At 39.2% G+C, this 72,089-nt stretch overlaps 1 protein-coding gene and 1 long non-coding RNA gene across 2 annotated transcripts; both read right to left on the bottom strand.

Annotated features, from left to right (window-relative positions):
- Positions 1-35,088: 35,088 nt before the first annotated feature.
- On the bottom strand, positions 35,089-38,327 carry LOC147494771 (enoyl-[acyl-carrier-protein] reductase [NADH], chloroplastic-like). The gene is made up of 11 exons (XM_086568240.1): positions 38,306-38,327; positions 37,594-37,703; positions 37,445-37,500; positions 37,273-37,357; positions 36,895-36,969; positions 36,763-36,823; positions 36,550-36,601; positions 36,424-36,475; positions 36,284-36,325; positions 35,367-35,463; positions 35,089-35,246 (listed from the first exon to the last, which is right to left on the bottom strand). The coding sequence occupies exons 1-11, from the start codon at positions 38,325-38,327 to the stop codon at positions 35,089-35,091; spliced, it is 810 nt and encodes a 269-aa protein (XP_086424366.1).
- A 7,518-nt stretch (positions 38,328-45,845) lies between these two features.
- On the bottom strand, positions 45,846-47,077 carry LOC147494770 (uncharacterized). The gene is made up of 2 exons (XR_015199165.1): positions 46,878-47,077; positions 45,846-46,354 (listed from the first exon to the last, which is right to left on the bottom strand). It is a non-coding gene; the product is annotated as an uncharacterized LOC147494770 (long non-coding RNA).
- Positions 47,078-72,089: the final 25,012 nt, after the last annotated feature.

The following is a 72,089-nucleotide window of genomic DNA, read 5'->3' as shown; positions in this document are numbered from 1 at the left end:
CTGCGACACAAGCTCATGGCTCGCAAAGAGCAAAGCTGTACTCCACAGCGCAACAACAATAAGGAGCGCTCCTTATGCTCGAGGACGCTCAAACAAGCGATCTCGTCATGAGCATCGCCAGCACTCATCTGACAGAGATAACAACAGAACGATCAACATGATCACCTTCCAGGACGACTCTGTCCCGTCCACAAGGGAGAAAAGGAGACGGGTAGGCGCCCTACAAGAAATTTACCAGTTCTCGTCACAAGCGGCTCCTGCCCCACACACAACTGGCCACAACTCATGAGACATCACCTTTACTGAGGCCGACCTCAACAAGGTGTGCCTCCCGCATAACGACGCTCTAGTTGTCCATGTCAAAATCAACGACTGGACAGTAAAGTGCGTCCTGATCGACCCAGGCAGCTCATGCGATATTTTGTTCTACCAGACTATCAAGGAGATGAACCTGCCCAACTTCGGTTATGATTGATCCAATAGCCCCCCTCTATGGCTTCAATGGATCTCGAGCTGACCCAATTGGAGACATAATTCTACCTATCTCAGTCGGGTCACGCGAAGATAAAGTTAGCATCAACACTCACTTTAGCGTTCTGGATGTCAACTTGTCCTACATTGCTATTTTAGGACGCCGTTGGATCCACAAGATGCAAGCAGTGCCATCAACACTCAATTAGGTCTTACGCTTCCCTGGCCCCAGAGGCATGATGGAGCTCAGAAGTAATCAGCTCGATGCCCACAATTGCAACCAGATCCTCTCAGTCAACAAGCCAGCTAGGGCTTCACTCAAAAACAAGGGAGAGATCTCCAAAACCAAGCTGGTAGAAGACTTCATCTCTGAGGTCAAGACCCTGACCGAGACCCCCCAAAGCGAACTGACAAAGGAGAAAATTGGGGGCTCGGTAAAAAACATCCCTCCAGAAGCCCAGACCCCAGAGGTTGCCCCACCCTTCAGGTCTGCAAGAGACCAAGACCCCAGAGGTCGCGCAGCCCATTGCGGCGGCTGCTCAGCCCGAGTTGAAGGAAAAAAAGGTCAATCTAGGAACTGAAGAGGACCCTAAGTTCGTTTATGTAGAAGCTAACCTTGATCCTACTCTCAAGGCACAACTTGTAAGCTTTTTATCATTAAATAAAGATGTTTTTGCTTGGTCGTACATCGATGTGCTTGGAATTGATCCCAATGTTGCATGCCATAAGTTAAATGTTAACCCAAATGCTAAACTAGTTCACCAACGACCTCGAAAGCTATCCCTTAGATTTCAAAAATCTATCAATGAAGAGATCAAAAATCTCAAAAAAGTTGGTTTCATTAGGAAGGTCGATTACCCTGAATGGGTCGCTAACATAGTAGCAGTCCCGAAAAAGAATGGCACAGTTCGCCTTTGTGTGGACTTTACCAACCTAAATCTAGGAAACTACTAAGGATAGCTTCTCCTTACCAAGAATCGACCGACTTGTGGACCAAACCTGTGGCCACGTGCTCTTGTCATTCATGGATGCCTACAGTGGCTACAACCAAATCCCACTAGCAGAAGAAGACCAAAAGAAAACCTCATTTGTAACAGAGCAAGGAATTTACTATTATAGCGTTCTACCGTTCAACCTCAAGAACGCTAGAGCGACCTACTAGTGACTCGTCACTGATATGTTCCAAGACATGTTAGGTGACACCATGAAAGTCTACATAGACGACATGGTCGTCAAAACTCAAAAGCTAGAAAGCTGGAGATCACTTAGATTATCTCACACAAGCGTTCTCCAGACTTCGGCGAACTCAGATGAAACTAGAAATGCCTCTTTGGAGCATCTTCTGGGAAATTTATGGGGTATCAGGTCTCACAACGTGGGATAGAAGCAAACCCAGATAAGATTCGAGCGTTCTTGGACATGCCCGACATAAAAACAAAGAAACAAATACAGAAACTGTCAGGAATAATGGCAGATTTAAAACGATTCATATCGAGAGGATCAAACAAATGCCGACCTTTTCTGCAAATTCTTAAGCAGGGTGAACAGTTTTCATGGAACGAGCAATGCCACCAGGCATTCTCTACTCTCAATGACTACTTGTCAACACACCTATGCTGGCAAAACCAAATGATGGTGAAACACTGGGGCTATACTTAGCAGTGTCTGACTTTGCTATCAGTTCAGTTCTCTTCAAAGAGGAACAGAACGCAGAGAAACCGATCTACTTCACAAGCAAGACATTGTTGCCAGTTGAGAAGAACTACTCCCATATTGAAAAGGCAATACTGGCATTACTTTACTCAGCAAGAAAGTTCATACCATACTTCCAAGTAGGGGTGCCAACGGGTCGGTTTTGGGTCGGTCTTAGCGGTTTCAGTTTGGGTTTTATCAGTTTCGGTTCTTAACGGTTTTAGTATGAGAATTATAGAACCCAACCCAAAACCATAAAAACCCATGGGTTTTTATCGGTTTCAGTTATAATTCGGGTCTTTATTATTTATTATGATTATTAAACAATTTCAATCATTTAAATACTAAAACTTGCATTGTTTTTATTTTTATTTTTTTATTTTCCTACATGATAATATTTTATATATAATTAGTGATGTATCAACAATCATATTTACATCAATTTATGAATATGTATCAATCATACACGTTAAAACATTTACTATTCATGTGGTAATTTAAACCTTTGATATAGAAATTAAAATAATCAAATATTTAGCCTTATAATTTTGATTTTTTTTTACGTACATACACATATATTTGTTTCATTGTATTAACTCGATAGTGTACACGTGCAATCACATATATTTGTTACATTGATATATTTTATGTGCATACACATATATTTGTACATGTGTATTAACTCACATTTTAAATCGAATATGCGAGTACATGCATCTTTCAATTACATCTCATCACTAATTTTTAACATGAATACTATATATTGGTTTATAATAAGTGCGTGTACCACAATATATCAAGCATGTGTATCCTATTTAAATATACACGTGTATAAGTTAATAAATATAAAATGTATTAGTTAATTCATAATATAAAAGTTGACATTATTATTAACAATCTATGATATACTTGTTTAACGTATAATTATAAATATACATTTTACAACACACATTCACTATTATGCTATACATATTTAATAGACTTTTACATGTAAAAAATATATTTTATATTATGATGTATGAGTTTGATTATCTTAAATGTAATATAATATTAAATTTTATATATCGAAATCATAATAATCGGTTTCGGTTTCGGTTCGGGTACCCACGGGTTTTTTACTTTTCGGTTTAATGGTTTCGGTTCGGTTTCGGGTAATCGGGTACCCATTGGCACCCCTACTTCCAAGCACATCCAATCAAAGTGCTCACCAACCTCCCGCTAAAGAAGATCCTTCTTAAAGTTAACAAAATAACTCACATGGCAGTATGGGCAGAAGAGCTTGGTGAACACCACATTGAGTTCACCCCAAAAACCTCTCAGAAAGGTCGGTCGTTGTTGCTGATTTCTTAGCAGATTTTCCAGTTGAGGACCTAAACTGGGAACCAGAGGTCGACACCCCAACCGACCTCTAAGCAACACGACCCATCGGTATAGTTACTCTACGTAGATGGAGCTAGCAATCCAGGTGACAGCGGAGCCGGAGTAGTCCTAGCGTCACCAAATAGCTCTATGGTGGAAAAATCAGTTTGCATTGATTTCGTGACCTCCAACAATGAAGCTGAGTACAAATCCCTGATCATGGGAGCCCGCATGTCATTTGAGCTTAAAATTCTGGAGCTCAAGGTCTTTAGCGATTCACAACTAGTCGTTTGCTAGGTTGCCAATGAGTATACCCCCAATGAAGGTAACCTTTCTAAATACCTTCTAGTTGTAAACCACTTACTGCCTTCTCTTAAGAAAGTCACCATACACCATTTCCTATGGGAAAAGAATCGCCCCGCTGACAGCCTGGCGTACCCTGCGACCCAAACACCGAACTGTGACCCTAGGAAACTACTCATCGAAGTAATTGATAGACCTGCTTACCAAAATGAGCACGTCCTAGAAATAAGCGACCTATGCCCACTCTCTGACACTCAGATGAGTCAAACATGGATGCAACCTATCATAGATTATATCCAGCTAGGCAAAACACCAGCATATCACACCAAGGCAAGACAAGTTCAATACCAGTCAGGTCGCTACTGCCTAGTAAACGTGAAACTTTTCAGAAAGTCTGCCGGAGGACCCCATCTGAGGTGCATAAGCCCAGGACATGGGTAGATGATTTTTGCAGAAATCCACGAGGGAGAATGCGGAAACCACATAGGAGGTCGCTCTTTGGCTCACAAAGCGATCTCACAAGGATACTTCTAGCCACGAATGCAGATCGATGCCAAGAAGTATGTACTGAAATGCATTAAATGCCAAATATTTTGCCACAACATCATCCAGCCAGCTTGGGAATTCATCAACATTGTCAGCCCCTTGGCCATTTCACATGTGGGGCTTAGAAATCATGGGTCCATTCATTCCACAGAAAAGCACAGGCTTCCAATTCGTCCTAGCTGCAACAGATTACTTCACCAAATGGGTGGAAGCAATTCCCTTGGCTCATGTCAAAGAATCTAATGTCAAAAACTTCATCTGGACTAACATCATAACCAGATTTGGCCTACCCCACACATTGGTGATGGATAATGGATCCCATTTCAAAGGAAAAATAGTTAAGGAATTCTTGGCTAAGTGGAAGATCATTCACGCGTTCTCCACTCCCCAGTACGCTCAAAGCAATGGTCAAGCAGAAGCTAGTAACAAAGCAATTCTGGAGAACTTGAAAAAGAAGATTGAAAAGAACAAAAGCTAGTGGCCAATGTAGCTAGAAAACATTCTATGGGCTCATAGAACGACAACTCGTTCTAGTATAGGCGAGTCACCGTTCTCACTATGCTACGGTACCGAGGCCGTCATTCCTACTGAGCTGACAATTACGACGACTCGATCGGAGATCATCAAATCTGGTCAGAATGATTCCATTCTTGCTCGAGAGGTTGACTTACTTGAAGAACGATGCGACCTAGCTACCATTCGAGTGGCATCCTACCACCAAACACTGAGGAAGGCATACAACAAGCGAGTCAACCCTCGATGTTTCCAACCTGGCGACCTAGTCTTGAAAAAGATTAAGGATGACTCGAAACTGGCACCAACATGGGAAAGCCCTTACATAGTGGAACGAGTCATTGGCAATAGAGCATATTGGATCAAAACCCAAGGCGGACAGGCATTACCACGTCCTTGTTAAATAAATTTTATCAATAAAAAATTCCATTTCCATGAGTTCTAACTCTTAACACTACACACATAATTTTTATTTTGCATTAATGCACTGCAGTCTTTCTATGTTATTAAATAGTCGCACAACTCGCTCTTTAAGAGCAAAACGCTCATACAAACTAAAACGCTCTCCAGAGCTCAAATGTTCTCTACACAATTAAACTCTCGCTCGAGCTCAGGGCTACATAGCTCACACGCTTCTCACTAGTTGGATACTGTTGAGACACCAACTCCAGCTGCCAGACCATTCACCAGACAGACAGCTAGAGCTCTACGCGCATCACACACCTATGTGTCCTAAGAGTTTATTTTAAGTAAATTACTATTTATAGAATATTGTTGAATATTGTTTCCTAGTTATAGTAGGAAACTGTTAGGGTTTGGACCAATATATAAAGGTCGTAGGATTGTTCTTTAAGGGAATTTGAATTCATATTATAGAAAAAGGTAGTTTTAGTCTCTAATCAAAAGACTATTGGTAGCTGATCACTAATCAAAGGATCAATTCGAATTAATATTTAGACTCAAGAACTGAGTCTCATCATCTTGGTAACAGAGCCAGTCGATTTCTCTAAAAAAAAAAAAAAAAAAAAAATTTTTTTTTATTCACCATGACGGTTAAAGAACTTGAGGAGATTACAGGAAGACATGCGGATACCCTTGCCACCCACACCACCATTTCGGCAATCACACCACCCTCCTCAACGATCTCACCACAAACATGCAGCTCCTGCTTGATAGGGTTGATAATCCTAATCCTATTCCGCTAAACCCTCATCAACGACTTCAACAAAGACCTGAATATCCGGGGGATCGACCACTTCACTGGATTTTCCCCGCTTTGAAGGAGAGGAACCTCAGGATGGATTTTTCAAGTGGAACAGTTTTTAGTTTGAATCCTATGGCTCTGGCGCAATGGTCATCATGGCCTCTATTCATCTCCGTGGAGAAGCGATTAAACTTAATGCGGTGGCTCCATAATTCATGGGAGATTTAACGTGGAATCAATTTTCTAGGGCCCTTTGTAAACGATTCGGTTCGAAAAAATCTGGATCCTATGAGTGCAATATCTAAATTGGTGCAAACTGGTACAGTCTCTGCCTATATCTCACAATTTGAAACAATGGTTAACTTGGTTCCGATTTTACAAGAGGCTCACCAAGTCGGTCTGTTCCTTTTAGGGACTAAGAATCGATGTCAATAAAAAATCCGTCTTCTAACACCTACAAGTTTGTCCCATGCTTTTGAGTTAGCATTGTGTCAAGAGGACGACTAGTGGCTACTAAGTCGTTCCATGCAACAACCAATCCCTATCGCCAATATACCAAACACACCCCAACCCGACCAATACCCCTAAACCTAACTCCTCGAATCTTTCACGCCAACCTGGAGTTAAACGCCTTTCATGGGTTGAGCAGAAAGCACGGAGAGAAAAAGGCCTTTGTTTTAACTGTGATGAAATTTATAAGCCAGGCCATCGTTGTATGACAACTCAATTGCTGCTACTGGATGCGTACTCACCAGAGCAAGACCAAGAGGGTTTCAACGATGATCAACAGTCCAAGGACCAAGAAGACATCATTCAAGTATCTCTGCATGCGCTCGAGGGATCATTTGGGTCTAGCACAATGCGCACCTCAGCGCTAATTAAGCATACACCTCTATCCGTGCTCGTCGATTCAGGATCAACTCACAATTTCATCCATCCGACAGCAGCTCGCCGTTGTGGTCTGTCTATCACCAGTTATGCCACACTCCAAGTAATGATCGCAGATGGTGGATATTTACCAAGTAACGGCTTAGTTCGCGTTAAAGTAGAAGTGCAAGGATTTAGTTTCACCACGAATTTCACGGTTTTGCTATCAAAAGTTGCGACATTGTGCTTGGCACAATGGCTTCTCGTACACTAGGGTCAGATACAATGGGACTTTGGGCGCTTAGTTATGAAATTCTCGCTAATAACCAAGTCTTTACAATAATGGGTAATGGTTCCCATTGGTCAAGCTCATCGACTCTCCAACAATGACAAAGGCAATCCAGCAAGAGAAACAAGTATACCTACTTTCCTTGGACGCACCGGTTACTTATTCGAATGCGGGAGCATCTCAGAAAATTCACCTACAACCACATCAGGTATCCCTACAAAGCTTACTTCTTCAATTTGCTGATATATTTGGAGTCCCACAGAGCTTACCACCTCCTCGAACACATGACCACCGCATACCCCTCCAACCAAATTCCTCACCTGTCAGTGTCAGACCATACAGATATCCTCACTTTCAAAAAGCCGAAATCGAAAAAATTGTTAAAGAACTCTAATTGTCAGGTTTTATTCGACCTAGCTCCAGCCCGTTCTCTTCACCCGTTTTACTAGTCAAGAAAAAAGACGGTTCATGGCGCTTATGCGTTGATTATAGAGCCCTTAATGCCATCACAATCAAAGATTGTTTTCCAATTCCAGTTGTGGACGAGTTATTGGATGAACTTCACAATGCCACAATATTTTCTAAACTCGACTTAAGGGCTGGCTATCATCTAATTCGGGTACATGACAGTGACATTCCTAAGACAGCATTTAGGACCCATGATGGACACTATGAATTCTTAGTCATGCCCTTTGGCCTCTCTAATGCACCAGCAACATTCCAAAGCTTGATGAACGAGTTGTTTTAGGCCCCTATCTTCGACGGTTAAACATATTGGTATATAGCAAGAACGAGTCCTCACATGTGCTACACCTCCATAAAGTATTGGAAATATTGCAGACACACAAACTATTTGTCAACGCATCTAAGTGTTCGTTCGGAAAACCCTCTATTGCCTATCTTGGGCACATTATAGATGCAACTGGTGTCTCCGTTGACAGTGAAAAGATTAACGCAGTGACTTCATGGCCACTTCCGTCCAACATCAAAGAATTACGTGGGTTCCTCGGGTTGACAGGGTACTATAGAAAATTCGTAAAGGACTATGGCAAGATTAGCGGCCCTCTCACTCAGCTGCTTAAAAAGGATTCATATGAATGGAGTCCTGTAGCCACTGTTGCATTTAACGACCTCAAACTTGCTCGACAACAACCCGGTGTTGGCATTACCGATTTTACCATGGACTTCTATATTGAATGTGATGCTTCGGACATGGTTTGGGTGCGGCTTTAATGCAAAAAGGGCAGGCCACTTGCTTATTTCAAGAAGGCATTAGCGGGGAAGAAATCTGTCTCTACCTATCTACGACAAGGAAAATGCCGGGCGATCATTGCGGTACAAAAGTGGAGACCCTACCTCTTTGGGGCCGCCATTTCAAGATCTTCACAGACCATAGAACGTTGAAATACTTCAACGAGCAACGATTAAATTCGTTAGAGCAGCAAAAGTGGGTATCCAAACTTTTAGGATATGATTATGAGATATGTTTCCGCCATGGCAAGCACAATCAATCTGCCGATGCTTTGTCAAGGTTCCCTCAAGTCAGTGAAGTACTAACTCTCCGCCCTATAATTGGATGCCGGTTTGACGAAATAGCAACAGAATGTTCTTCCCACCGCCATGCAAGCCTTAATAGACGCCATCACGCGAGATCCATCTTCACGTAAGTTCTTCACTTATGAGGCTAACACCTTGCGCTATAAAGGACGATTGGTAGTAGTCCCCCATTCTCAGTGGTGTAACAAATTGCTAGAAGAATTCCATGCCTCTCCTGCAGCAGGACACTCTGGGTTTCTACGGACCTACAAGCGACTTCAAACAAGTTTTTTCTGGCACGGAATGAAGACTTCAATTAAAGCTTTTATTGCTCGTTGTGATATTTGTCAAAGAAACAAGGCAGAATCCGTGGCTCCTCGGGATTACTTAACCCACTACCGCATTCGAACATGTTTGGATCGACCTATCTATGGACTTCATCGAAGGTCTACCTCGTTCGCACAACAAAACAGTCATTCTTGTGGTGGTTGACGATGTGCTCTCTAAATATGCTCATTTTAGCTATTGCACATCCCTATCTTTGCAAGCAAGATTGCTGAGATTTTTGTTCGAGACATTGTCAAGCTTCATGGACCTCCGAGGTCAATTGTAAGTGATCGTGACCCTATATTTATAGGTAATTTTTGGGAGTCTTTTTTCTCGTTACAAAACACAAAGTTGTGTCGCAGCTCAGCATATCACCCACAATCTGACGGTCAAACAGAGGTAACAAATAGGATTTTGGAATGCTACCTAAGATGTTTCGCGGTGACAGACCATCTACTTGGGTTACATTTCTTCCCTCAGGCAGAATGGTGGTATAATTCTACCTATCGCTACAATCAAGATGACTCCGTTTGAAGCGGTTTATAGCGTAACTCCGCCGATTCTACAAAGACATTCCGGCACAACCGCTGTTCATGCGAGAAGGCGTAAACCTCGTGAGCGAGATGACACCTTGAGGATTCTAAAGAAAAATATGATTGCAGCTCAAGAGCGTATGAAGATTTTAAGGCATACACCGCAACGTAACGAGCGAGTTTGATTTAGATGGACTGGGTCTACTTAAGATTACGTAGTATAGGCAAACAACTGCTTGCCTCTCAAGCTTATACTAAACTATCTCCAAAGTTTCATGGACCATTTAAAATTATCCAAAATTGGAGCGATGGCATACAAATTACGATTACCATCGGTTGCAAGATTCATCCAGCTTTTTCATGTCTCTTTATTAAAGAGGTCCTTGGGGCAAATCAACCTATTTCGGATGACCCGCCACTCGGCCGGATCTAAACTTGGATTCCACACCAAATTTTAGAGACGCAGCTCACTTAATGAAGAAGGTACAATGGATTGGTTAGTGCAATGGGAAGGATTTTCATCGAGACGAGGCTACTTGGGAAGATTCTTCCCAACCGATGATCAGCGTTTTTCCTCAGCTTAAGCCTTGCGGTCAAGCCTTGTTTGTAGAAGCGGGATGGATGTTGAGACACCAACTCCAGCTGCCAGACCATTCACCAGACAGACAGCTAGAGCTCTACGCGCATCACACACCTATGTGTCCTAAGAGTTTATTTTAAGTAAATTACTATTTATAGAATATTGTTGAATATTGTTTCCTAGTTATAGTAGGAAACTGTTAGGGTTTGGACCAATATATAAAGGTCGTAGGATTGTTCTTTAAGGGAATTTGAATTCATATTATAGAAAAAGGTAGTTTTAGTCTCTAATCAAAAGACTATTGGTAGCTGATCACTAATCAAAGGATCAATTCGAATTAATATTTAGACTCAAGAACTGAGTCTCATCAGATACCTACACTCTAGGGTCAACTCAGTGCAGAACGCTCTCTAAGAGCAAAACGCTAAAACGAACTGAAACGCTCTCCAGAGCTAAAACGTTCTACACAAGAAAACGCTCATTCGAGCTTAGGGCTACATAGCTCACATGCTACTTAGCCTTAACATTTCTCACTAGTTGAGGACCTGTAATTCTAGGATCTTAGTGCATAACGCTTACTTGAACTAACACGCTCTCCACAGCTAAAATGTTCTCTACAGTCAGAACGCTAAGTCGAACTAAAACACTCTCCAGAGCTAAAACATTCTCTGTGATAAAACGCTCACTCGAGCTCACATGCTACATAACCTTAATACTTCTCACTAGTTGTAGACTTATACTTCTAGGGTCAACTCAGTGTAGAATATTTCCTAGAGTAAGTAGTAATCTTAATCAAACTAAAACGCTCACTCGAGCGCACATGCTACATAGCCTAATTACTTCTCACTTGTTGGAAACCTATACTTCAAGGGTCAACTCCGTGTAGAACATTCACTAAAAGCAACTCGCTTGTATAGGCTAAAACATTCACTAGAGTAAAACACCCATAGCTCCCTAGAGCTATAATCTTCTTAATTCGCAAAACATGTACTTCTAAAGTTCAAATCAGATGCGAATATTAAAGCATCAGGCAATTGCATTCAAGACAAAAGGAAAATAAAGAAAGAAAATACGCATGCATTTTATAAATATAAAATTTTAACTACCTGAACAAACTCAGGAACCCAGTTCATATACTAACCGAGTTGTTGGGACATCCCAGAAAAGTAACTCGGTTAGCACGATAACAAAGTCAAGCTGAACTGCCCAGAACATTTTGGGAAACCAGTTCGTCCACATACCAACATTAAAGCAAATAATAAAGGTGAATTGCCCAGGTTGTCTCAGGTTATCAGCTCTTAATGTATTTGGCCCATGCCACAACAAACATAAAAGGCGAACTGCCCAGGAGACGAACTATATTGTATCAATACCACTTACATCAGGAAACATAAGGAACAGAGAGAAACACTTATTCAAAGCTGACAAGACTAAGAAACATTTGCCTAATTTTTAGTTGCTAGGGGATCAAGTATGCTTTCCACAATGGATCCAGTAACAGGTTCAGAAGAAGTACCAGCAACGGTTCGATCAAGAGGGCTCTCCACGATCTCTACAGAAGAAGTACCCAAAGGAGGAACATCACATACATCTTCAGGTACGACTAGCACTAGTGTACCTGAAGCCCCGCATTCATGTTCATCCTTCAAAGATGAATACGTTTTCTCTAGCTCCACATAGTCAAAATCCAGAGCATTTTAAGCATCATTCGCTTCTTGGGCGACCTCCTTACAGCGTTTTGCATTGTTCGTAACTGTCACGAGCTCCGCCTTCATTTGAGCAAGTTCATTACCCACTATGACCTTATCCAAACAAGCGTCCTGGTACTTCGACTTCAGTTCATCAAACTCTGTTTTCTCGGCCGCCTGAATGAGCTGGACGTTCTTTAGCTCTTCCCTCAGCCCATCAACAACAACCTTCTCCGACTCACCAATTTGGGCAATCTCTTTAAGCTTGCGATACCCACTGATCAGCTGCACAAAATTACAATATTCAAACGAGATTCAAACGGATCAATTACAAGAAACAAGGTAAAATCCAAGCACTGCTTACCAATCATTGAGACAGATCCATCAACCTCAGATTTTCCTTCAAGCTTTTGCCATCAAGATCACTCCGGTCACCATCCAGAGCGATACTCTCAAGCAGGCAACCCGCCACAGGAGCTGACTTATAACTACAGTCAGAACGCTGGATAGTCTGCTTAACACCCTGGTCATCAGCGTACACCAGGTTGCGGTCCAGATTGTCCTGACCCATCACAGTTTTCCCAGTAGCCTTACTCGGAAATCTTACCTTCACTGCTGGGGTATGGGCACCAGAGACACCAGGTTGAATCTGACTGGTCTTAAAATACTCTAAGTCTAGGCCACTCAAGTTGGGCGCAGCCCTGGACCTAGAAGCAGACGCAGGACGCCCCCCAGATCGCTCAGACCTAGGAGCAGATCGCCCACCCTCCGTCCTGGCACTTTTCCCAGGCCTCGCATCAGAAGGACCAGCCTTCCTCTTCAGATGGGAGTCACACGCCGTGACGACAATATCGTCCATCACAAGTGGATAACCCTCCCTTTGGTGCCTCGTAGAGTCCCTAGGAGTGACCTCTGCATTCCCCTCAGTATGAGGTGCAGGTCGCTTGACCCCACCAGCCCCACTCCCCGAACCGCCAGCTTCACCCTCGATTTTCCCTGGGACACCACGAGCCCAACGACGATCTTCCCGGGTAAGAAGATCACTTGGTTCCCTCTCCATTCCAACTTCAGGTTCTGAGCTTAACACGATACCAGATTGTGCCTTTCTCTTCTATTGCCTCCTCTTCGACCCGATACCTTGACCACCAAGTTCAGTGAAGTAGTTCGTTACAATCGTCAATATCTCCCTCTTCTCGAATTGTCTAAGCCGTGCAAATCTCTCGATCTCACCACGGAATCCTCGGTTTTTAATAACAACGTCTGCAAAACAAACAAACCAAATATCAGAACTAGCAACAAAATGATATCCGTAATCAACACAAGTACAAACACTAGTGTGTACATACCATCAAAATTACAACTCCTACATCGCAAACTACTTCCAACCACACAGTACTTCCCTCTAAATAACAACGGTCTTTGTGGTCCCAAGACTCGTTGCTAACTCCATCCAAAACAGACGACTTACCTGTCTTGGTTTGTAAACTAAAATTGTTCAACCTAGATCGCTTTACAGTGAAGTACTCGAGCACATCATCGAGTCCAATGTCATACTCCCCTGACTCGTTCAACAGATCGAAAACCTTAAACAACCTCCAACTATTTCCAATGAACTGACAGGGAGCCTTACCACTGTAGTTAAACACGTCACAGGTCAATTTTGAGAACGGCAATCGCAGTCCTGCCCTCAATTGCCCCACATATACAATGACCCCCCTATTTATCGGTAAAAAACTGCTGCTAAACACATTATCTACATTACTCAGGTCGGGGATATTAATGTCGAATCTTGACCTAATATATGCAAAATTCATGATTGCACTCCTATTTACAACCTTAGGTGGTAAACTACTGGAAGAAGAACCGTCCTCTACATCATTGCCACTCGAAATAGCAACAACAGACTCAGAAACCTCTTCCTCAACCATATTCTCAGATCCTAGCGATCTCTCCATAATTTTATTAGAATGTGTATCATCAGAATCAGACATCCTTTACACTAGAAAGATTACAACCCTAACACGAAAACGCTATCTACGAAAACAAGAGAAGCAAAAATGGCGAGAGAACTAACCTGGATGCTCAATTGCTCTAAAAATGTGAAGAAAAGGTAAACTCTTAAGTTCCCAAAAATGTCTTATACAAGCCGCCCGTTTAGTTCCCAACGCAAGCAATCATTGCACCAAATCCTAGAGCAACACGTCTTCTTATGTGATGTCTTTTCAAGTATGTGCTATTTTCACCCACCCTAAACTGAAGCGGTTGCTGTTCACATTCAAAAAATGTCCACACCCTCACATGTGCCATACACGTGCCACCGTTCTCTCTCAGCAGATCGTTATTCCAGCTATAGCGGCCTACTGAGATGGGACTATGTGAGAGAGTAATATCTACGTCCAATGGATATCAAACACATGTCCAACACAATAAAACTACCAACCGACCTCATATCCTCATCTTCCGAGCTCACTCCATGGTGACTCGTGTAAAACCCCATATTTTGGGCTTTGTGATAACTTAATGGGCTTTGAATTGGTTATAGTGTTAGGTCCTTTTTGCATAAAGTTTGGCTTGGAGATCGATCAATTCAATTCGTTGGGCCAGATTGACCCATTGATCCAAGGTAATAGAATCCCAACAAAAGATGTTAGAAGCACTTACACCCGACTCATTCTTTCTGGAAGTCAATTTAATGGCGGTGGTGAGAGACCAGCTTGGAGAACCTTAAATAATCACATAAATTCTATACCTTCCTTTCTCATCAAAGTTTATGATTAGTAGATTGTATTCTAGATAGATTTGACGCCCTTGAGTAACACAAACATATCTTTCTCCTCAAAACTCGGTGTTGAACATGGTTGGTTCTTGTAGAAATAAGATTCGTTAACCTTTCCAATCAAGTATGGTGGAGTGGCTAATTCTGTCTAAGCTACCACTTAATTTATGATCTTTTGGGGTTCAAAGTTTGATCAACTTGGCAGGATATTTTGTAGGGGGAAAGCTTGTATTGGTCGATAAGGTGGCTTCATGACTTTTGATCAGTTTGTGTGGAAGTTTCCCTTGCTGTTATTCAGGATGAATAGTTAAGGCAAGTACATCTACATGCTTTTCTTTTTATTTCAAATAGATTGATAATAAGTATAAGTATGGTGGTTTGAAGTCACTTCGGAATATTGTGTTTGAATATTTTTAGTATCTTGTTGTTAGTGATTGCTGTTTTGAATTAGAAGTTGATACTATTAATATTCGAATCGTAATAGGTTGAACGCATGACTAAGTTAATTATTAGGTGATGCTTGATTGTTGAGTTTGAGCTGTCGAGTGGTTATGTTGGATTCCGACTTTGATTAGTCTGTCGTGTTTGTGGCTATGTTATCTGTTGTTATTGATGGTTGAATTATTATGTTTGATGCGAATATATTTACGTGGTAGTAATTATCCGCTAAATATTTAGTATTATATGTCATGTCTAAGAATATAGAATATGGTTGGCTTGATGATTTGTTTTAACTGGATGTTAGGTTTGTCTGTTATGTGAAGTGCTATGAAATATAAAGTTTTCATTATACTATGTTGGGTAACTTCTTTTATTTGGATGTAAAAGATTAGTTTGTAAGTGATACTTGCTGGGCGCGTGGTTTTTACGCCCTTACAGATTTTGCAGGTGTTTGATACTTGATCTTGCGGAGAGACGAGTTGAGACATTATTTGGTTAGAGCTTGAACTCTTTGTTTTATTTATTTGTTAGTTATCACCCGTATTTGACTTATTGTAATAGTTTCATTTTGTAAACCAGTTACTTGACTGCTTTGGCACTTGTCGAGACGGTTAAGTAGTTGGGTTCTCCGAGTCATTATATCTTGGGTTGGTTAGCTAGGATATAGTGGGTTTGGGGCATTACAACTCGACTCAAGGCAAACAACCTATGCAACTCGCGCTCAGAGCAATGTCACCAACATCCGATCTCGAGTACTCTTCCTGTGAGCTCGCTTCAAAGTGACTTGAGTAGAGTAGACGATCTCACTCAGAAGCGATCTCATTAGTACTCACTCTCCCCATCCCACAACGGATAGTAACGTATGTCTTTATGACTGTCATCAAGACCTGAGCTTCAGGTACGCATCACAGTAAATACCCATAACTCGCCTTCATGGCTCGCAAGTGACCTGAATACATGGATCTGACCTGACACGGGAGAGCGGGAGGCGCGGGCACCTTGCCTATATAAAGAAGATGAGGAACTACGTCTGACCTAATTTAAGTCACCCCCCAGTATAGAGAATTTGATACGTAGGCAGTTCGTCCACACGAACTCGGTCAAACCCAATCAAACAATCATTTCTCCCCCAAATTGCCTACATCAGTAAGGTTAAACGAAACATAACCTTTACAACAATGATGCAGAAGAAAAAATTGACACCGATAAGAACATGTCAACAATGTTTAATATCTTAAGAAATAAGAGAAGTGTGAGGCTAGAACATTTGCTTTTGAATAGGCAATCCTTTGCACAAACGGTGGGGAATTTATTTGCTCTATCATTTATGGTTAAAGATGGAAGGGTTGAAATCATAGTGAAGGACAATGGTCATCACCTAGTTTGTAAGATTTCTCAGGCACATTTTTTAATAGTATATATTATGCCCGCATTTTATCTTGTTTCTGCCTCTTTTGGTTTTATTTACCTATAGTTTTTGTTTAACAAGAAATGAAAATGAGATAGCTGAGGTTTCAACTGGAGGTTGTGAAGAGGGACAATCATCTGAGAGACAAGAACAAAGTGCTAATGATGAAATGCAAGATGAAATACAAATTGAGATGCAAGAGGAATCACACGAGGTTGTGGCATAAGAAATTGTACAAGATGATGGGGTGATGCCTAAGAAAACTCAAGAAGAAGCAACATGAAGAACAAACTGTGAATCAAGAAACTGTTACTGATGTTACCTCTATTAGGGAGGTTGTAGAAGCAATTGAAGGAGGGATTAATGATAAGAGCCCAAAACTGTAGTTTTAACCCTGTAACAGACATACTTTTAGACCAATTATGTGAGTAATAATTAAGAGTTAACACTGATTACGTGTTTTTATGCATTTCAGGCTTCAAAGTCCATTATGTGCGGAAATGTGCCACTTTAGCGAGATAAAGGAGCAAAGGTCGGTTACTAAGGAGTTCCATGATTAAAGGCCAAGATTCAAGAAGACAAAGCCTTTCTAAAGCCCGTCCAAAGCTGAAAAGTCGACGCTGCGCGAAAACAAAGACACAAAGTCGGTGAGAACTTCCGGCCATATCTTTGGACTCGGACTCTGAATGGGGCCTACCTTATGTCAAAACGACCGTCTGGGAAAGAGCTTTCCAATGGTCTAAGCCGTGATCCAATTAGAGGAGCACAAGTGGACGAAAAGTCTGTTGAAGCCAACTGCAGCTGAAGAGGCCTTTTTGGACTGAAAGAATTGGGTTTTGGGCCTGATTCTCTGGCCCAAAACATGGCTCCAAGCCCATGCACGATTTTTGGATCTGAAAGTATAAAAACAAAAGCTTAGCTCTTTGTTAATGGTACATAGTTAATGGTAGATAGGTTAGAGTAAAAAGTAGCCATTAAAGTAGCTTCTAGATCTAGTTTTTATTTAATTATTTTTAATTAAGTTTAATTTCAATCCAATTCTTGTTTTAGATTAAACTATTAGAATCATTACTCTTAATTAGTTTGATTAATAAAATAGCTAGTTGTTAAATTTCGATTCTTGTAATTACATTTGTGTTAGATCTGATTCATTTATTACTTGTTATTCAATTCTTAGTTATTAATTAGATTTTAATTATTGTTTAATTTAGATTAGTAAATTTCAATTCTTTATATCATGTTTAGTTTAAATGTAATCGGAAATGATTACGTAATGATTCTCGGCTAAACCTCCATTAGAGGGGGTTGAGAAGCCTTGATGAAAGCTTGATTCCGACTATCGTAGAATCGTCGTAATTTCCTTTCCACTCTAGAAACGATTAGTTCACCATGAGAATGGGTTTAATCATTCACATGCTAGTTATGAATTGGTAGGAATGTCATGTGTAATTAGGGATTAGGAAGAACCAATTGTACCGCTGAAGCAGTTCAATTCGATTACTTACGATTCGCCGTTAATAGATTAAGTCGAAGTTAAGGTGGAATCAATCCCCCTAACTCCTTATCATAGAATCAACGTAGCATTCCTTTAGTTGTCCTAATAGTTGACTAGTGCATCTTGTGGGTAGTTGCATCGTAGTCTAGTTGCCTTTTCGTAAATCTCTCATTAGACCTTAAGTAGAGTAATTACACGTGATAACAAGCATGCGGAAGGACTAGGAGTGGAATGAATCACTCTACTCCACTATATCTCATAGGATTGAGAGTAGAATCTTTGATAAAACATAGGCAGCATAAAATAGTTTTAGTTTACTTACGTTTTGAGTTCATAGTTCATTTCGTAGGTAGACTATCAATTTTATCATTTATCAAATGGCGCCGCTGCCATCTTAGTTTCACTTTCGTATTGTTTTCGTAGTGTTAGTAATTTTCTTAAAGTCCCATTTCACCCACCCACCCTTGTTTGATTCATACTGTGGTTATCCGTTTCAGCGTTGACAAAGTTCTGACAAATTTACAATGAGCGACCGGCGCTGTAAGGCGCACCCGCGTCTCTATAGTCACGGAACACGACCACCACCACTCCGACCGCCAGCCCTCCACACCGAGCTAAGTCATCGAACAAGGAGCGACGCTTCATCTATCTGGCGCGAAAGCGCCCTCATCAAAATTTTCCGGATTTCTACAGGTTTGTTTCGAACTTCGATTTTTTAAGTTTTTCAGTGTTCTAACTTGTTATTTACACTGAACACGCGTAAACAAGATGCTATTCATAAGTGAAGCAAGGACGTAATCAGGTATTCCTTTCTTCCATACCTCGCATCTCCTGTTAGAGGTTTATACTAGTATATCAGAATTGTTTGGAGTGTTGATGTGTTTAGCTAAGTTTGGTTTTAGCCTTGTATGAGATTAAGGTCTAGCCGAACAAAAACACCGAACGTAATTACACAACAACGTCAACAAACAAGTCTATCTAGTATACCACCCACTACACCTCTAGCTACTATTTCACACACATCACCGACCTGATGCCCGACAAAGAAGAGACTCCTCGCCTCGACTTCTATAAAGCCTTGGCGATAGCCCCAAATCTTGCATCGTTCTAGCGGACCTAGTGGGGATTTCCGAATCCCCCAAATATTTTAATTTGTTACCCGTTTTCATGGATTAGACCATGAAAAACCTTATCGGCATACGCGTGGGATTAAACAAGTCCTAACAACATTCCACCATCCTACGGTTGGTGCGGAACAAATTAAACTCAGGGTATTCCCTTTCACCTTAGCCGATAAGGCGGCGTCTTGGTTAACTGCCCAAACGCCTAATTCTGTGGACTCGTGGGCTAAACTTGTTCAGTTGTTTATGGAACATTTTTACCCACCCCTAAAGACGGATGAGATGCTTTCCAAGATTCATTTCTTTCGACAAAATCCTCATGAATCATTTTCAGAGGCTTGGAATCGTTTCACCGATCTCCTTATAGAGTGTCCACATCATAACTTAGCGAAAGACACGTTAGTTCGTGCCTTTTTCAAAGGACTTCTACACCACCATAAAGAAGTCCTAGACATTATGAATGGGGGTAGTTTCTTAAGCAAAGGAGCCTCGGAGGCTTATAAATTTTTAGAGGATCAAACTAAGCGAAATAACAACTGGGGGGGTAGTGATGATATCCACCGCTCCGCTAGTTCATCAAATACAGTTAAGGCCGCCGGTATGTTTGAAGTTAAACATGATTCCGAGCTTAAAACTCTAATCGAATCACTCACTAAAAAGGTAGAGGCCATTTCTGTTCAACAAAAGCCTATCCCCGTCATGAACGTAAATTCAAATCCATGTAGTTTCTGTTGGAGCCCTGAGCATCCCGACTCCCACTGTCCTATTGCCTATGAACAGGCTTGTTCCATTAATAGTGAACCTAACGCCCCTTGGAGACAAAATCCCAACTTTGGTTGGAGAAATAACCAACACGTCACACCTCCAGGGTACAATAATCAATATGTTAGGCCAACACAAAGTTTTAACCAAGCTCCACCGACAAAGGACGGTCGTCGTAATTTTAATAATTATAACAACCAAGCGCAACCTCGATAAGGTCAAGCACAAAGTCAAGGTATTTATAATAATTATAATGCTAATAGAGGTATCGTTCCGGTAAATAATAACTATCAAAATCCACCCATAAATAATTCACGCGAAATAGTTCCAGTCACACCACACGTGACTACTACACCCACACAACCGGATCGTCTTGACACCTTCATACAAGTGAGCCAAAAACTTTTCCAAACCATGGCTCAATCTAACCAACAGCTTCTACAATCCGTTAATAATTTAACCCAACAGTTGGCTCAAGATAAAGCCCAACCCAAAGGTGTGTTTCCAAGTCACAAAATACCTAATCCTAAAACAACAAATACAGCCTTTGAGGTAACCGATAATACTAGTAATGAATATGAAAATGTAGGTGAGCTAAAGGCCATCACCACTCTCCGTTCTGGCAGAGTGGTTGATAACAAAGTAACTATGCCTATAGTTACCCCACCAAGAGTCCCCCACACTTTATTTTACTAGATCTTGAATAGAAACTGAAGAGCCTACCACTGTAGAGGTACTAGTTATAACACAACCTAAGAAACAGAAAGCCACGGTTAAACATCCAGGTGATACCATTGCTAAATATAAATAGAAACCACCGTTTCCACAAAAATTAGCCGTGTTAACTAGGGATACTAATTATGAGGAGATTAGGGACATTTTCAAGAATCTAACTATAAACCTTCCTTTTCTCGAAGCTATTAAAAAGCAACCACACCATGCTAAGTTTCTTAAGGAATTGTGTACTACTAGGCGTAAGACCAATATACCAAACGACGCCTTTTTAATAGAACAATTCCCAACTCTATCTAAACATAATGGAATTGTTAAGTACAAGGACCCTGGTCGTCCTACTGTACAATGCACCTTAGGAGATTCTTATATGACGACCGTTATATTAGACTTGGGGGCTAGTGTTAACTTACTCCGCTTTTATTTGTATAGACAAATAGGTCTAGATGAGATGCAACCCACTAAAATGACGCGTTGTAATTAGCTGATCGGTCTATTAAGTATCCTAAAGGAGTCGTCGAAAAAAATTCCGGTAAAAGTTCAGATTTTTACTATCCGCTGATTTTGTCATCCTCGACCGCGGAAGTCGTCGCTAACGACTCTGTTCCAATCATCTTAAAGCGCCCTTTCCGGCAACTGCCATGCGCTCATTAATTGCCGCGATGGTTCAATGTCCATGTCTTTTGGCCATCTTGTTTGTTGAAGTCAATGTTTTAAAACAAAGACACGCTTACCGATTCGCTATGGATGGAGAGGTTAGCATGATCGAGAGCTTTGCTCGAGATTATTTCAACAACACATTCCCTGATAATCATATGCCCAAATTTCTTTCCTTCGGAAGTTCAGACTCCAACATTTCCATCCCTACACTAGTCGATACACATATTACGGATGAGGATGAGATAGACGACTTTCTCAAAGATGTAGAGGACTATCATAGTAACGAGGATATGGCCAATCTAGATGAGCAATTCGATGAGTTTCTTAGAGCAAGTGATAATTCACCTTATCAAGAACTACTTTCCACAACATCCACCTCGACTTCCCTCCTTCCACTCTTTCAAAGGAATCTCGAGTTTGCACTCGATCATTTTGTTTCTTCTGTCCTTCATAATTTTTTAAATCCACCTAGTAAACAAATACTTCAGAAGACAAAAGCGTTTGACACCTTCATTTTCAGACTTGAGACAGTCCCTACCTACACTATGAATGAGTTTTGTGCTAAACCCACATCCTCATTTTTTACATGCTATCCTTCTACAACTTATCCATATCCACTATATTCTCCACAACCATTCACTTTTCCACACTTATTTACTAGAACACCCACTCGTTCAAAAATGAAAAAGAAGGTGCATGCTAGGTTACGTAATATGGTGATCCGACTTCGCTTTCATTTCACTAGGTTGCATCATAGGAAATCTTGGTGCTTGATTGTGTTTGGATATGTTTTCTGTGATATTTATTTATGGAATGATCCTCAACTATTTCGGTTGTTGATATATGATAAACCGCATGTTCATACATATGTTTAGATAAAGTCTCGAGTATCCGACTATAAAACGACTCAACTTTTGTGTTGGTACATTTCCTTTCATTTCCATATATTGGTGAGTGCACCATTAAGGTAACCGGCCCTCTCTACGGGTGTGTGTGGCAGTAAGTACCGGATCCTAAGTCCACGTTTAACATAATTCACGTTTTCCACTCTTGCATGTTTTTCTCGAATTTTTTAGTCATGTTTCTCTATGGGGTGAATTATGTCTTTCTTGTTTATTGTTTTTTTTTTTTTTAAAAGTATATATATATATATATATATATATATATATATATAATATATATATATATTAAAAATAAACATAGTAATCTAGGAAGTCTCGAATCGACTTTAAAAGACCCATCGCTAAAACAAATTTTCTAAGCTTCGCGTAAAAAAAAAAAAAAAAAAAATTTGTTTGGGGGTGGGGTGTTCGTGTTTCCGTACTAGAATGTTTATGTCCCATTACAGTTGCTTAGGCCGTTTAATTGTATTACGATCCGGGTTGACATAATCTTGAATTTAGAGTTCAGTCGTTCGCATAACGTACGTTATGCACGCACTTCGAGGCATTTTCCACTATCTTATATGTCATCCACGGTCGGAATAGAGTGTTTTATGGATCATTGGATTGGAAATTCTCTCCTGATCATTTCCATATCTCATTCGCAAAAATCGGACCGGTAACGAAGCGGCAATTTTGATTTGAAGTTTCGCGAAAAAATCAAAAAATTCACAAATTTCGAATTGGGCTTGGGCCCAACCCGTCCACCACGACCCCACCAGCGCCCTTACCTTCGAACAGTCGCGTTCATCTTCTCCAAACCGCCATTAACGCCATTAACAAAGCTTCCAAAAACCTAAAAAAAATAAAAAAATAAAAACAAAACCAAATTACCCACGCCCACAATCCAAGACCCAACCCAAATCGACTCCAACCGCACCGCCCACAACCTCCACCAATTTACATCAACAAAAACCACCGGAAATCAAAATAAAATAAAAATTTTGGTGCTGCCGCGCCACCACACCACCACCACCATCGTTCCTTTTAGTGAGGTGTCCCTCATTGCTTCCCCTTACCTTCTACAAACCTCAAACCGTATTCAAACTTCCAATGGCTCAACAACGCCGAATTTTACCAGAGCAAGCTTTTACAGCACCATTTTGCCGCCGCTTTACGATGACGAAATGATCGGTCGAGATCGGAATAGCTTGTGGTACTTGATCGAAGCCTATTACCACGAAGACTTAGTCGACGGTTCTACAATCTGAGGGAGTTAGAAGGGACTAGGATTTTGTTGTGGTGGCGAAGAGGAGGAAGGAAGTGACTCTTGGGTTGTTGGTGAGATTCTAGGCATTCCGCCTAGAATCCATTTGATGTGTCACGTTACAGGAGTCCCAATATAATGGGGTAGAGCCATTGATGAACGTGGCGATTCTGAAGGAAACTACAATGCGAGATCGTATTGTGTTCGCCAGCATCCCTAGGACCAACCACGGTTTGGTTGCGGCTCGATGGATTGGTCGGAACGTCTTGGGAAGGAGAAGGTCGGCGACATCGGCCTGAACTGCCTCCACATCTTATGGATACTCGGGGAGCGTAGGTTACGTATCTTTGGAGTTTTTACTTAGCATGATTAGGGGAGTAGGGAAGTCCATTGCACCTCTCCCCGTGTTGATAACCAAGATCATCTTTGAAGTTGAGGAGAGCGACTCCGGCGTCCGATAGGTCTTACATCACCCTACACGAAACCCTCGCATCTATAAGGAGTGTGTCCAATGGGTTTGGAGGAGGCTGCGAGGATAGAGAAGAAGACGAGGAGGATGGTGGAGATGAGAATGCCGAGGAGGATGGGGAAACGAGAATGCCTCGGAGGATGAGGAGGATTTGACTTGTTTTGATGTGGATGCCTTGGAGAGGTGTTGGTCGGGACGCTTAACGCATGGGCTGTGATTCATCGTGGCATCGCGTTAAGCTCAACACTATCTCTGAAGACCTCCTGACTCGGCGGGCAACTATCCATCATAACCGAGATCCGTACCCGCAGAGAGGATGAGAGGTGGGAATGATGAGGGCGAAGCTAGAAGCTCGGCGCCGATTCTGGGGCTGACATGCTTGTACGATTCCCACCTCACGGGATTCTCCTTCGAAGAGACACCACCATCGAGGCACGAGCGCCGTCGCCCCTAAGGATCGGATGGTGCTGGCCCCATCGGAGCTCAGAGAGCCATCTCCGGATACAGCCCTCCGCTACCGATGCAGAGTGATTAGGGATAGTATCGTTTGATGTTTCTATTTTTATTTGTAGTTTCATTATTGCCATTTATTTTAATGTAAGTTTTATTTCCGTAATTTGAATTTTGTAGTGAAATGTACTTCGAATGAAAATTTTAATATAATGCGGTTATTTTCATTATGCGTGGTTGTTTAATAGTGATCCCACCTTCCCAAATTGTTTGGGGGATGGTTTTATCTATTCCAACATGATTTTTATATGACCCTCGTCTTAGAATTTATTGTGGAGTCAAGGTGAAAATATGGCCGTTTAGGCATATCTATGAATAAGTATCATGGTAGGATGAAATATCGATTAAATAGGTAGATTCTATCATAAATTCAACCTAAAAGATACTAGGCTTGTTTTAGAATCAAGAAAATGAGTTGTTTTCTTTTTCGGGTTTGGAAATTTTGGTATTTTCGGAAACTGCCGTAAAAACCTTTTGACAATTTCCCGATCCGTTTTAGCAAATTAAAACCTATATAAACTTCATACATTCTACACTCACAACTCACAATACACCTAACCTCCATCACTCACCGTTCACTCCCACGAATCCCACGTTTCGTCTCATTTTCCGAAGTTTCAAGAACTCCGAAGCGACTTCAAGGCTTCGCAATTTTTCAATTTTTTTTTTTTTGTCGAGCGCTTTTCACAAGGTGAAGCGACCATTCGCTCAAACACTGGATTTCAATTCTTCAGAGCGACTCATAAGAGAGCGCCTTTCAGCGCGACTTCCGTGGACCTGAAAAATTCCGGTTTCTGCGGGTAGTTTCGGATCATTCGCACCTATTCCAGGCGTAATTTTGAGATGACATCTCCAACATTGATACCGAAACAGTCTTTTCAAGATTTGTTCCAAAGCACTACTTATGGTGCTTAGTTTTTCGGTTTATCACATCGTTGGTTGGGAGCCGCTTATGGTAAGACTGATGCACTTTATTCTCCAACACTAGCATCTTATTTTTATGATAACTGCATTTTCTTTGAAAGACCGGATGGAGAACAAGTGTTCTCCATCAACATTGATAATGAACCAATGGAAATTATCGTGTTCTTGCTAGCATTTGTTCTTGGACTTGCTATGCCCATGAAATACAAGACCCATGGTGCTATTGGGTAGATAATATATATGTCTACACTTATGAATTTTTGCATGAGTTGTATGGGCGGGCATTTTCATTATCGAGGACCAAGGGGACTATAACGTCACTTTTGGTAGCCCGTCCATGAACATAGGAACTGTTATGTTTTGGATAATGCTAAACATTTTAGGGGAATGGCATTTTTCTTACGTGAATGATGCCACTTGCAGCGTTTTCCTTTGCTTTAGCCATGGGACGTATGTGTCATGACCTTCCCGAACCTTGATGTCTAGTTTAGCTTCGATCCCATAGCATGAGGCATAAGTTCCTTCTTATGCCTGTTCTAGTTTCCCGTATTATGCTATGTTTCTTTCCTATTTTTGTACACGCTTCACGGATTGGATTACGGCCCGACAATCGTACTACCCACTAATAGTATTATTCGATCCTTCCGTCAATGACTTGGCAGGGGAGGATACAACCTCATCGGTTGCACCCTACACCCGTCGGACCAAGTGGCTCTTAATAGGTTAGCAATAATAGATGATAAATGGCGGGAAGCCCCGCAAATTATCATGGCATGGCAGATCGCTTAAAGGAACCTCACTTCTTTTGGAAGAAGAGGATGAGAAAGATGATGAGTAATCGCGGAGATAAGGTAAGTTTTCATTCTAGTTAGTGTCCGCTTATGTCCCAAGCAATTTCATTCTTGTTAACCCCATAATGGGTAGAACTCATATAGAGTCGTCGGTTTTATTTCCTATATTAGTGCGTTCTAACTTTGTTTTGCAGATGTTCCGAATTTCACACGCTTTCAATGGTATTTTTCCTACCCTTTTATTTACAATACTTTGAGGACAAAGCATGCTTCTTGTTTTGGGGCATAGAAACACGTGTAATTAAGGCATCCGTTAGGATATAGATATGTATAATATGCATTTGTTTTTCTAGTTAAAATTTCAAAAAATTCAAAAATATAAATAAATAAGTTATGCTATACACTTAGGAATAGTGGTATTGCTTTCTTTCTCTATGCTCTTAACAATCTAGAAGTCTCAATAGATTTTGCATTAGAATAATTTTTAGAAACTTAGGTTAATATATAGGTAATAATCTTTGCATCTATCTATAAATATATTACATGAGTATCGATGATTGTTAGCAAAAGTTTCAAATCTAGGCTAGAGTACTTATTCTACAAATCCTGTGAGAATATAGCCTAAAAGCCTTATATGAGCTAAAAAACATTTGAGAAATGACACAAGGGAGAAGTAAATCCGGATAGAGAAATCACACGTCCACTTGCTTGATCACTATGCCATATCCTAAGCGAGAATTTAGGCCCTCTTTGGATCGATATAGTCGAAAATTCAAACCTATGAATTATTTTCCGCTAGTTAAGCCCCTCGAGCCTTTTCTTTAGCCTTTCATAAACCACAATTCCTTTACCCTGTTACAAAAACAAAACAAAATAAAAATTCAACTTACCCAATCTAGAATAAGTCCGAGAATAGAATGAGTGAAGAAAGAAGAAGAGAAAAACCTGTGTAAACAAAAGTTAGTTAATTGCTTCAGAAAATAAAGAAAAGAAGTTTCCATCCAAAGAAAAGAAAAAGAAAAATAGAAATAAAATAGAAACTCCAAAAAATAGAATAAAAGGAGTCAAAAGCCAAAGAAAAGAAAAAAAGAAAATATGGCTAAGGATGGAAACAAAGTATAGAAGCAAAAAAGAAAATAACAAGGTTTTCTCTAAGTTACATAATATGAAAACTCTATTATCTCAGACTTGTCCTTTTTGAATATCCATTTCTTTCCTTCTTAAACCATCTCATAATCCCCGCAACACCTAATAAAGACCTCTAGCTCAATTAGGAATAGGTTAGTATGATAGTAAGTGGCAGATGTGTTTGATCGACTCCTTCCTTTGTCGTCATTGAGATTGTAAGGTAAAGTGTGCCCACCGCATTAATCGGAGTAAATGGAACCTTGAGTGGAAAAATCGAGTGTTGTATCTTGACTATTATTGTGAGAACCTACTTAAGGACGCTATTCCGAGTTTCAAAAACGAACCTGCTAGGCATTTCATAGTATTACTTATTGTATATATGTTTATTGTAGATGATTGATTATTATGCATATATTAGCTTAGGTTTCACTTGATTACTCTATATGCATTGCTAGTGAGAGGAATAGTTAATTTAGAGCATGAATAAGGAAACAATAGTTTTATTTCTTAGTCATTGTAGTATAGATGAAGTTTGTGAGTACCTTCATCGAAAACTCTCACGAGGCTATAACTTCGTCCCACTAGGGAATTCCTAGTGGTTTAAGGCTTTGTTGCATATGGTCAATGCAATCTCACTCAAATAAAAACGAGTAGATAAAACTCCATTTTTTGTCACTTATTCTAATTTCTCATCTTTGCTTGAGGACAAGCAAAATGCTGTTTTTTGGGGTGGTTTGATAAGAGCCCAAAACTGTAGTTTTAACCCCTCGTAATGATCATACTTTTTAGACCAATTATGTGAGTAATAATTAAGAGTTAACACCGATTCACGTGTTTTTATGCATTTCGTGTTTCAAAGTCCATTATGTGCGCAGAATGTACCAACTTTAGCGAGATAAAGGAGCAAAGGTCGGTTACTAAGTAGTTCCGTGATTAAAGGCCAAGATTCAAGAAGACAAAGCCTTCCTAAAGCCCGGTCAAAAGCTGAAAAGTCGATACGGGCATAAACAAAGACACAAGTCGTGAGAACTTCGAAAAGCGGTATCTTTGGACTCGGGCCCTCGAATGGGGCCTACCTTATGTCAAAACGACCGAATCGGAAAGAGCTTTCCAATGGTCCAAGCCTTGACCTAATCAGATGAGCAGAAGTAGACAAAAGTCTATTGAAGCCAACTGCAGCTGAAGAGGCCTTTTGGATCGAAGAATTGGGTTTTGGGCCCGATTCTCGGCCCAAAACATGGCTCCAAGCCCATGCACGATTTTTGGATATGAAAGTATAAAACCAAAGCTTAGCTCTTTTATTAATGGTAGCTAGTTAGACCTAAAAAACAATATAGATAATTCTAGATCTAGTTTTGTTAGATTAATTAAGTTTTAGTTCCATTTTCAATTCTTGTTTTAGATTAAGTCTTTGAATCATTGTTCTTGATTGATTAGATAAATAAAATAGTTATTTTGTCAATTTCTATTCTTGTCATTTACATTGTGTTAGATTTGACTTCATTTATTACTTGATATTCAATTCTTAGTTATTAATTTGATTTTAATTATTGTTTAATTTAGATTAGTAAATTTCAATTCTTTATATCATGTTTAGTTTTAATTTAATCGAAATGATTAGTAATGATTCTCGGCTAAACCTCCATTAGAGGGGTTGAGAAGCCTTGATGAAGGCTTGATTCCGATTATCGTAGAGTCGTCGTAATTTCCTTTCCACTCTCTAGAAACGATTAGTTCACCATGAGAATGGGTTTAATCGCTCACATGCTAGTTATGAATTGGTAGAAATGCCATGTGTAATTAGGGATTAGGAAGAACCAATTGTTCTCAAGCGCTTCAAGTCGGATTTCGACGATTAAATGGATTAATAGGATTAAGTTGAGTTAAGGTGGAATCAATCCCCTCTAACTCTTTATCATCGAATCAACGTGAGCATAACCATAGTTATTTTGATAATCGACTAGTTGCATCTTGTGGGTAGTTGCATCGTAGTCTAGTTGCCACTTCGTAAATCTCTCATTAGACTTAGAGTAGAGTAATTAGACTTGAAAACACAACATGCGGAAGGACTAGGAGTGGAACGAACTTCCTACTCCACTATATCTCATAGGATTGAGAGTAGAAATCTTTGATAAATCTTAGGCACATAATATAGTTTTAGTTTACTTACGTTTTGAGTTCATCGTTTATTTCGTAGGTAGACTATTCAATTTTATCTTTTATCATTAGCTTAATGGGTATTGTTGAAACTAGAGTAAAGGAAAGTAACATACATCAAGTACTGTGTAAGTGTTGCACATGGTGGAAGATGGTGAGCAATTATGAATACAGTGATTTGGGCAAAATTTGGATCTGCTGGGATCCAAATGCATGTGATGTGACTGTACTCAAGACAGAGTTACAAGTTATAATAGTAGAGGTTAGTACAAATGGGGGAGATAAATTCATCATGTCATGTATATATGGTAGTACTGATTATTTAGAGAGGAAAAACCTATGGCACAGTTTAGTGGACCTGTCATGTACCATACAGAAGTCGTGTGGATCACACTGGGGGACTTTAATTCTTTCATGAGTGCTCAAGAAAAGGTGGGAGGGCGACCAGTAAGACATCAACAGTTTGTGGACCTAGCTAATTGTGTATCGATGGCAGGACTTGTTGATATGAGATACAAGGGGAATTATCTCACATGGAGCAATAAGCAGGAAAACAGGATAAGTTGTAAGCTCGATAGAGTCATGATAAACTCAGACTGGATTGGAAAGTTTATGGGTTATGAAGTGGAGTTCTTGAATACAAGTGCAATCTCAGACCACACACCTATGGTGATCTACTCCTCACCACAGAGAAATCAATCAAGAAAAGCTTTTAGGTTTTTCAACTTTTGGGCAAGAGAACAAGGGTTCTTTGATATTGTAGAGGAGGCATGGAAGAGCCAAGTTGTTGGAAACTCTATGTATATGTTTATGAAGAAATTGAAAATCACAAAAGCAGCTCTAATTCAGTGGAACAAACAGAGGATTGGAAATGTGAATGTAAGAGTGCATGAGAAGAGGAAGGCAATGGATACAGTACAAACAAACTTCCAGATAGACCCATTGAATGCAGAACTGATTGTACAAGAAATAGCAGTCATCTGAGAGTTTGTACAGGCTTCAGTGGTAGAAGAAGAACTGGTGAGGCAAAAATCTAGAGACCAGGAAATTACTCAAGGCGACAGTAACACTGAGTATTTCTTCAAATCTGTCCAGGCTAGAAGAATAATGAACAAAATCACTTGTTTGATAGATGACAATGGAAATACCATCTAAGATATAAGTGAGATTGGTCCTGAGTGTGTGGAATACTACAAGCAGCTATACAGTCCAGATCTGATGCAAGATATAAACTTTGGTTTATTTGATTGCATGGCCCCAAAACAAAGGATCTCTGAAGATATGGCAAATGAGATGCAAGGGGAGGTCACAAGAAATGAAATAATAGAAGCTCTATCAAACATAGGCAGTGATAAGGCACCTGGAAGTGATGGGTTCTCCTTATTATTTTTCAAAGTCACTTGGAGAATAATTGAGATGATCTCATTAAAGCAATAAGAAACTTCTTCATTTCAAGCTTGCATGTTCGGGGAGGTAAACACTACATGTATCACTCTAGTACCTAAGCTGCTCAATCCTACATCGTTAGGAGACTATAGACCGATTGCATGTTGTGGAGTGGTATATAAAGTGATATCGAAGATTCTTACAAGTCGATTGAAGAAAGTGGTGCCTATGGCGATTCACGAATAACCAATCGGCTTTTATTGAGGGAAGAAGCATCCAAGATAACATAGTGTTGTCACGCGGGAGCTGCTACATAACTACCATAGAGATGTGGGGCCTTCGAGAAGTGCAGTAAAATTGACCTAAAGAAGGCCTACTTTACTCGTGCGGTGGGAATCGATGGTGTTTGTTCCGAGAGACCGGGTGTGCCTAGGAAGTTCATTAACTGGGTTAGAAAGTGTGTAGAGACACCTACATATTCCATTATGTTGAATGGGACACCCCATGGTTTCTTTCAAGGAAGAAGAGGGATTAGGCAGGGCGATCCCATATCCCCATATCTGTTTGTGATGGTGATGGACCTCTTTGCTGAATTAATGCTTTATAGTGTTAATACTGGACAATACAAACTCCACCAAAAGTGCAGTGACCTTGTTATCACCCACCTATCCTTTGCTGACGACTTGATTGCTTTTATGGGAAGGGATGTTGGAACAGCAAAAACTTTGAAGAATAACCTAAGCTCCTTTACAAGATGTACTGGGTTAGAAGCCAACTTAAACAAGAGTACCATCTTCTTCTCTGGTGTTGATCAAGGTACATGTGGTGACATTGCTAGGGTGTTGGGTTTTCAGATAGGAGAGATGCCTGTCAAATATCTCATATTACCACTCATCACAACAAGACTTAAGGCTTCTGATTGTATGTCTCTGATTACCAAGGTTACAAATCGAGTACAAAATTGGAAGGGAGACTTACATATATGGGAGGTTCTGACAGTTAGTTAGAGTCAGACTCAATCAATTAAGTATGTAATGGTTTCTTTGTGTTTATAATTCCTACAAGTACTATGAAAGAAATTAATAGGATATGTAAGAATTTCCTTTGGGGTGGGCTCGATCACACCAATCTCATGCACTTATAAGTTGGGATGCAGTATGCACTTCTTACAGTGAAGGAGGCTTGGGCTTGAGAGAACTGGATAAAGTTAACACAGCTGCTATCATGAGGCAAATATGGAAGCTGCTGAACAAGAAAGATACCCTATGGGTAGAGTGGGTCCACAAGCATTTGATTAAAGATAAGAACTTCTGGCAACTGAAAGTACCACATGATTGCTCCTGAAACTGGAGGAATTTACTAAACACAAGGAAAGAAGCCTCAGACATTGTCATGCACCAAATCGGGAACGGGAAAAATACTAGTTTTTGGCTCGATCCATGGCATCCTGCAGGAGTATTGAAATGGTATTTCCCTCAAGCACTCATACATGACTTGACATGCCGAATGAACTCCACAGTCAGCTCACTGATTCAAGATGGCAAGTGGAACATCCCCCATCGTGTTAGAAGACATCTACCTGATATCGTAATGCATATGGAGGAAATAGTGGATATAGTGGGAGGAGAAGATGAACCGTATGGATCAAGTTTTGAGAAAGGGAGACTACAGTTTGAAGGACACATATGAGAATATAAGAAACTCGAAACAAAAGATAAACTGGCACCAGTTGGTGTGGTTTACTAACAAGATACCAAGACATGCCTTCATCACTTGGTTAGCATTAAAGGGCGGTCTGAAAACAACGAGCAAACTGAAGGAGTAGAAAATAGTCACCACAGATCTCTGTGTGCTATGCTGGAGACACAAGGAAACAGAGGATCACTTGTTCTTTGAATGTAACTTTGCGCAGTACATATGGGCTAAACTGTTAAGGTATCTTTGCTATAACAGCATAAATCGACATAGCAACCGCAACCGAAATAGCATGGGTGGTACAGCTAAGTGCAGGAAAGGGTGGGAAACAGGATGCTATCAAACTACTGCTGAATGGGTTTGTGTATTGGGTGTGGTTGGAGAGAAATGCAAGAATTTTTAAGAACAAACACAACAGCGCAGACTATATTATTTAACGAGTACTACAAGATGTAAAGACAAAGCTTCACTCTCTGAGCCTGAAGATGGAACAAGAAGCAGAACTACAAGACTTTGTGTCAAGATGGAATGTCAATGTTAAGGTGATAACAAGAGAAACTAAGATATGCAAGTGGGAAACAGCAGGAAGAGGGGTGTTCATTCTAAACACTGATGGAACACTTCAAGGGGAGGAAGGAGGATAGGCTCATATTATAAGAGATGACAATGCAGGCGAAATAGCAATGGCACATGGAAATTCTAACTATCACAGTATTGCTATAATCGAACAACAGGCAGTGGAACAAGGTATGAAACTGGCACATAAGCATAATGTGACACGGCTAGCAGCACAAACAGACTCCAGCAATGTGGTATCTTTCATGCAGAGTGGAGAAAAGCACCTATGGGTAGCAAACAAGACCATGAGAAGCATTGAAGGAATGAAGGGACAAATGGAGTATTTTACTATATGCCATATTTTTAGAGAAGCTAATAGGTTAGTGGATTTGTTAGCATCACATATTCCAAATGTAAACTGGTTGGAAATAGAGCCTAGTTCTTTGTCTGAGGAACTCAGGAGGATTGTAATTGATGATGCATTATGGAAAGAGTATGTGAGAGTGTAACAAGCTTAGTTCTTTTAAATTCAATAAAAAGGGGTAGGGGACCTCTATAAAATCCTCGTTTACCTACCAAAAAAAAAAAGAAACCAAGACACCTGCAAATGCCTTCCCTTACCAAAATTTCTCTACATTAAGAACAAACCAATAGATCTAAGGTTTTCTACCACTCTGGTTCTGTTGCCACCATCCAGATTGAAATCGTTATCTTTTCTGTCACAAGGACATAACTCTCTCTTTACTATGGGAAAAATAGCTAATAACAAATACCAAATGCTTAAACTAGGCAAATTAGAAAAGCCATGATAGCTTCTCATAGTTGCCTCCAGACTTATCTCCAGTACAAGCCAGAACATGGTTTTTCTATTTTCATTTTTTTTTTTTGTTTTATATTCTTTGGATCAATCTTTCTTGACCAACACTCTACCCTCCCTCCGGACTTCACATTCCGAAAGTAAATTCCTTTTTCTAAATGCAGTTAGTTATATTCAACACATTTTACTCTTATCGATAAATCAATACCTTTGAATTCTTTAGCATTGACACATCAAAGAAACAAATGTCTTTGAAAATAAGTTGAAGATTCTCATATGAAAATACCATTTGTTGGGAGATTTCACTAGGAAGTCACACCTCAACCTAGTTACTTTCAATCCCAAATGACTTCAACTTGGATATTACACCAAGGAAATCGCCCACCCAAGACTTTGGTAGTTATCACAACAAACTCAACAAAGCAAAACCACTAGTTTATCATCATAATTCATAGCAACAATAAATATGGAAGTAAATAATGCAAAGAGACACAAAGATTTAAGGTGGTTCGGTAAATGTTACCTACATCCACACAAGAGTCGAGTTTCCTTTATAGTAAAGATTGGAGAGTTTACAAGAGGTAACAAGAATCAAGAACAAGAGGCCTCACTCAAAACCTAGCTCAATAGAGCTCCCACAATACCCAAGAAATGAATCTCTCAAAAGTTGTCTAAAAACCTTATTCTATTTCCTTTATATAGGTACACATAGAAAAATGTGAGAAAATGGGCTTTGGGCCGAAATATCGAAACACTGTCAAAATTTCGGTAGGCATGAGCGCAGGGTGCGCCCTACCTGACCAAGGCATGGGCGAGCACGGGTCGCGCCCCCTTCTTTGCTGACTTCCAGTAATTTTCGCAAGGCATGAGCGCGGGGTGCGCCTCGACTAAGGCATGGTCGAAGCCGCAGGGGCACTTTCGCTTACCAACTTCCAAAGAACTTTCTCGCAAAAGACGAAGCGGGGTGCCTTCTACAAGGCCAAGTGGAGCGTAGGGTGCGCCTCCTTCTCCAAGCTGAAAAGCGGCATAGTCGGACACCGGAGCAAAGCTCGACGGTTCCACAAACCTAACAAAAGGAGGTAGTGGTCGAGCTTTCTTCTTAACACTCTACAAAAGAAAAAGAAAGGAAAAAACCCCTACCTCAAAATTAACACCCAGATGAAACTCTACCCTAAATCAACAGCTTCATCAGTGAGCCCCTTTTAGCTCTGGTTGTCCTTCGGAAGGTTAAGTTTGCCAAATATTGGGCTGTCAACTCCAACTCCCATGCCATTGAGACCATTGTCAACATAAACAACAACACCTGTAATCACCGAAGCCAATGGGGACACCAAGAAGGCGGCAGTATTTCCCACCTCATCTGTACCATTTTAAGTTTCAAGTTTGGTGAAAAGTGAAATAAGAAGCAATAGGAACTTGGGACCAAGAAAAAAGAGTGATTAGATTTGTATCCTTAACAATGTGTTCTCAGTGAACTCACCTGCAGACAGTTCTTTCTCCAAGGGAGCTAGTGAGTATTCAATCATTTTATCAATGAATCCAATGGCTTTTGCAGCACAACTTCCCAGTACGTGGTCCTGAGTATTGATTTATTTTAAGATAGAATCACAACAAATAAACCTCAAAATACAAATGGATCAACTGAATGAATGTACTATTTTCAGATAGAATCACAATCAAATAAAAATCAGAATACAAACTGGATCAACTGCATAACCCAAGTGACTTTAGAAGTCAAAGGGAGGTATAGTATCTGAGCACCTTTATACATTTGAGGAAATAAAACTTCCACGTCAACCACTTACGAATGTGATTAACGTTATTAATGATATTCCCTACTATCAATATTGTGATGTCTAAGAACACTTTCTTACTTATGCTCTAAGATCACACAATAGAATGAATGAAGGAAACAGAATCGAAAAAGAAGATGAATTGAATATTTGTTTTATTGATCGAATTGCGATAACAGTTTACAGTTTCTCCCTTTGTTTCTCTCTATTTCTCTCTCCTCTTTACAATGACTTTTTGGATAATGAATCATGAATCCTCTTTCTGATCCTCTTCCAGTCTTTATATAGTGTCCTGTTTTGACCTTGACCCAATCCATTGTTGGCACGTGTCTCTTGTCTTCCTCCTTTTTTCCCGCTCAATACCTGCATATGTTTAAACATGACCTCGAAATATACCGAAACATTGGCCCTTATGCCCATGTTTCAAGTTTTGAAATATCAGTTATAATCTCTGTTATTTAGTAGGATATTTGCCCACTACAAATATTACGAACATGAATGACATTTACAGAGATGACATGGAATTTCATACAGGTTTATGTAAGTTTATAGGTACTAAAAGGTTTCACTCTGGTGAATACAGCGTTATAAAATGAGAGTGTACCTGCTGATATCGTATTAACTCTGATTTTGTGGCGTCTCCCAGCTTCAAAAGCAGGAACCATTGTATAAGTGTCTTGAACTTACTAAGAAAACAAATCACAAGTAAAAGGTAAGTAGGGAAATGAGAAACAAATAACTAACTCGAGTATCACTCTCTAATGCGGCTCTAGCCGAACTCATTCCACCATCATATCTGCTCATAAACAGTTCAATCAAGATCTATCCCAGCAACACAACCACTTAGTAGATAAGGCAGAGCATACATACCCTGGGATGATCCTTTTGGAAGCAATATATGTAAGCGAGATTGATGCGCCACCTGCAACAGTGACAGCGGAGTATAGTTCAGAAGTCATGACTCATAAGTATAATAAAATGCAAATTAAGATGAGTAACGTACTGAAATTTCCAAACGAAAAGCATACCTGGATTCATTATTGGAATGAAATGCTTGAGCAAAGAAACATAATTAAGAGTAACTTGATACAGATATTGCTGCAAGATAGCCCTTCCTAGATGTCTCCAGTAGAGGTTTCGTGACCTGTTTTAAGCACATCCTGAAGTTTAATCCCCAAAATAGATAGCAAACTGAACAGAAGAAGTCAGTCATACCTCTGGTCCATTGGGAAGCGAATGCACGAGGATGTCAATAGTTCCGAAATCCTGTTTTACAGATTCAGCTACTTCCTGCGAGCAGTTCAGATACATTGGTTCATTTGCTGTTGTGGAATAAACTATAATTGATATTTCGATGATGACGAATCTTTTACCGAAGATATGGCATAAACAAGTAAAACGTAATTACCAACTCTTCTATATAGCACCAATGTCAAGATAAAAAAAGAAGCAAGTGTAATAACTGAACTGTCCATTTCGAGGACCCTGCACAGCGTTTATTTGCTTTAACCTGAAATATTCGTGGTCAAAAGGGATTTGATTGAAGCATCTCTCAATCATTTACGGTACTGTATTTAAGCAGTTGAACTTTACATCTTCCCGTTCATCCTCTAAGGTGTCATAAACAGCATGCAACGGATATACTTTGGTGATCTCCATGAGAGAACCATCTGGCAACCTGTGAAATATCAAAATCTCCATCAAATATAGCTCTTCAAGCATCAACCTACCAAAGAGTAATTAAGAAATAATTCCACATTCTTACACGCGTGACGCATCAAACTTTCCACGACGTAAACTACTCTCGAAGATGTTGAGTGCCTGAAGCAAAAAAACTGTATCAGGATATACACATTGCCATGGTTTTCTATATTACCACATAAAATTAGGAGGAGGACGGGATATGTAGCGTACAGGCACCCATGTGCCAACAAGGATTTCAGCACCGGCAGCAGCTAGAGATTTTGCTATAGCCCAACCATATCCATTGTCATCAGCTATTCCAGCGATAAATGCCCTCTTACCTACAAACCAGAATCTACAACATGTTTATATCATTCATCTTTCCTTAACAGAAACATATATTTTCATCTATTTGGTATAAAGCTGGCAAACCTCTGAGATCAATAGGCAGACTTGGTCTCACTAGTTTCAGACATTGCCTTTGTGGTGATAAAATCCTTCCCTAATAAGGAAATATATATCTCTCTCCTGTAATGTTATATGCAGAAGAAGTAATCACTCAAGTGGGTGCAATTAACTTCCAAATGGGTCGAACAATGTTTTCGGATCTCGACTTGGACCCATTTCAGGCTCAAGGCAAATGTTTTGAATTTTGAAATAATTTTAATAATCTCATTAATTAATTTCGTTACCATTTAATGTTTTTCCATCCATCCTATATATTAGAAAAGGAAAAAGATATCCTTCCATGTAAGGAAGACAAAGGATTTACCTCATAAACACCTGATAGTCTAAATGATCTGAATTCAGTCAATTAATTGTCTGACTTGAAGTGGCAAGAGTTAGTATATAATTTACAGAAATCGATGTATTTCCAAACTTGAAGATTCTGTCTTAATCATTCACTAGTATTAAATAGCCATTTTGAACTCTTACAAATCACCGATCTCATCACATACATACATTATTTCGCTGCCACACACAATGTTGATCAACAATAATTCTTCAATGGAGGCACAAAATGCAGATGCTGATCCTATCTTACCATTCCTTGATGATGAAACTAATACATTAATGCCTGGAGTGGCAGCTGGGCTGATTGAAGCTCAGTCCCCCATGACCAAAACTGATAACTACACATTTCATTTTCCGGATTTCTTCAATTCAGTACCGCTTAGTGGCCCCCAAAATGAGCGTGTGCCAGAACAAACAACGCAGAGGATGCTTGATGGGGAGATGCTTTACGACTTGAATGAGCCCTATGAACCCGAGTTCCATACCTATCGATCAATATTTAATGGGCTTTCTGGTGGCAGAGGGAGGTACACAGGGTCAAGGATGTCTAGAGCGTATCGTCGACTATATCAACAACCGAGAACTCTCTCAACCCATGCTCCACGGGGACCGTCCATTGAAGGGTTCAATATCCCGAGGCAATCTGGACCAGCTCGTCCACCATATTGACATCCAAGAACTCTCTCTACCCATGCTCCGCGGGGACAGTCTAATGAAGGGTTCAACATCCCGAGCCTATCTAATCTCCGTCCATCAGATCAACATCCAAGAACTCTCGCTACCCATGCTCCACGGGGACAGTCCACTGAAACGTTCAACATCCCGAGCCTCTCTCTACCTTCCAGTGGTCATTATAATAACATAGGATCACCAAGAGTGGTTAGGGATATACCCTGCACTTCTGGTGATTCTTCAGCTCCATCAGGAGTCGCTAAAGCCACTCAACGAGTCAGCCTGAAGACAACGGTTCTGCCTACAACCGGCACTTCACAGGGCAACTCTGATGCAGCGATCCAGCCTAGAGCTGGTTCAGTTTCAACAACATCAGAAGTCCTGGAACTGCCAACAGTGACCATTAGGTTCAACCGTGATGCCTCACCCCACACTTTTGGGAACTCTTCAACCCGAAAAAATGGTATTGATCTGTCCCTAAAGTTGGGAGAGCGTACTACTGATGTTTCTGTGGCTGCAGAAGGATATGTTGATCTTGATCTGTCCCTAACTTTTCGTCTACCTACTGCTGTAGCAGCAGAACCATCTAAAGGAGTCGCTGGTTATTCTGTGGCACCAGGTGGTCCTGAAAATAATTCAATTGAGCCAGGACACAATGAAAAAGATCCAAAGGGGGCAAGTTGGCGTGATATAGTCGGAGGGAGCGAAAGTCAGGACCAGGATTAGAAAAGGTATTGAGTCCGAGGATACTGGTTTGATTCTAAGGGTTCACTTCTATGTTATCTCTCCTAAGTCTCCTTATCTCCATCAGTTTAGTTTTATTTATTCCTAGGAGTCATTCTTCGGTTCAGTTGTTAGTCTGTCATTGTGTTACCCGCCAGGGAAAATGTGTCTTCATTTTTCTTTTCGTGATCTCGAGTCGTAGTAGGTGTCTTGCAGTGTGATTTTGTCTCACATTGCCAGTGTCTGATGTCAGGGTCTTTTCTTCCCTATTTTCAGAAGTGAACCGAGCTAGCTTTTTCGTGTTTATGTGGAAAATTGCCTATTGATTTTATCATGACAACATGATGATGAATTTCTTCTTCATAATTTCAATTCGGCAGGGGAGGGGTAGGTTAGTGTAGGATTTTATCGATATCTCATGCATGATTCCTATGATATATACAATTACGTTATACCACATGCATAAAATAGCGCAGCGGAAACAGAAGATCGTACCTTGGTCACAAACTTTCAATTTGAAGTTCCAAGCTTTGATCTACGTGAGAAGATGTTCTTGACACACTCAAGATCTTCTTCTTCTTAACTTTGCTTGAGTCAAGTTCCAACCACGAACGGAAGCAACCTTTTTTTTTCACGAACCAAGAACCAAGAACCGACAATGGCTAGGGAGGATACCACCTATGGAATCTCCACAAATTAATCGGGCTTCTACTTTAGAAAATGTTGGAGGTCGCCATTAAAGGAGAGAGAGCTTTTCTTGTTGTTCGGATGATTAATATGTGAGAGGTGGGGGTCTATTTATAGAGGTTCCCACCTCCTCAATATCGATAGGATAGAGTCCTATACTCATCTAATATCGATAGGATAGAGTTATATACTCATCTAATATCCGATAGGATAGAGTCCTATACTCATCTAATATCGGATAGGATAGAGTTATATACTCATCTAATATCCGATAGGATAGAATCCTATACTCATCTAATATCCGATAGGATAGAGTCCTATACTCATCTAATATCGATAGGATAGAGTCATATACTCGGGTTTATCCTTATCTTGGTGGGCGCCTATCCAACCTTATTTCCAACATCTCCCACTCTACCACAACGGCGAAGAAGGTTTCTAAGAGAAGCATTTAAGTAGAATGCTTAGCCATTTGTGTGTCTCACACGACAAATGGTTCGTGTGACCCCTAGCACACGTATCATGATATCTCGTGAAGTAGCAAGTCGCAATGAAAAGCACGACCGCGGTGATCTACCATGAAAGTGATCTTAAAGAAGATGAATCCGAAAACCTAATATCCGGAGAGTGTGTGTATACCCCAAGATCTGTTTGTTTCATCACTTTGACAAATAGCACTCATCCCTATGAGTCCACACCATAAAGTCAAAAACGTATCACATGATTCACAATTATCATCAATTGTCCCGCCGTAGAATCTTAGTGATTGTGTGATAAACCTTCTTTTTACCCTTTGCACGCAAGTCATTGTCGCCGAGTTCTACCAACTTCCCAAGTATGCATCCAAATGACCTTTTAGTAAGAGCTTGTGGGGAGCAAACCAAAGTTACGAGTAGTCCTCTTATTTTCTTGACAAGGTCAAAAGTTCAAGGAGGGTACCATTCGATATGTTTTAAACAAAAAATATATCAATAGAGCTCACATAGCAAGAATTTTAGGGATATTTCTTTTCTTGCTCTCAGGTGGTCAACTATACACATGTTGTGTGAAAACATGTCATGGCAAGAGTATCTAATTTGTTTACTCAACAATAGATATCCTGTATGTCCACTCATACCATGCAAGTGTTGTCATCCCTAATGACAATTCCAAGGATACTATGCTCCCACTTGGCAACAACCGCTTTGTAGGTTTAGATGAATCTTCCCTATGAAGCACATGTTTCTTCTTATCAATTATAAGAAGGGCATGACTCCTAAGACTAGGTCCACCCTTCCTATAAGGTTTAGTGACTTGTCAAGCTAAACTCCCATGTTTAAAATGGAAGTGGACTGCTCATGTGAGTGAACCAGTCAACCCTACTTGACATACATATGAGATGATAAACAAAGATAAATGAGAATGCAATCGATCCGGAAAGAATGCACTTTTATTCATTAAACCATCAAAGTGTTCTTAACATAATCACATCCTCTTTAACCCAAGCATTTTTACATGTGCAAGGAAGAGTTCCTTTGGAATAGGTTTGGTCAATGGATATATGTTGTAGAACCACTTTCTTTTTTCGATATCATTTGTCGTGCGTAGTGGTATTTTAACTCTATATGCTTGGTTCTTCCATGGTACTTTGGATCTTTAGCATATGCAAGAGCAGCCATCTTTGTCGATCGTGATGTGAACCGGTTCAAGAAATTTTGAGAACACTGACAAGTGTTTGATGAATCGTCTGAGCCACACAGCCTCCTGTGTGGCAGAGCAACATGCAATATACTCAGCTTCCATAGTTGAAAGTGCTATGGAAGTTTGCTTCTTCTTTGCTCCAGATATAGCACCTCCATTCATTATGTAGGTATATCCTGAAGTTGACTTCCTCTCATCAAGGTCTCCAGCCCAGTCGGCATCGGAGTACCCAATCAGCTTAAGATCTTTCCCTTGGTAGACAAGTGAGTAGTCCACGGTGCCTTTTAGATACCTCATTATCTTCTTGACGCTTCCAAAGCATGCGACCCCGTGGATTTGTTTGGAACCTTGATACTAATCCAACTGCATAGCAGATGTCTGGCCTTGTACACAACATTGCATACATAAGGCTTCCGACTGCGCTTGAGTATGGTACATTTTTCATAGCCTGAGTTTGAGGATTCTTGGGAGACATTTTAGAACTCAAAGACTCTCCTAGACTTCTTGGGAGATCCACTTGCTTACAATCACCATGTTGAATCTTTCCAAAACCTTCTCAGTCATGTTGAATCTTTCCAAAACCTTCTTGATATATGTCTCCGAGACAAAGATAACAAGCGTTTGGGCCGATCATCACGAAGTTATTTTAACTCCTAAGACATAACTTGCTTCACCCATGTCCTTCATTTCAAGTTTAATGACAACCACTCCTTAGTGGAATTTATCAATGCCTTATTGTTACCTGCTAACAAAATGTCATCCACATATAGAGATAGAATCACAAAACCATTTTTAGATGTCTTGACATATACGCTAATGGTCCTCATTTACCATTTCAAATTTGTCTTGAAGCATTGCTTCATGGAATCTCGATTCCACTGCCTGAGAGGCTGTTTTTAAACCATATATGGATCTGTTTTCGGTTTACACACTTTGTGTTGCTGACCCTTGATTGAAAAAACCAAATGGGTTGATCCATATAGATTTCCTCTTGTAATTCTCCATTGAGAAAAGCAGTTTTGACATCCATCCGTAAAGCTCTAAATCTAAATGGGCAACCATTGACAAGAGGAGACGTATGGAGGCAAATCTCACTACTTGGTGAGAAGGTGTCCTCATAGTCTATTCCTTCTTTTGGGTGTAACCTTTTGCAACAAGCCTAGCTTTGAATTTGTCTATGTTCCTTCCTCGTGATTTTTCTTGATTGAGAACCCACTTGTTCCCAATAGATCTCCCCGTTTGGAGGTAGATCAACTAAGTCCCATACTTTGTTTTTCTTCATCGACTCCAATTCTTCCTTCATAGCTTCCATCCACTTACTTGTATTGGACCCAGAAATAGCCTCCTTGAACATTTTAGGTTCATCAGATATTTCTGTAAGTGCATTGGTCATATTTATCTCCCTTCAATCTCAAACCGACGCGTTTGGGGATATGGCCTCTAACACTCTTACGAGGTTGGGATTGATCAATCATTTGACCAATGCCATTGTTACTAGAATCGGGGTTGATGAAAGTTTCATCTTAGCCTTGTTCATCAGCAGTTATAAGGTTATCAACTTCGTAAAGTTGTATATCCTTATCAACCTCACCCCTCATTGGGTATTGATCCTCTAAGAATCGGCGTTACGTGCTTCTATTTCGTGACATGCCCTTGAGTATCCTCCCCTAGGAAGACATACCCCTTAGAAGTCTCAATCAGATCTTATAAAGATACACTTCTTTCCAGGAGCACTCAACTTTCCAAATTCTCGATTTTGAGAAGTGACAAAGGCCGCACACCCCCATGGTCTAAGGTAGTTCAAAACGGGTTGTCTACCAGTCCATAGTTCATAGGGTGTTTTGTCAACAGTTTTTGAAGGAACTAGGTTAAGTATGTGCGCAGCCGTTAACAATGCATCACCCCAAAATGAGATAGGCAAGTTAGCCTGAGCCATCATAGATCTAACCATGTCCAGCAGGGTTCTATTCCTTCTCTCAGAGACACCATTCTGCTGAGGGGTATAAGGAATAGTTAGCTGTCTAGCTATACCCTTATTTTCACAGAGTTCCTTAAACTCATCAGAAAGATATTCACGTCCGCGGTCAGTTCTTAAGGCCTTTATTGTCCTATCAAGTTGATTCTCAACTAAGTTCTTGTACTTTTAAAATAGTCCAAGGCGCCCGATTTGTGAGACATCAAGTACACGGTCCCATAACGTGTATAGTCATCCAATGAAGGTAATGAAATACAAAGCCCCATGCCTTGTCTTTGTTACATTCATTGGTCCACGGATGTCCGAGTGAATAAGTTGTAAAGGATAAGTTGCCCTTTGGGCTTTCCCAAAAGGTTTCTTGGTGGCTTTTCCAAAGAAGACAACTTTCACAGTTTCCATTTTAACAGAGGTTAAGTTACCTAATAACCCTCCCTTGCTAAGCGGTCTATCCTATTGTGTCCAATATGTCCTAGTCTAGCATGCCACAATTGGCAACCAACCATTTTAGACATAAAAACTTCAGTTTGTGCTAAGTGTAATGTCATAAAAGAATTCATTAAATAAGCATGACCTATCAAACTGTTATTTAAAGATATCTCAAGCGAGTTCTGGGAAAAATTAAACACATAGGATTCTTGAAGTAATTTCAAAACTGATAAAAGATTTCTCCTAATTGAGGGTACAAAGAGTACTTTTTCAATAAGGATGGATCTCCCACTCATAAAATCCAACCTACAAGTGCACTGCCCCAAAACATCGGCAACACTTTGGTTTCCCATGTGGACTCTCCGAAGTTCCTTGTGGAAGTTTCCGAAATCTTCAAATAGGGACCTATCCCGCTTATGTGGTCTGTCTGTCATTCTTTGAATCTACAATCCAATATTGTGATGAATCAGACAAAGATGACATGACGATACTTATCACATTGACAAGATTTTAAAGTAAAACTCACCTCAGGAGAAGGACATGCCCTAGCATAGTGTCCCATCTGATGACAACGGAAGCATTCAACACTAGTCATGTCTATCGACTTCCTAGGTTTCTTTTGCTGTGGGTTAGGCTTGGCCTTTTCCTTGCCTTTCCCTTTTCCACTTTTCTTGTTCCAAGGAGCCTTCCTCTTTTTGGAGTTGACAACATTTGCTTCAGTTTGAACAACAGGCTTTTCATTGAGAAGCCTTTGTTCCTCAAGCTCACATTTCCTTTGCACCTGTGCAAAGTTTGTGATACTGTCGTCATGCGTCAAGATAAGACAAAATTGTTCCCAAGTTTTAGGTAAAGACCTAATGACAAATTTGAATTTGTTGTTCATTTGACAGACTTTATCCCCTTGGGCTAACTTCAAAGAACCATGTTTCTCATCACCGTGCAATGTTGTGTCATAGAGGTATGGGGCAGCTTGATAAATTTGTCAAAGCTCATTTGTAGCCTCCTCAGCTGTGCAGTAGTCGTACCCCCAAGGTCCGCTTTTACTGCTTCCCATAGCTCTTTTGCCGATCCAAGGCCATCATACCGCATCATGAAGTCATTCCTCATGGTGCCAAGTATGGCAATTCGGGCAACATTATCTTTGCTTGTATACTCATTGTACTTTTTAAGTACAAGCAGATATAAGCGACTTGTGTTAATCCTTCAAATGGGGGTTCTCACATTGTCTCCGATTATTACATCAATGACCTTCCTATCGCGAGAATTAGCCTAACTTTCCTAGACCAAAGTTCGTAATTTTATCGTTTAACAAGTCCTTTTCGTAGCATCGTGAACGGGATTTTCCATCGGGTGCCATTCTATCAAGTTTGAATTCCAAAAATAAGATACTACGAATAAGAATCATCTCTTAAATTTAAATCTAAGTAATCCACATTTTCACATATGAGATGATCATGATAATCTACTAGCATGATTCTAGCCATTAAATAAAATCAATGCATTTGACTATCAATAACATAGAATATGCAAAAAATCTACTACTTAAATTTCCATTTCATAAAATTGTTTCTACAAAAAAAAGAGTTTCCTATCTTTCAAAAAACAATGTAGAACTAAACAGAGCTAGTCAACCATGAACATAGAAGCTTCCTGGGTGCCCAGGGGAGTCATCCTCATCCTCACAGTCACTATCAGCCATTCGAAAATTACTAGCCACTTCCTCTGTTTCCCCGTGAGGTGGGAAAATAAACCCTGATGACACATCATATGGATTTGGTTCCTTAGCATCGTCCCATAATCGATGTAGGAGAGATTTAAGTGGTCGAGCCTCATTCCTATCTTGAATAGGACTGGGGCTCTTTGGTGTATATTCTGGTGATGGTGGCTCTGTCTCTATCTTATCAGATTTCAAGACAGTAGGCTTCAAAGTTCTCCTATATTGCTTTGCAGTCATGCGTTTCTTGGAAGCCCGTCTCCCAAGATCTGGTTCAGTTTTCCTACAAGTTTCGGGTCTATGTGACTTAGGCATTGTGCCTTAGTTTTCATATGACCGTTGATAGAAAACAAACAATTTTATATTCATGCAATAGTAAAAATCCAGATTCAAATAATTACTGCATGGTAAAAATAAACATCCTAATGTCAATTTTTAATTGTGGAAAAATACATGTGAAAAAAAAATCTAAAATTTATAGAGAAATAATCTCAGAAATAAATTTCCATGTAAAAATTTCTAAGAAAAAAATTTCCTAGAAAAAATTTTCCACTAATTATTTCCCATAAATAATTTATTTTACAAAAAAAATTAAGCAATATCTAATTAATTTTAAACAACCTAATTATTTAAAAATTAATTAAAATATTTTGAAAAAAAACGCATTTTTTTCAAAATTGTAGATCACAAGATCAAAACCGCAAACAAAAGCATGCAAACCATGGAAAACTGGCTCGATGCCAATGTAGGATTTTATCGATATCTCATGCATGATTCCTATGATATATACAATTACGTTATACCACATGCATAAAATAGCGCAGCGGAAACAGAAGATCGTACCTTGGTCACAGCTTTCAATTTGAAGTTCCAAGCTTTGATCTACAGAGAAGATGTTCTTGACACACTCAAGATCTTCTTCTTCTTAACTTTGCTTGAGTCAAGTTCCAACCACGAACGGGAAGCAACCTTTTTTTTTTTCACGAACCAAGAACCAAGAACTGACAATGGCTAGGGAGGATACCACCTATGGAATCTCCACAAATTACTGGGCTTCTACTTTAGAAAATGTTGGAGGTCGCCATTAAAGGAGAGAGAGCTTTTCTTGTTGTTCGGATGATTAATATGTGAGAGGTGGGGGTCTATTTATAGAGGTTCCCACCTCCTCAATATTGGATAGGATAGAGTCCTATACTCATCTAATATCAGATAGGATAGAGTTATATACTCATCTAATATCTGATAGGATAGAGTCCTATACTCATCTAATATCAGATAGGATAGAGTTATATACTCATCTAATATCTGATAGGATAGAATCCTATACTCATCTAATATCTGATAGGATAGAGTCCTATACTCATCTAATATCAGATAGGATAGAGTCCTATACTCAGTGGTTTATCCTTATCTTGGTGGGCGTCTATCCAACCTTATTTCCAACAGTTAGTAGGCACAAATTAAGATTGTGCTGACAGTTCCCTTCAAGCAAAACCATTCTTAAGCAATTTAATTTTATGTAAACATCCAATACTCTTGTATAGTCGTATAGTCGTATAGAACTTGGAAACTTAATTTCTAACAAATTCTGTCAAGACACGTTTAACAGACGCAAAACATCGGAAATAGTAAAACCTCGGAAAAAAAAACAAACTAGGCTGCTTAATCGGACCGCGGCAAACACCGGAAAGAAAGCAACTTGAAAAAAACATACTTGACTCGGACCGTCTTGGAGAGGCCCAAATCCTGAAAGCGAGAGGGCGGGCTAGAAAAAGACAACATATCTTGGCGAGATTAGCTATGTTAATAACACATTTTTAGCGGTATGGCAAATGCAAACGCCGTGCCATGAGGATAAAGGGAGTACTCTTTAAGTGTGGAACATAAAGGTTTTGGTGCAAATTGATATTATTTTGGACTCGATAACTACTTCCAACTAAAATTCCGTGCTTCACGGATCGAGTTGCTATTGAAATTACCTACAAAAAACTAGGCTATGCATCCCTAACCTTCGCTATGAGACTTGCTACCAACTAATATATATTAGATAGGAAAAGCCAATTGATCGATCAACATGCTCAAAATCAAATCCGTGACAACTAATATTAGATAGGAACACGAGTTAAACGCTTAATGCTTTCGATTTATGTCGGCATCATGCCTAAAGGATAGTTGAACTTGTCGGATATGTTAATAGTTGAACTCTATATACTTGGTACATATCGGGTGGCGTTCAATCGATCCGATAATCCAATACTTGTTAATATCTGGGAAACTAAGGCTTTGCAAGCTTATTATACAACAATCGATTAAGAGAGCTAGGAATTGTCTCCGGGGGCCTAGTGCTTAGTACATCATGGAACTTAAACAAGTACTTGTTTTTTTTTTACACTGTGGAATAATATACACTGAGAAGTGTTAGGAATATACAACTTAATTGTACTTACTCTTTACCAATTACCAAACTATACAAACCTTTTGTCTTGTAAGTGTCTTGTACTTTTTAATGAAATCCGAGCCTAGTGTAGATACACTATGTCCTTAAGACAGATTTTTTCCCCTCACGGTGCTTGAAGGTTGATGGGAAACTATCTCCCAAGATAGAACGGATTTCCTTCTATAGAAAGCTAGCACTTCAATTTTATAGACTCAAATGAACACAACATAGTATTTGACTAAGAGCGGGGAGAGAAGAGAAAGATCGAACTCGTGTGATCTCGGTTTATTTTCTCTCCAAATTCATCCACTATTTATAGGTGAGTGGTGCCTTTCAAAACAACACGGTGACTCTTGGGAAAAAGTAAGCAACTCTTTGAAAAGTCACATGTTTGAAAGGACACACTATTTTCGGCATATAAGATTTGTTTTCAACCCGGTGCCTATTTCGAAAGGTTGCACCTTTTCGGCATGATGCTTGTTTCAAACCAAAGGCACATTTCGAAGGTCGCACCTTTTCGCATAATGCACTTGTTTCAAACAAATGCATCATTTTGAAAAGGTTTTCTCACATTACGCATCTTGTTTCAAGAAAAACCCATTTCATCTTAAGTGGGGTAACTTGGGAGACAAACTACTCATTCATATTTAAATGGATTTGAGCAAATCATTTTTCTAACAAGAAGTCATGGTAAGCAAAATAGCTATGCATCTGAGAAGGCAAAAGCCTTAGAATTGACCAACAAAGTAGCACTGTGGGCTTAAACAAGTACTACCATGCCCTACCCGGCCTCCACATAGCTCATTCTTGGCGACAATGATATGATTGTAAGAAATAGCCAGGACAATACTTTTATTAAAATACAAAACTCTAGGATGAACTTCATCTATGTGAATGTGCAGTGATTCACACTCCTATGAAAGGATATAGAATCCCCCACATGAATGAAAATTTGGCTTCTTCTATCATAAACATCGGATTTATGTTCTTTTACAAATGAAAAGATACCGCGATCGTGTCAAGTAGCATGAGAGGCCTTGAACTTGCCTTAGTGAAAGACGATCAGATTTAATTGGACGATCAGTAGATTTCAATTAATGTCCTTGAACTGTCAGCCGTTTGTATAAACCTAGACAATCATCTTCACGCAGTACCGTCTCGAATACTGTTGGTTCTCACGTTTGTGTTCATTTTGGCCTTGAACACTTCTTGGTTTCAGATAGTGCTTTTGAGATATTTGTCTTTAAAATTCTCATAGAAGCGGCCCCACTTCACACTAACATAGGTGATTTCTATAAAGAGTATCCTGCAATACTCCACTTGGATAACATAACTTTCCAAGATATAGTAAATCATTAAAAGCTTGACTTATCCTGGTTCTCGCGGCAGATATGCACTGTCTTATATAGGAATGGGTTAGAGTATAATATTACTCTCCAGTGCTAACTGAGTCACAAACATAATTCAGTTGGCCCATTGAACGATCTTGGGATCTCCAGTCAACTAGGTTGGTTTTTCCATTATGATGACTCTTGGTTGATTATCTCAAAAGCTTTAAGCCCATTCCCCTTGATAATCTTTCTACTTGCTTTCTTGTTAAACCTTTTGTAAGCGGATCCGCAATGTTATATTTTGACCTTACATAGTCGATTGAGATAACTCCATTTGAGAGCAATTGTCTAACGATATTATGTCTACGACGTATATGTCGAGACTTCCCGTTATACATGCTACTCTGTGCTCTACCAATAGCAGATTGGCTGTCACAGTGTATACACACTGCTGGCACAGGTTGAGCCCTGTTTGGAATATCCTCTAAGAAATTTCGAAGTCATTCAGCTTCTTCTCGAGCTTTGTCCAACGCTATGAATTCTGATTCCATAGTGGACCTTACTATGCACGTTTGCTTTGAGGATTTCCAAGAAATTTATGCATCTCTCCTAGAGTAAAACACCACATTTGATGTCTTTTGAGTAATGCTTCAACAAATTTTCAATTTTTAATTAATTAATTCAAGAAGATACATAATCCCCCACATTTTTCCAATTTCTCATGACAAAGTCAATAAATTGGAAAACCATTTAGATATATGTTTTTCAAGTGAGGCTTCTTGTTAAAGAATGTCACATATCATTCATATAGTGTCGAAAACACTTCTAAGACCTCAATTTTGCTTACAAGTATGCTTATAAAACAATATCTTAAGCAATCTTCTTTATTGACACTCTTTGGCGCAATAGTAAAACACATATATCTTACAAATAATACAATATTTTTAGAACCCTTTTAGCACCCTCCATTCCTAACATCTGGAATGAAGCAAGGATTCTCGGAATCTTGGATCATAATTCCCCCCAAGTGTGGCATTACCACCACCTTGTTTGCTTTCAAGAAGTCTATTCCAAGAATGACTTGAAAATGGTCTAAGTGAGCTACCATCAGGTCCACCTTTCCTCGCCAGTTGTGCATCTTAATGTCAACTTCCAAAGCGAGTCCTTTCACCGGTTCGGCTTCTTGGTTCAAGCCTCTCATAGAGCCTGTACATTCTGCGAGTTTCAATCTAATAGCCTCGGATACATACTCAGAGATTAACGTATGAGTTGAACCAGTATCCACCATTGCTAGTAGACACCCGTAGTTGTTGAGTTCCACTTCTACGAACATAAGGTCATCATCGGGGACCAAAATGTTCATACCATTCAACGAACTAGTAGGTCTAACAAATGAAATAGGAACAACATGAATAGGAGAACCTGGTGGTGTTGTCATTTCTATTCTAAAATAGAAACACACCTTCGTTATTTCCTTAAACCAAAAAAGAAAAGAAAACAGAAACAAATTTTGTTCGGTAAAGAAGAAGAAGAAAAAGGAAATCTGTCTTAAGTTGTTAGGAATATACAACTTAATTGTACTTACTCTTTACCAATTACCAAACTATACAAACCTTTTGTCTTGTAAGTGTCTTGTACTTCTTAATTAAATCCGAGCCTAGTGTAGATACACTATGTCCTTAAGACAGATTTTCCCCCTCACGGTGCTTGAAGGTTGATGGGAAACTATCTCCCAAGATAGAACGGATTTCCTTCTATAGAAAGCTAACACTTTAATTCTATAGACTCAGCGAACACAACATAGTATTTGACTAAGAACAGAGGGAGAAGAGAAAGATCAGAACTCTGTGTGATCTGGTTTCTTTTTTCTCTCCAAATTCATCCACTATTTATAGGTGAGTGGTGCCTTTTCGAAACAACACAGTGACTCTTGGGAAAAAGTAAGCAACTCTTTAAAAGTCACATGTTTGAAAAGGACACACCATTTCGGCATATAGCATCAAGCTCGAACCGGTGCCTATTTCGAAAAGGTTGCACCTTTTCGGCATGATGCAATCAAGTTTCAAACCGGTGCACATTTCGAAAGGTCGCACCTTTTCGCATAATGCTGCTTGTTTCAAACAAATGCATCATTTTGAAAAGGTTTTTCTCACATTCACGTTTTCTTTTCAAGAAAAAACCCATTTCATCTTAAGTGGGGTAACTTGGGAAACAAACTACTCATTCATATTTAAATGGATTTGAACAAATCATTTTTCTAACAAGAAGTCATGGTAATCAAAATAGTTATGCATCCGAGAAGGCAAAAGCCTTAGAATTGACCAACAAAGTAGCAGCGTGGGCTTAAACAAGTACTACCATGCCCTACCCCTCCTCCACATAGCTCCTCCATCGACACAATGATATGATTGTAAGAAATAGCCAGGACAATACTTTTATTAAAATACAAAACTCTAGGATGAACTTCATCTATGTGAATGTGCAGTGATTCACACTCCTATGAAAGGATATAGAATCCCCCACATGAATGAAAATTTGGCTTCTTCTATCATAAACATCGGATTTATGTTCTTTTACAAATGAAAAGATACCGCATCAGGTCAAGTAGCATGAGAGGCCTTGAACTTGCCTTAGTGAAAGACGATCAGATTTAATTGGACGATCAGTAGATTTCAATTAATGTCCTTGAACTGTCAGCCGTTTGTATAAACCTAGACAATCATCTTCACGCAGTACCGTCTCGAATACTGTTGGTTCTCACGTTTGTGTTCATTTTGGCCTTGAACACTTCTTGGTTTCAGATAGTGCTTTTGAGATATTTGTCTTTAAAATTCTCATAGAAGCGGCCCCACTTCACACTAACATAGGTGATTTCTATAAAGAGTATCCTGCAATACTCCACTTGGATAACATAACTTTCCAAGATATAGTAAATCATTAAAAGCTTGACTTATCCTGGTTCTCGCGGCAGATATGCACTGTCTTATATAGGAATGGGTTAGAGTATAATATTACTCTCCGGTGCTAAGCGAGTCACAAACATAATTCAGTTGGCCCATTGAACGATCTTGGGATCTCGGTCAACTAGGTTGGTTTTCCATTATGATGACTCTTGGTTGATTATCTCAAAAGCTTTAAGCCCATTCCCTTTGATAATCTTTCTACTTGCTTTCTTGTTAAACCTTTTGTAAAGCGGATCCGCAATGTTATCTTTTGACCTTACATAGTCGATTGAGATAACTCCATTTGAGAGCAATTGTCTAACGATATTATGTCTACGGCGTGATATGTCGAGACTTCCCCGTTATACATGCTACTCATGCTCTACCAATAGCAGATTGGTCACACCGCGATATATACACATGCTAATTGTGTTGAGAACCCTGTTTGGAATATCCTCTAAGAAATTTCGAAGTCATTCAAACCTTCTCCGGCTTTGTCCAACGCTATGAATTCGATTCCATAGTGGACCTTACTATGCACGTTTGCTTTGAGGATTTCCAAGAAATTTATGCATCTCTCCTAGAGTAAAACACCACATTTGATGTCTTTTGAGTAATGCTTCAACAAATTTTCAATTTTAATTAATTAATTCAAGAAGATACATAATCCCCACATTTTTCAATTTCTCATGACAAAGTCAATAAATTGGAAAACCATTTAGATATATGTTTTTCAAGTGAGGCTTCTTGTTAAAGAATGTCACATATCATTCATATAGTGTCGAAAACACTTCTAAGACCTCAATTTTGCTTACAAGTATGCTTATAAAACAATATCTTAAGCAATCTTCTTTATTGACACTCTTTGGCGCAATAGTAAAACACATATATCTTACAAATAATACAATATTTTTAGAACCCTTTTAGCACCCTCCATTCCTAACATCTGGAATGAAGCAAGGATTCTCGGAATCTTGGATCATAATTCCCCACAAGTGTGGCATTACCACCACCTTGTTTGCTTTCAAGAAGTCTATTCCAAGAATGACTTGAAAATGGTCTAAGTGAGCTACCATCAGGTCCACCTTTCCTCGCCAGTTGTGCATCTTAATGTCAACTTCCAAAGCGAGTCCTTTCACCGGTTCGGCTTCTTGGTTCAAGCCTCTCATAGAGCCTGTACATTCTGCGAGTTTCAATCCAATAGCCTCGGATACATACTCAGAGATTAACGTATGAGTTGAACCAGTATCCACCATTGCTAGTAGACACCCGTAGTTGTTGAGTTCCACTTCTACGAACATAAGGTCATCATCGGGGACCAAAATGTTCATACCATTCAACGAACTAGTAGGTCTAACAAATGAAATAGGAACAACATGAATAGGAGAACCTGGTGGTGTTGTCATTTCTATTCTAAAATAGAAACACACCTTCGTTATTTCCTTAAACCAAAAAAGAAAAGAAAACAAAAACAAATTCTGTTCGGTAAAGAAGAAGAAGAAAAAGAAAATCTGTCTTAAGTTGTTAGGAATATACAACTTAATTGTACTTACTCTTTACCAATTACCAAACTATACAAACCTTTTGTCTTGTAAGTGTCTTGTACTTCTTAATTAAATCCGAGCCTAGTGTAGATACACTATGTCCTTAAGACAGATTTTCCCCTCACGGTGCTTGAAGGTTGATTGGGAAACTATCTCCCAAGATAGAACGGATTTCCTTCTATAGAAAGCTAACACTTTAATTCTATAGACTCGTGAACCACAACATAGTATTTGACTAAGAAAGAGGAGAAGAGAAAGATCGAACTCTGTGTGATCCGGTTTCTTTTTCTCTCCAAATTCATCCACTATTTATAGGTGAGTGGTGCCTTTTCAAACAACACAACGGTGACTCTTGGGAAAAAGTAAGCAACTCTTTAAAAAAGTCACATGTTTGAAAAGGACACACCATTTTCGACATATAAGACTTTGTTTGAACCGGTGCCTATTTTCGAAGGTTGCACCTTTTCGGCATGATGCACCTTTATTTCAAACCAAATTGCACATTTCGAAAAGGTCGCGACCTTTTCGCATAATGCAATTGTTTCAAACAAATGCATCATTTTGAAAAGGTTTTTCTCACATTACGTACTTTTTCAAGAAAAAACCCATTTCATCTTAAGTGGGGTAACTTGGGAAACAAACTACTCATTCATATTTAAATGGATTTGAACAAATCATTTTTCTAACAAGAAGTCATGGTAATCAAAATAGTTATGCATCTGAGAAGGCAAAAGCCTTAGAATTGACCAACAAAGTAGCACTGTGGGCTTAAACAAGTACTACCATGCCCTACCTGGCCTCCACATAGCTCCGCTACTGACGACAATGATATGATTGTAAGAAATAGCCAGGACAATACTTTTATTAAAATACAAAACTCTAGGATGAACTTCATCTATGTGAATGTGCAGTGATTCACACTCCTATGAAAGGATATAGAATGTTAGGGTTTCATGAAAGTGGTCGTTAAGGCGCTTACATAGATCGACATGAAGTCTAATTAATTACGATAAATTATCATCCTGTCGGATCGTATAGATCCTATTCCCTTAATAAATAAATCAAAGGAATCATATATTTTATATATTTTCCATATTAACTGTACATAATTTTTTTGTCACTAGCCATTCAAATAATTAGGCGTGACTGTAATTGCTAGATTTTTAATTTGCTAAAACTAAATCAAATAACACAAGAAAAAATCGAGACTGTGAGACCAAAGTCTACTGGTCGCTAATGTACTTGACGTAAAATAAATCATGTAAAGTTAACCAAGTAACAATGACACCAGCAGACAGGCATAACTAAAGAAAATAGATTGATGAAAACAAGAAAATAAAAGAAGGTGATAACAGACTATTTAGAGCCCAAGCTCCACAGACTCAAATTTGGGGTTTGGCTCTTGGCTTGCTTACAACACTAGCTGACACCTTAATATCGATTAGTTTCACGACAAAATTCCGCCCAAGGTCGAAAACCAACAGTATTACTAGCCACAGTATTAGATGGTACTGCAGCTGCAGGACTATTACCGGCCTGGTAATCCCAACTTTAAGGCCAGATCAACATCACCTATAGGAACTTTAGTTGGAAGACTTTCGTGATGGTACTGGTTAGTGCAATGGCGTATCAATAGCTTTCTCCACGCCTCCATTTGCTCATTTCTGTGAGTAATTTTGGTGCTCACGAAGAGAATGCTCATTATAGAACATCTCGGGACACTGTCTGCAGGAGTAATATACTAATATCTAGGTCCATCCTGTTCAACAATCGGTTGGGCTGGCATGGTCGAGACTTCAAAAGGCTCAACAGTCATAAAAAAGGATCGCAACGTGGATTTGGACTCTGTCTCATACTTGAGCTTTTTCCTTGAATTTTTTTGATTGGTTACAACATCTGCAGACTTTGGTGAAACAAAACCATTTCTGATTTTGGCTTCCTTTGAAGAGTTGAACAACCTTTTTGCCATTCGATTGAACTTGGGTGTTTAGAAGATTTAGAAGATGACTACCTATATAACAAAATAATTCATCAAGATCAAATCTTTCGTATGGCAGTACATCCTTTACTGTACTTATTATTACACGTCCTAATATAGCCCTTTTGAGTTGGACCATTAAACTGGCTCAATGCAAGATAATCTCATGAGCTGTCGTACTAATGTACATAGACTTTCATGATATAGATTACAGCCCAATGCACGCCCGTCATATATCTCAAGTTGTAAGATACTGCTCTGCATCTCGATGCGCAATCAACAGTGTGCATGGGGGCTGTCACGTTATTAGTATTTTTCAGGCTCATTGAGAATATCAGCCTAGCAGGTTTTGATTAGTAATATTTGTAAAATGAGGACTGAATTAATTGTACATATTCCGTATCAGGAAGGACATCTTTACATTGCATCATAAGTATTATGAGTTGTACCATTGGCTCATTGATTGCAAGAAAAGTAGGAAGGTCATTAAGTTTTAAATATTGATTAGCGAAACTTAATTATAACAATTTGAAGTTCAATTTTAATGAGTCCGGTTTTGTTGTCCTAAAATACTGTGTCCTAGCTGTCCAGACTCAGTGTGTACCCTCGGTTTGCATTGAAATACGCACGACATTTGTGTGTAAATCTCGAGGCATTTATATAAGCGGTTGTGATCTATTTTGGATAGCTGGACAACAAACTTTGGGACAGCATAACTCAGTTCAATTTTAATTATAAGGTGTATCTATCCGCTTATTTAGTGTCTTGAACAGCTTATATAGCGTCTTGAACAACTTTTCATTTATGTTTATTACATGGTCGTGGGCAAGACACCAAATAAACTGTTCAAGACACTAAATAAGATGCGTCAAGACACTAAACGGATAATCCATTTAAGAGAATTTCTGTCTATCCCTAGTCCCAGCCAGTGTAGAGGATGTGCAAGAGACTGTATAACAGTCGCCCTGCTGGAGTACATGCTTCCGAGTTCCGCTTGTCCTGTAACTGTTCATGTAACTTGCTGTCACACGTTCTGGCCTTCTGTTGTCTTCTGCGTTTGCAGATTATGTGCTATGGAGTCTGGAGAGTAAGAAAATTCATGATTCCATTTCTTCTTGATGCTGTAAACATCTGAACTAGAATTCTATTATATTTTTACTTTTGAGCGGAGGAATAAAAAGAAAGCAATATTAATGTTTAATTTGATGAAAACATTTTTTGATACTCAGCTCATTATATATCTGTTCTTCAGATAAGGGCAGCATTATGTGTCATTATCAATATATAATCAAATATATGAACATATTGAGAGGGAAAATATTTAGATAATAATACAATGACCTCTCCAACAGTACACATTTTAGCGCCAAATTCAAATGTGAATAAAAGTCAGTACTAGTTCAAATATACCGTACCGCGTACAGTACATAGCTAAACCAGTATACCATATTGTAGCGTTACCAGTGGCGGCGGGTTCCAGACCTCGCTCTTTATAAATAGAAAATTATTATAGAATGAAGGTTATGATGTCTTTCCCTCTATGCTATTTTCATTGAATTTTAAGTCAATGACTGTTTGAGTACATACAATCAGAACAAAATTCTAAGTTCTACAAAGAAAAATTGCAAGATAATAGGGGCCCTTTGTTTTTACTCTTTCCTTCATTGGGACTTTTGTGTTTACTTTTTTTAGCTATTAAACAAGAATGCAGCTAGGTAGAGAAGAATCTAAGCATTTATTAACCTGTCTCTAACGTCCATGCATGAAGGTGGGTTTCTTAGTAAAGTCATCATTTAGATGAGTTGCTCCCAGTCTCATACATGGTTGAAAATTTGTCTTTAGTGGTGACAGTTTGTCAAATTGTTTGTTCATTCTGACATGATTATCGATTACTTCAGTTACTCTAGCCTATGCATAAACATGTGGACAGTTTACATTTTATTCTTTCCTCTTCAATTCTCTCTCACATATTCAAATTTGGAATCATTTCTGTTCTTTATCTGCTTTTGCATGGCAACAGAATAGGCTCACCACCTTCATTCTTGCAGGAAAAGTGCTTAGTGATCGATGGACCCAAGCGCAATCAACAATCTTTATTGGAGTGATGGAAGCACAAGCAGTACTGAAATCAAGGAACAAGATCTCATCAGTAAACTTGATGAGAACTTTCCTGGACAGAATCATGATCCTGAAGTTGATTGTACGTTGAAGTTGGGGCTGTCTTGTGATCAACCCGGATCAAGTTCAATGACCAGCGACATGACTTTACAATCAAGCATATACACTAAGGACATTTGTGTTGATCCTTCACAGGTATATAATACCTACAACCCCTTTTTTTCTCCACACAGCTTGCTTTTGATACAGATAACTTATTTTTATGGTTAAAGTAGTACTGCTTAATTGTCAAATTTCTTGTTTAATTTCCATTGAATTGAAAGAACAAATTATTTCAAGTAACCGCAGGTACTATAATCGATCTTTTATGCAACCTGCATTCACTGTCCTGATCTATTCCTAGAAAGTACCTAGTTGTGCCCCTAAATATTTCATTGGATCATTGATTGCTTGATTAAGGTCATTGTCATTTGTGCAGACTTAAGGCAAGGGATTAGGGAGCTGACATGAGATCCCAGCTGCAAAATTGGGCAAATAACAATTTAGTTGATCGAACAAAAAAAGTCAATATGTAGAATGTGAAGAGAAACACAACTAGCTTAACTTATTGATTAAGTCTTGGTTATTACATAAGACATTAGTTGCCCGCGATCAGGAAGTAAACAACAGTGCCACATGCATGCCAAAAATGATTATTTGCAAGCAGATAGAGACGTTCAGTATAGTAGCCGTATCACTAACAATAAGGAAATTAACTAACATCCCAAGGAATTTATGGAGTTGAAATGGTTGAAAGATTGGAGTAAGAAGTCCCGGCATGCAATTTTCTTTCATGTTTGAATTGTAGGACCCCTACGCTCTATATAAATCTTCGCCACGTAAAATAAGTATGTACTTCTAAGATCGGAAATATATATATATAACCACAAGTTCCCGAGTGAAATCAGTAGGCGGCTCTTACATGACGAAGAACAGAGTAGTATAGGACGCCTCCATCTAATCTATCAAGAAACTACTTATTCTACGTTCGTACTTTAACTTTATAGAGATCTTATCGCGTTGTTTGTTATATTCTAGCTTCCACTAGATTTGGAACAAATGCATGAGGCAGGGGGGCAGGGTACGCCCTGGCTCACCCTGAATTCTTGCACAAAAAGTAAGTATTAGTCTGGGCTCTGGGCAAAATTGAAATTTTCCGTGTATCTCAAGGGTTTGACTATTTCCTAAATTGTCAATTTTGCTTATAGTGTGAAGGGCGACAATATTTAGGGCTAATGGATCTATTAGTAATTTGATGCTTTGGGTAGCTATTTCACTTGAACATGACGCATTTGATGGGTCCACTTCTACTAAAAAGAAAATTAACTCTATGGGCGCTCCTCTAATTAATACAAGCCACATGACATTTATTAAGCATATTTGACATTCCACATTTACTTTTTTACTATAGAAAAATATAAAAAAGAGAGAAATAAAAAGTACATACAATTATACAATTAGACACGATAGAATATCTCTAGGTGGTGGTAGTATCACTTGCAAATTTGCCACCGAAATTTGACAAAATTTTCTTCAAAATCTGACCAACTCTAGATGGCATCAAATTTCACCCAAGCGCCATTGAGTAAAATATCACCGACACACCCCAATGTAAGCCCCAAATTGAAAAAAGTAACAAAAAAAAAACCCCCACGCGATATTCCCACTATCGCGCGAATGTTGTGCTAAATTGAAAAAATAAAAAATAAAAACTCATGCGACATTTGCAATGGCGTACGACATTACCACATACTATCGCGCCGCATCTGCATCCGAAATTGCAATTTTGCATCTAGGGATGCGGCTAGACAAGTGATGCGGCTGTGAATGCTTTCACCTTGAGTTGGAATCCACCGAAATTCTGAGAATTGGAAGCAAATTTGTAGGTGATGCGGCCACCTAGAGATGCTCGTATATGTAGAAACAATGTTAATTTATAAAACAAACAATATATTGAACTAACCTACACAACTAATGATCTTATTTGGTCATAGAATTTTTTTGATCATAGAAACTATCTAGTACCTCTGAGTTGTGGTCCAACACTTTCAAAATACGAAATATTTGTTACCTAACCTAATAATCAATTTTTTGCCAAAAAAAAAAAAAAAAAATGCTCAGCTTGGCTCACCACTCACCCCGAATAAATTCCTGGCTTCATGCTTCGTGTCTTTGTATTGTCGGCACAACCTACATACTTATTATATTTTTCTTCTTTTCCTTTTTTTTTTGTTAAATTTCTAAATTTTACTTTTATTAAAAAAAAATGAGGCATGGTTTAGTGAGAAGATCATCATCCTCAATATGTAACTCTGGATTTAGTGCCACATTTTTGAATTCAAGCTACAAACTGAGACATTTTTGGCAAACATCCACATATTGATTTTTTTGTTTCCATTTCTACTTAGTTTATTTCATAATTTGTCGCCGCCATCTAATCCCTTTTAAATGTCATTAGCATGATTTATACGTGTATGCTACGGTGACTATTTTTTGTTTTATTTTTTCTGAACAGGGGATGAACAACAACTGGGTGATGAATGGAACAGGGAATGTATATGATGGGCACTTTGATGTGTCACTTGGTAGCATTGGCCTTAATAGCAGCATAGCTAGCTCCGTAGCCCATGGAGATCTTTCAACAACTCCTATAATATGTAACAACTATGAGAATTTATATCAAGTGAATCATCAAAACAATCTGGCTGTAGGTAACAATTTTCAGAGGAAAGCTGGAGCTGAATCCTTGAAGAAGTGTTTGGTTTGTAAGACAACTACAACTCCATTATGGCGTAAAGGCCCTGATAGAGAGAAGGTAAGCTTCTCTAGGATCTTTCATTAACATATGCCTTGTGCTCAAATGAATTCAAATTTATCTACCATTACCAAAATGTATGTTTTTTATATGATAACATTCTTTCTATTTTCTCCTAGGGGAAGTCCAATCCCCTTATTTAAATTCAAATGTTAGGATCTTTACGTAGGTGATTGCCTGACTAGGTGTAGTTCCTTAAGTTTGACGAGTTAATGTTATTTGCAATTATATATTTTTGAAGATGTGCTTCTTAATTCTTCATTTCAGTCTCTATGTAATGCCTGCGGAATCCGCTACAGGAAGGAAGAGAGGAAGTTGGGATTATAGAACTCATTGAGAAATCAGCCTCTCAAGGAATCGTTTAAAGTTCAAAGGTGTCTCGTTTTTCTCTGCATTGTCTCTAGATATTTGTTTGGTTTCATGATGTGTAATGGAGTTGGTGATTGAAGGTTTAGGTTATGACTTCTTTCATGTACAGGGGACCAAGTAGGTTTTGTTTATGTTAATTTTTGGACCTCTAGTCTATGCATGCGTCTGATTATGAATTTGTTGGACAAAAATTATTTCAGTCAGGTACTTTGGAAGATTGTGTTTCTAAATTGATGTTTAGATATTTGAACTTATTGGTAGTACATGCACTGGTACACACTACATACCACGGTACCACTACCAACAAGCAACAGTTTCTTTAGTGGTGTGATCTCTTTGACTGGTGGTGCTTATAATTATTTGTATCACTTGGGATGCAGAGTAAGTTTTTGTGATTTGCATTAGGTTGTTATTCATTCAAATTCAATTAAAGTTCAAGAGCTCATGGACATGATTTTTGACGCACAACAAGTTGCCATGGGAATAGACCAGCTGATAAATGATAAAAATGATAGTTTACCTACGAAATGAATGATGAAACTCAAAACGTAAGTAAACTAAAACTTTAACGTGTCTATATTTATCAATTTTTCTACTCTCAATTCTATCGAAATAGAATGGAGTAACAAATTCGTTCCACTCCTAGTTCTCTAGCATGGAATGCTTTTGTAGTTAACTAATCGGTCTTAAGTCCAATGAGAGCTTTACGAAAGGTGTTATACTACGATACAATATGAAATTGATTATGTTGAATTTAAACTACGAATGCTATGGAAATATGATTGTTTTTTAATCTAGATAAATGATTAGAGGGGAATTTGATCCACCTCGAATCCAACTTAATAACCTAGCATAGATTATTGTATCTCGATTCTTACGTTCTTACGGCAAGAATTTCGAGTTCTAATCCTTAGTGTTCATGACATTTCTACCAAATACTAACTAGCATGTGAGGTCGTCCACCCATTCTCATGGCGAATCACGACCTTCTAGAGTGGAATAGATTCTACAACGCTTCTACACTATATCACTAAGTTTTCATCAAAGCTTCATCAACCCCTCTAATGGAGGTTTTAGCCTTGAGTCATCAACCCATCATTTCCCATTGAATTATAACTACACATCGTATTAAAATTATAACTTAACTAATTTAACTAACAATATTTTAATCTACTTAAACTACGAAATGATAATCAACAAGAATTAAAACTAGATTTATAAATTGAAATGACAAAAATCGAAATTGACAAAATAACTATTTTATTTATCTAATCAATCAAGAATAATGATTCAAAGACTTAATCTAAAACAAGAATTGAAAATGGAACTTAAACTTAATTAATCTACTGAAAACTAGATCTAGAATTATATATAGTTTTAGGTCTAACTAGCTACCCTTAACAAACAGCTAAGCTTTGGTTTTATATGTTCAGATCCAAAAATCGTGCATGGGCTTGGATCCATGTTTCGGGCCAGAGAATCAAGCCCAAAACCCAATACTTTCGGTCCTAAAAGGCCTATTCAGCTATAGTTGACTTCGACAGACTTTTCGTCCACTTCTGCTCCTTTGATTGGGCCAAGGCTTACACCATTGGAAAGCTCTCTCCGAGCCGGTTGTTTTGATATAAGGTAGGCCCAATTCCGAGGTCTGAGTCCAAAGATATGGTCTTCAGAAATTCTGTTGACTTTGTGCACTGTTTCTGCCCGCGTGGACTTTGACTTTCCATCTTTTGACCGGGCTTTACATAGGCTTTGTCTTCTTGAAAATTGGCTTTTAATCACAGAACTCCTTAGCAACCGACCTTGGCTCCTTTATCTCGCTAAAGTGGCACATTTACGCACATAATGGACTTTGAAGCCTTGAAATGCATAAAACACGTGTCGAGATTAACTCTTAATTATTACTCACATAATTGGTCTAAAAGTATGACTATTACAGGGTTAAAACTACAGTTTTGGGCTCTTATCAAACCACCCCCAAACAGCATTTTGCTTGTCCTCAAGCAAAGATGAGAAATTAGAATAAGTGACCAAAAATGGAGTTCTAACTACTCTCGTTTATTTGAGTCGCGATTGCATTGACCATATCACGACAAGGCCTTAAACCACTAGGAATTCCCTAGTGGACGAGTTATAGCCTCGTGAGAGTTTTCCAGTGAAGGTACTCACAAACTTCATCTATACTACAACGACTAAGAAATAAACTATTGTTTCCTCATTCATGTATCAACTACCTATACACCTCACTAGTAATTGAATAAGAATAACCAAGTCAAAAACCTAAACTAATATATGCATAATAATCAATCATCTATAATACAAATATATACACTATGCGTAATACTATGAAATGCCTAGTAGGTTCGTTTCTGAAAATTCGGAATAGCGTCCTTAAGTAGGTCCTCACATAAATGTCAAGACAAAAAAACCACTCGATTTTTCATTTCAAGTTTAAGCTACTCCATAATGCGGTGGGCACACACTTCTTACAATCTCAATGACAAACAAAGGAAGCCAGTCGATCAAACACATCTGCCACTTACTATCACACTAACCTATTCCTAATTGAGCTAGAGGTCTTTATTAGGTGTTGCGGGGATTAGGAGATGGTTTAAAAAGGAAGGAAATGGATATTCAAAAGGACAAGTCTGAGATAATAGAGTCTTCATATTATGTAACTTAGAGAAAACCTTATTATTTTCTTTTGATTCTATACTTTGTTTCCATCCTTAGCCATATTTTTCTTTTTCTTTTCTTTGGCTTTTGACTCCCTTTTATTCTATTTTTGGAGTTTTTATTTATTTCTATTTTCTATTTTTCTTTTCTTTAGATGAAAACTTCTTTTCTTTATTTTCTGAAGCAATTAACTAACTTTTGTTTACACGGTTTTTTCTTCTTCTTTTTCTTCCTCATTATATTCTCGGACTTATTCTAGATTGGGGTAAGTTTTTTTTTTTTTTTTTTTTTTTTTTATTTTGTTTTGTTTTTGTAATGTGGTAAAGGAATTGTGGTTTATGGAAGGTTAAAGAAAGGCTTAGAGGGCTTAACTAGCGGAAAATAATTCATAGGTTTGAATTCCTGGCTATATCGATCCAAAGAGGGCCTAAATTCTCGCTTAGGATATGGCATAGTGATCAAGCAAGTGGGCGTGTGATTTTTTCTATCCGGATTTTACTTCTCCCTTGTGTCATTTCTCAAATGTTTATTTCATATAAGGCTTTAGGCTATATTCTCACGGGTTTTGTAGAATAAGTACTCTATCCTAGATTTGAAAACTTACTTGCTAACAATCATAGATACGCATGTAATATATTTATAGATGGATGCAAAGATTATTACCTACATATTAACCTAAGTTTCTAACAATTATTCTGATGCAAAAGCTACGTGAGACTTCTAGATTGTTAAGAGCATAGAGAAAGAAAACAATACCAATATTCCTAAGTGTATAGCATAAACTTATTTATTTATATTTTTGAAAATTTTAACTTGAAAACAAATACATATTATACATATCTATATCCTAACAGATGCCTTAATTACACGTGTTTTCTATGCCCCAAACAAGAAGCATGCTTTGTCCTCAAAGCATTTAAATAAAGAGGGTAAAATACCATGGAACGCGTGAAATTTGGGAACATCTGCAAAACAAGGTTAGAACATACTAATATAGGGAAAATAAAAATACTGACGCAACTCTATAGAGTTCCACCCATTATGGGGTTAACAGAAATAAATTGCTTGGGACATAAGCAGACAATAACAAAACTTAAAAACTTACCTTATCTCCCGCTTAAACATCCTCCTCCTCATTAAATAGATGAGGTTCCTTCGCATCCTGCTAGTCCATTATAACTTGCCAAGCTTGCCACCATTTATCATCTACTAATGCTAACCTGTTAAGTGTTATTATGTCCGATGGGATGTGCGGGGCGACCAAATGAGGCTGCACCGCCATCCCGCCAAGTCATTATTCGAATGAAGCGAACCACCCAATTGGTGGGTCTCATGACTTCAACCCTTTTCCAATCGTGAATTGTGCACGAGAATACAATTAAACAACTACGCGTGATCGCGGCTTACCAAAACAGGCATAAGAAGATACTTACGCCTCATACTTTGGGCTCTCTTAAGACTAGCGACTAAAACTTCGGGGAATGTCATATCGGCGACGTCCCTCGCCTAAAGCGAGGAAAATGTCACCAAAGAATCTTGTTTTGCGAAATGAACCGCCATTCCCCAAAATATTCATCGGGATGAATAACATGGTGGTGCCTACGTTTAGGGAAAGGCTACCAAGGGGCAATGCTATATCGCCATCGGTCCATTACTCGAAATACCCTCCCCCATAATACTCATGGAAATATGTATAATCATAAAGGTATGCATTATCGGGTCATATATGCCCATGTGTGAACGAGGATCGGTATTGGTAATCCACGAAACTAAAGCGACCACATTTTTATTGAATTTATGTGTCGTGTCATCGACTCTGACGGAATTCTTGTTCTCCATCCCGATTACAATAGAATTTAACATGGTCATAGAAATAAGCGTAAAGTCAGTGGTGAATATGAATCGTCATCACTTACCACTAGATGACGCCATCCTAATAATCAAGGGATCCCGTGTTGGGAACCAATGTCCATAGGTCTCGGTTCCCAACACGTCTTCGAAAAGACTGTTCGGTATGACTATAGGAGATGTCATCTCAACGACTCTTTGAACAGTTCAAAATCCTAGAATGACCCTCGAAAAATTGGAATTTTTGTGTTCCTGCAGATGGCGGTAGCGGTGCACTTCGCTTTGGAGTCGCTCGCTCGTGGGTTTTGGAATTATAGTGTTTGGAAGTCGCTCTCAAGGAGGGCGCTGGTCGCGCTTTGAGTAAACTTTTTGAAAGTGTATGGCAGGCGCAGGAGCTTTACTCGAGGCCTTGGCGCTTTCGTAAGTCTTTGAAGCGGGGAGTTTAGAGGAAAAGAAGGAAAACCTTGGGTGAAAGGTGAGGGATGATGGTGGGGTGTAGTGTGGTTTGTTAGTGTAGAATGAAGGGAGTTTAAATAGGTTCTGAGCTTCCAAAACGAATCGGCAAGTTGCCAAATTGTTTTAAGACAATTTCCGGAAATAGAAAAATTCCAAACCCGAAAACGGAAACAAACCATCTTCTTGATTTTCTAAAAATCTTGGTATCTTTTATACTGGATTTAGAATAGTAACTTTCCTCCACACAAAATCATAGATATGCCGATATCGGCCAAATTCTCAACCTTTCCTCCAAGACAACTTTACAGCAGATGATCATATAACGAATTATGTTCGGTATAAATATTACCACCCCCAATCAAGTCGGGAAGGTGAGATTAATGATAAAAACAAGCAGAACTCGAAAATAAGCAATTATATTAAAATTAAAATTTAAAACCAAACAACATAAAACAAACACCTTAATATTTAAATTTAACAACTGAATTAAAATCCAACTAATAAAACAAAATCATGAAATAACAAATAACACAAACCGATGGTGAACACCTAGTTATGTGATGAAGATGGACCACGAGATGGAGATTGGCCATGGGATGGAGAATGGCTTGAACCATCGTCGCTTCGGCGACAACGCCATGCCTTCGGACTTCGGCTAAAACAGAATCCTCCACGGGTGGTATGCGTCGTAGCATCTCTATTCGAACAAGCGCCGCTTCCATCTCATCCTGAAGAATCTTGGGCTTGGTGATCTTTGGTGGATAGTCTCCAAGTTAGACAAAATATCGTCCGACCCCTTTTCGCATTTCAAGTCTCATCTGAAGGTTCGTTTGCTTATTTCGAACTACAATCTGTCTATCTCGGATATTTTCACAAATACCATAAACGCAACGCAAGACAGTTTGCAACATTTGCATGCGTTCTAAATTAGAACTACAACTATCTAATGCATCGTCATCCAGACATGGCATATCCTCCCTTTCATCCTCCGACTCAACCACCTTTCCTTCAGACAACGGTCAAGTCTCTTGGATACAATCTGTATAGATACTTGCATTAGAATGCAATTTGATCTTAATAGGAGTAGATTTTGCGACAACTCTAAAGGAGAGCATGATCTTAGTGATCAATACGGGAAGAGGCGCCAAGCTCTTTCCCACCCTCTAATCACATTAAACATTAAATCGAGGATGAAGAAATTATACTTATTTGTTTGCAAAATCCGAGAACGTCGCGGACATTGCGGACCGATATCGCCGACTTTGTCTTTCCCGAGGGCGTTCCTACCGACCACCGAGCTACAGACCCGATTGATTGGTTCTCGGTTGGATGGCGGACCATGATGAGATGTCGGATTGTATTCACCCTCCACGACAAGTATCTTTCATCAAAGCGGGAACTCCAAAGATCTTTGGGATTCCCGAATGGTCGATTACTAGGTTGCTTTTAAAGCGTAATTCCTAACAAATCTCGAACAACAACAAGCTGTCTCGTTACTTCCCTCCTCGTTCCTGCTACCTTTATGAAAATCCTATCCCCCTCCAATTCTCGCTTCTTATAAAACTGTTCTACCAAATCATAGTGATAGAACTCCTCAGTCGAGTACCACAGTCCGTTCCAATCCCTCCTAATCATCTCCGCGTCGTAAAATGGCGCGAAGCTGTCGGCAGCAAACGCGTGCTCCAACAAAATTCTTCGTCGTAGCGCCATTGAAAATTTTGAAACAACCAATGGTTTGTAGACGGTGGGGGAGGCGAGTTTGATGTAAAACAACCAAAGACACGGTGGTGGCGATGGTGGGTACGGTGGCAGGTTAAAGCTTGAATTGGTGGCTGTTTTCGGAGTTTTAAAATTGTTGGGGTTGGTGGTGGTAATGGTTTGGAGAAGATTTCAGTTGGATTGAATTGCTTGGCGTGGGTGTAGTTAGGTTTCCTTTTCTCTCTTTTTTTATTTTTTTATTTTTTATTTTGGTGTTCAAGGTTTGTTTTAAACTTTGGTAATTGGTGGGATTGGAAAGGAAAGAACTTTGTGTTTTGGGAAAGAAGGGCAGCGTGGTCTTGTGCTAGTCTTGTGAAGTTTTAGGCCCAAGCCCAATTTAAATTCCGAAATTTCCCGATTTTTTGAGCAATTTCAAATTCAATTTGCCGCTTTGTTACTAGCCCGATTTTGGCGAATGAGTTATGGAAATGATCAGTAGAGAATTTCCAATCCAATGATCCATAAAACACTCAATTCCAACCATGGGTGACGTATAAGAAGGTGGAAAAACGCCTCAAAGTGCGTGTGTGACGTAAGTTATGCGAACGAAGGAAATCTAAGTTTTAGATAACGTCAACCCAATTGAACTACACTACTGGGCCTAAGCAACACAAATGGAAAGTTTGAGCAATCCGGATGGAAAGACCGACTGCCCACCCCCAAACAAATTTTTAAACACAAAATTTGTTTTAACGTGGGTCGTTTAAAGTCAGATTCCCAAGACTTGTTGGATTGCTATTTCTACGATTTAGAATTTTTTATTTTTTTATTAGTTTATTATAAGAAAAACGAAAAACAATAAATACATAATTCACCCCATAAAGGAACATGACTCAAAAATCGAGAAAACATGCAAAAGTGGAAAACGTGAATTATGTGAAATGTGGACTTAGGATCCAAGTACTTACTGCCACACACTCCATAGGGAGGGCCCGGTTACCTGGATGGTGCACTTACCACTATATGGAAGTGGAAGGAAGTACACCAAATGACAAAGGTCAATCCTCATAGACAGGGTCCTGTAAAAGGACTTCCTCTACATCAGGGGACAGAAGTTCGTGAAAATGTTTTAACCGTTGACCATTAACTTGAAATGTACTATTGTCATTGGGATTTACCAAGGTGATTGCCCCGTAAGGGGTGACTTCAGTAACTAGAAAAGGACCAGACCAACGGGTTTTTAGTTTCCCTGGGAAAATATGTAGACGGGAGTTGTAAAGCAAGACCTTTTGACCGACCACAAACTCTTTGCGCAAGATTTGCTTATCATGAACACATTTCATGTTAGCTTTATAATCCTTCGCGAGATCGTAAGAATCGCTACGGATTTCTTCAAGCTCATTCAATTGCAACTTGCGTTTGACACCTGCCTCATCAATATTGAAGTTAAGGCTTTTATAGCCCACGAGCACGATGCTCTAATTTAACGGGGCAAATGACATGGTTTCCCAAATACAAGTCTAAAGGGAGACATACCTATAGGAGTTTTGAAAGCAGTTATATACCCATAAGGCATCCGATAGGCGCTTGACCCGATCTTTCCTATCGGGGTTTCTGATTGTTTCTAAAATCTTTTTAATTTCCCTATTAGAAATTTCTACTTGTCTGCTAGTTTGTGGATGATAAGGAGTTGCTACTTTGTGTGTAACTCCATACTTTTTCACTAGGGATGCAACAACTCTATTGCAAAAATGTGTTCCACCATCACTAATGATGGCTTTAGGAATGCCAAACCGACAGAAAATATATTCTTTAATAAAAAAATACAATGGTCTTATGGTCATTGCTACGGCAAGCTAGGGCCTCTATCCATTTAGACACGTATTCCATGGCAACTAGAATATAAATGAAATCGTGGGAAACAGGGAAGGGACCCATGAAATCAATACCCCAAACGTCAAAAATTTCTACTATCAAAATTGGATTTAATGGCATCATATTACGCTTCGTGATTCGCCCAAGTTGTTGGCAACGAATACACGTCTTGCAATGCACTTGGGCATCCTTAAAAATGGTAGGCCAATAAAATCCACATTGAATAACTTTAGCGGTTGTTTTCATCCCACTAAAATGGCCACCACACTCTTTGTCATGGCAGAATGATAGAACTTCATTATATTTCCACTGGGGAATACAACGACGAATAATCGATCCGCGCCAATACTTAAAAAGGTAGGGCTCATCCCAAGAGTATAACTTAACTCTCGGCCAAGAACTTCTTACGTTCATTTCTTGACCAATTATAAGGCATAACATCAGCCGCTAAATAATTTACAATGTCAAAGATACCATGGTGCTTTGAAAAATAGCATACAGATGCTCATCAGGAAAAGAGTCCGGTATGGACTCAAAATCACTATTATCGTCGTTTGGGAGTCTAGATAAGTGGTCGGAAACTACGTTTTTGACCCCTCTTTTGTCCTTTATTTCTAATGTGAACTCTTGCAGGAGAAGGATCCATCGGATTAATCTTTGCTTAGCATCCTTCTTTACAAGAAGGTACTTAAGGGCTGCATGGTCCGTGTAAATTAAAGTTTTAGAACCAACCAAATAAGGACGAAACTTATCTAAAGCATAAATGACAGCTAAGAATTCTTTTTCGGTAGTTGAATAATTCCGTTGAGCATCGTTTAAGGTTTTACTAGCATAATAAATAACAGTGGACTTATTATCTAGTTTTTGTCCCAAGACTGCACCAACTGTATAGTCACTAGCATCACACATGAGTTCTAAAGGTTTAGACCAATCAGGAGGCTGTATAATTGGTGCAGAGGTTAGGGCGGCTTTTAAAGTTTCAAAAGCCTGCTTACAGTTAAAATTAAAATCAAAGATTGCATCCTTCAAAAGCAGATTAGTTAAAGGCCTAGCTATTTTCGAGAAGTCTTTAATAAACCGCCTATAAAACCGCGCATGGCCTAGAAAGGCTCTAATATCACGGACAGTCCGTGGTTTTGGTAGAGTCACTATCTTATCTAGTTTGGCCTTATCTACTTGATGCCATCACTAGATACAATGTGACCTAGTACTATGCCCTTTTTCACCATAAAATGACACTTTTCCCAGGTTTAAAATGAGGCTCTTTTCTTCACACCGTGTCAAAACCTTAGACAAAGTTAGACAAACGATCTGTGAAGGAGTCTCCATAGATAGAAAAATCATCCATAAAACTTCCATAAAGCTCTTCCATGTCACTAAATATATGAAGCATACACCGTGGAAGGTACCGGAGCATTACAAAGGCCAAAAGGCATTCGTTTATAGGCATACGTTCCAAAGGGACATGTGAAGGTAGTCTTTTCTTGGTCATCAATATCAATAATAATCTGAAAATAGCCCGAGTAGCCATCCGAGAAAACAATAAAAAAGCATGACCAGCTAAGCGCGTCCGAGCATTTGATCTATAAAAAGGTAAAGGAAAGTGATCCTTTCGTGTCATAGCATTTAAACGTCTATAATCAATACAGATCCTCCATTTCATAGGACCTTGTGTGACAACATAGTCACCCTTTCCGCTACGCACCATGGTAACTCCCCGATTTCTTAGGAACTACATGAATGGGGCTTACCCATTCGCTATCGAGATTGGGTATATGATACCCGCGATCGAAAGTAATCGTAAGACTTCTTCCCTAACCACCTCTTTCATGGCGGTGGTTCAAGCGACGCCGAGGTTTCAGCGAAAGTCTTCGCGTTATCCTCCAAATGGATACGATGAGTGCAAACATTAGGGTCAATTCCCTTAAT

This window comes from Coptis chinensis, chromosome 6, assembly GCF_015680905.1.
Source record: "Coptis chinensis isolate HL-2020 chromosome 6, ASM1568090v1, whole genome shotgun sequence".
Lineage (NCBI taxonomy): Eukaryota > Viridiplantae > Streptophyta > Magnoliopsida > Ranunculales > Ranunculaceae > Coptis > Coptis chinensis.
Note: the sequence above shows the minus strand (reverse complement) of the source record. Positions and strands in the feature narration are given on the sequence as shown.

Coding starts and splice junctions, on each gene's coding strand:
- LOC147494771 (XM_086568240.1), bottom strand. CDS start 38,327: ATGTATGTATGTGATGAGATCG. Junction 37,358..37,444: donor AAGTTTGATGCGTCACGCGT/GTAAGAATGTGG, acceptor GATATTTCACAG/GTTGCCAGATGGTTCTCTCA. Junction 36,326..36,423: donor CATTAGAGAGTGATACTCGA/GTTAGTTATTTG, acceptor CTGCTTTTGAAG/CTGGGAGACGCCACAAAATC.